The sequence below is a fragment of the Punica granatum genome, chromosome 3 (genome assembly GCF_007655135.1).
Source record: "Punica granatum isolate Tunisia-2019 chromosome 3, ASM765513v2, whole genome shotgun sequence".
In the NCBI taxonomy this organism is placed as follows: Eukaryota; Viridiplantae; Streptophyta; class Magnoliopsida; order Myrtales; family Lythraceae; genus Punica; species Punica granatum.
This window is the reverse complement of record NC_045129.1, coordinates 24626670-24698758: the sequence shown is the minus strand read 5'-3', so window position 1 is coordinate 24698758 and position 72089 is coordinate 24626670. Positions and strand designations below refer to the sequence as shown.

The following is a 72089-nucleotide window of genomic DNA, read 5'->3' as shown; positions in this document are numbered from 1 at the left end:
GCAGGGATTCAACCTCCATGGTTCGATGAACTGTAACGCAAGATTGTGAACCAATTCCCCGACACACGGGTTTACTTCTCTCTCAGCTTCTCCACCGACATCGTTTAATTCATCGAAGTTACGGTGTCAAAACGTGTGTGCCGAGTGCAGCCTAATTCATGCGGTAAATAAAACAAAAATGCAAGCCTAGCAAACCAGAGTACCGAAAGGGCGTGCGGGATATAGGCCCGCACGTAACATGAACCCCCGAACATGGATTTTCCGGTTCCGCACAGATCAATGCCTTAACGACAAACTAGGTGTTCCATACCCCTAGACTCGGGTAACTTATCCGCCCTCGACCTACGGGTCGTAAAATGATAAGTGGCGACTCCTTCTCTCACGCGTGTCCGTCACGCGTCCCCACGGGAAGGTGGACACTCCCAAGCCGCGCGATCCAAAAGCGCGCAATGCGGGCCTCGACGAGAGTCCACATTCGGGTCCGTACAGCTTGGCGACTCCACTGGGGACATACTTAGTGGATTCAGGCTCGATCCGTTTGCTTGCTTGCATGTTCATTTACCGCTTTCTACAACTTTCTCGCTTATCTATTTTACGCATATTTACTTTTCTGCACTCGCATTGCATCATTCTAGTGGATTTAGGTACCAAATGCCTGAAATCCCACGGGCACCAATCTAGGAAGCTAGGTTAGTCAGAGGTTCCGAGTAAGGGAACGGATCGACTTGGCTCCGCCACCGAACTGGCCCCCAAAGATCCTCGCTCGATTTCAAGGAATTGATCCCCTTGAATCGGGAGCCCCCATCCCTAGTTAGTGGTTTTCCCAGTAGAACACTGAAACCATGCATAAACGGGGTCCGTCATGCTGGACCAAAACAAACCTCATGCCGTCAACCGACCCAAAGTCCGGTCTTTGAGTCGGCCCCTAGTTTTCTTTTAGGCGGGCCTTTTGTTGTTTTTCTACAATGAGCGATGTACATTGTAATAGATACAGATATACTTTACTTTTCTGCACTGCATGCATGTTTTCAAAACAACCTAGGACATTACATCAGTTTGTTTATAAACATTAAACCAACATCTCTCCATTAGGTAAGGATGGATCGCTCGCATCCCTGTCTTAGGCTCGATGTCATCATCATGCCATTTGCGGACATTACTCGCCTTTGGAATACATTCCGCCCAGTTGACCGTGCATTCCTCCGGCTCATCATAGGAGACTTGCCATTACTCGCTGATTCCCCATTGACTGGACCCTACTCAGAACTGCTATTAGTTTTTGGGACACTCAGCGGGCCGTATTCAGTTTTCAGGGGTCAGAGCTAGCTCCCACAGTAGAGGAGTACGCGGCACTCATTCAGCGACCCATGCCGACCCTCGACATCGTGGCGCCCAACCAGTTCGCCACGATACAGAGTAGACTCGCCATCCTCTTAGATCTCCGCGACGAAGAAATTCGTCTTGAGCTTCAGCATGGAGAGGAGCATAGCGTTAGGACCGCATGGCTCATAGACTTCATACATGTTCGTTCTCTCAATGCCAGGGGAGAATCGTACCAGCGTGACGCCTGTCACGGGTTCCTCTTGCTCATCTTTGGGACCATCCTATTCCCCCACTCGTCGAACCTCATAGACGGGGCACTTGCCCAAGTCATCCTCCAAGTGGTAGGAGGCCGTAGCTATGTAGAAGCCGTCTTGGCTGAGACCATTCGGTTTCTTGACTATGTACGAGAGGTTCGACGTGGTAGAATGAGAGGAGCTCCGCATCTTCTTCAGATTTGGCTCCTCGCACACATCAGGCCGTTCTGCTCATCACATCCCTTTTCCTACATCACTGACGAGCGTTCGCTCATCGCTCGCCTACTTCAAGTGTTTCGGCCTCCGATCGCGACTACACCGATTGGATCCAGTTCTTCAAGAGACTCACCCCGGCACAGTTTTTGTGGGCTGCTCGCTGGAATCCCGGTGGACCCATGACCATTGGATGCCCTTCAGTCATAGGACTTCCTCTGATCAGTCACTTAGGGAGCACACTTGTTTTCCCAGCCCGAGTCATCAGACAACTTGGCAGCTTACAGGATATTCCTAGAGAGGCAGATCGCACTCCACACCGCTTCATGTGGACGGATATTATAACTTTACTTCCAGATAGGGTTCTGCGGATTAGAGAAGTTCAACGTTTATGGAACACGCGCACCGTTCAAGAGCTCTATTTCCCGGAGCACCCTACCGACGACGAATGAGCTTTCTCAGCTACCGTAGCATATGTGGCGCAATTCCATCCACAGGGACTCACACCCGTTCGTCGACGACATTTGTCGCGGATTCCTCACGCACCGCATGCAGACATTCCAGACGCGGAGAGCTCAGTCCAAGGAGTCATGCGCACAGAATTGCAGTCCATCAGAGAAGAGCGAGATCGACTCCGTTGTGAGCTTGTGGATATTCGCGCAGAACTCACTGATCACAGAGAGCTTCAGAGCGAGTTGGCTCAGATTCGCGCACGCATAGCGAACCAAGACAGGGAGATAGTGCGTTTGAGCGCTATGCTGGACCGAGCGCGGGCAAAAGCTCGCAAGGTCTTTCATCCTTAGGTTTAGTTTGTTAACGCTTTTGCCCCGCACTGGACCCACGCAGCGTTCACTCAACTACGGGTTGTAATAGTTGGCGGTTTAATGTTTATGTTTCCTTTTCAAACAGACTATCTTTATAAATTATAGAATATGAATCAAACTGATGTAATGGCATTAGTATTTTCAAACTTATGCACCTCATGCATTCATATACTGTCATCTATATTTTGAAGATAGTCAAAGCACTATAAGTACACTCATACACTTACGCATACAGGTACTAACAACTGGCGTCCCATCGATATCCGACTCATGCACGAGTAAGGATGGCAGAAGACCAACAACCCGCCATTCTTGAACAGGATACTCCGCCAACGCCGATACATTCTCAAACACCACTGACGCAAGTTACATCACCTGTAATGCTCACGGACATATCTACAGCGCATTCAGGCGTCCCTATCGGACATCCTCCACCAACAGTACAGACGGCGTCCAACCTTGTGGAGTCCGCACGTTTTATTGCGTTAGAAGGAATGGTGAACCACTTGGCGGCCAACATGGCCACCAACATGACTGAGCTCATGGCCATGCTCAGGAATCAGAATCAGGCCTCATCGAGCTTTACTCCGCCTCTGGAGCATAGACCAATTGTCGATCCAAATCCAATGGTCACTCCAACCTTTGCTTCGGAGGTTGAAGACGCATCTTTCTCGGCAATGGCGTTTGCACCAACAGTCCATCCGATCAATGATCCTTTACCGCCACCACCTGCTCCAACAGCAGTTCCGTTGCCACCAGCAGCTTTCTTATCCACGGACTCTACTATGCATGCGCTGCCACCGCTAACCGTGTCAATGCATCCTCCAATCTATACTATGCCACCACCGACAGTTCCTCCGGTAACGATCGCACAGGCTCCTGTTTCCACTGCAGACCAATTTCCTTTCCAAACTCCACAACCCCAAATAAGCTTTTCTTACCCTGCTCCACCGCCCCTAAACATTCCTCCCACTGAACCGAGCACGCCTACTCAGGCTGCCCCTCCAGCTCTACCGACAAACGTTCCTCTCGAAGCGAAGAATGAACAGGAGAGGAGAATAAAGAGAATGGAGGAAACCATTCGAGCCCTCCAAGTAGGCAACCCCCGTTTCGATTTCAGTGACAGTGACTGGAATCTCTTTCCAGGCATGCAGCTGCCCCCTAAGATCAAAATTCCAGAGTTCAAAAGATATGATGGGACCAGAGACCCTCGGCATCATCTCCGTCATTATCAGAGCAAAATGCTCTCATACTGGGATTATGAGGAATTCGTCATTCAAACTTTCCAAGATAGTCTTATGGGATCGGCGCTAGATTGGTTTATGACCCTGAAAGCCGGCGATGTCCCTACATGGACAGATCTTTCTCAGAAGTTCCTCGACCAGTATCGATTTTGTGCGGAAACACCTCCTACCCTTTTCGATCTCAGCATGACAGAGATGAAGGAGGGTCAAGCTTTCGAAGCATACGCAACGGAATGGAGAGGAAGAGCAGCAAAGCACATTCCTCCAATCACTGAGCGACAACAAGTTCAACTGTTCCACTCTACACTCAGAGGCGCGTATTACTCACATCTCCTGGCTCATACTTCCTCCTTCTCGGACTTGATCGAGGCAGGAAAGAAGCTTGACATGGGTGTTAAGTTAGGAAGAATTGAAGGCCCATCAAAGAAGAAGGATGGAGAGACGTCAAAGAAGCAGACTGCTGGAACCTCCAGGAGAAGCAAAGACATGACTATTGGCGCCGTCAACTCCGGATATCAGGCTTCACAGCCGATTTCGGTGGACTATATTCCTGCATTACAGACTCCCCAGGCATATGCACATCCCGTGCATTATGTGCAGCCCTACCAAACATCGCAGGCTTATTTCCCAACCCCGCCAACTGTTATCCAGTCGCAACTTCCGCAACAGCATATTCCTGCTCAGGCTCAACAAGGTAGACCCCCGGCTTCGAGATCTCCTCAGTCGGTTCAACGTGCTCCAGCCCCCAGAACTTATCAGGACAAAGTTGCACAACCGCGTCCACGCAAGCAGTACACCACTTTACCAGCCCCTCTCTCTCACATATTCAGGCAGCTTCTTGCAGGCAACAAGATCAGAACAGAAGCGCCTGGTCCCAACTTTGACCCCGCAGTGCAGGATCAGAACTTACACTGTGAATTCCATCGGGGTGCTCCTGGTCATACCCTCGACAATTGCTGGACACTCCGGAATAAAATTCAGGAGTTGATCGACCCAAGGCAAATCTCCTTTAATGAAGTGAAGCCACCGAATGTCCGCGCAAACCCTCTCCCCGATCATGGATCAGGTTCAGGACCTTCTATCAACATGATCAGCATCGCTTCTATCAAAGAGGAAGAAGACGCGCAGAAGACCTCAACTCCCTTTATTGTCAATTATGCTCCGACAAATGATGCATTTACATCTGACGTCCCATTCGTTATCGAGGTTCTTGCGAAGGAGCCATACCAAGACCGTCGAGTTCCCTGGGATTATGGGAATGAGGTTGCCAACATGGAGCATGAGATGAGTGCGATGGGCATCACGCGCTCAGGACGAGTTTATCAGGGTCCAGAGTCTACAGACAAAGGGAAAGCCCCTGTTATTACATCCTCAGCCGTTCCAGAAGCCGTGCCAGTCTTTACAAAGAAGGTCACCGATCAAGAAGCGGAAGCTTTCATGAAAGTGATCAAGGCAAGTGAGTACAAAGTGGTGGAGCAAATGGGCAAGTCACCCGCCCATATCTCGCTCCTCGCGTTGCTTTTGAGCTCCGAGCCGCATCGGAATGCTTTGTTAAAAGTCCTCACCGCGGCACAAGTCCCAAAAGACACGGCACCGGATAATATCGAGCAGACTGTTAGTTCAATCTTCTCAAATCAGATATCCTTTGCAGATGATGAGCTTCCATCCGAAGGTCAGGAACACTTACGGGCATTGCACATAGTCTGTAAGTGCAACAATCACATTGTTGGTCGAGTCATGATCGACAACGGCTCTGCTCTCAACGTTTGCCCCGTCTCCACACTGAAACAGATGAACGTGGACATGAGCCGCATCCGTGCAAGGAAGACCACTGTTCAAGCCTTTGATGGCTCTAGAAGAGAAGTGAATGGAGAAATCGATCTCCTGATCGATGTGGGTCCTTGCTCATTCTCTGTCACCTTTCAGATCCTCGAGATACCCAATGCTTTCAGTCTCTTGCTCGGGAGACCATGGATTCACGCCGCCGGCGCTGTTCCTTCGTCGCTGCACCAGAAACTGAAGTTCTTCGTCGAAGGTAAGCTTATCACTGTCAACGGTGAGGAAGACTACGCAGTCTACAAGGAGACAGCCGTTCCTTACATCAGCATTGGAGAAGATCAGAATCTTCCCTTTCACTCTTTCGACACGATTTCCGTAATCCAAGACTACGGAAAAGTCGGTCCATCACGAACCGATCGTATGATTGGAAAGGTTCTGTTGAAGAACGATTACGTCCCCGGAACTGGACTTGGGGCATGTGCACAGGGAATCCTTCGACCGATTGAAATGGAGGAATACCGCATCTACACCGCCTTGCTGTACATTACGAAAAGCTCTTCAGGGGCATTCTGGTTCCACCACTCTCACAGTTTTTTGCAGCACCACCGCAGATCATGGGAGGCACCTCCGACAGCCCAATCACTGAAACAGATGACTTCTCTTCGGATGCAGTTGAAGCGTTTTTGGCTTTGCCAGCCATATATGCCGTCACTGAGGAGACATCTTCCAGGGTTCATATCTGCCCTGTACGGGAGGATGAGGAGCTTACCAACTGGACTTCAGTTCCGCTCTACTCGGCCGTAGTTGCCGATGTGTAAGACGGTCTTTATATATATTGCTACCTGTGTGTCGGCAACGCCATAAGCCACACAACAGAAGAGGGGTTTTGAAGAGAGTTTGCATCGTCTTGAAAACCATCAACTCACTTCGATCGAGCCAACCGAAGAGATCAACATAGGCACCACAGAAGAGCAACGCACCCTAAGGATCGGGACGGATCTCGACCCCGCACAGAGAGCCCGGATGATCGATTTCTTGTCAGAGTATCAAGAGGTCTTCGCTTGGTCTTATACCGATATGCCAGGTTTGGACCCCTCGATCGTAAAGCATTTCCTCCCACTCGACACTGAAAGATTTCCGCCCAAACGTCAACACTTACGGCGTCAACGAGCTGATCTTCTTCTCCGCATTAAAGAGGAGGTCGTCAAACAGGTGGATGCGGGATTCTTAGAGGTATGCAATTACTCTGAATGGGTAGCTAACGTGGTGCCAGTGGAAAAGAAGAATGGGAAGGTCAGAGTCTGCATCGACTATCGAGACCTTAACAAGGCCAGTCCTAAGGATAACTTCCCGCTGCCCCATATCGACGTCTTGGTGGACAATACAGCACGCCACACACAATTCTCCTTCATGGATGGTTTCTCTGGATACAATCAGATTCAGATGGCCGAGGAGGATAAGATCAAAACGACGTTCATCACGATGTGGGGTACGTTTTGTTACAAGGTCATGCCTTTTGGTCTCAAAAACGCTGGGGCAACCTATCAGCGGGCAATGGTCACTCTATTTCATGACATGATGCATAAAGAGATAGAGGTTTACGTCGACGACATGATTGCAAAGTCCAAAGCAGGTGAAGATCATCTTATTAGCCTCAGGCGGCTATTTGATCGTCTCAGGAAGTACAAACTCCGACTCAACCCAACGAAATGCACTTTCGGCGTCAAGTCAGGAAAATTGCTAGGGTTTGTAGTCAGCGAAAAGGGCATCGAGGTTGATCCCGACAAAGTCAAGGCGATCATGGAATTGCCCCCTCCATCAACAGTGCGCGAAGTAAGGAGTTTCCTAGGACGGCTGAATTACATCGCACGTTTCATTGCAAATTTAACAGACAAGTGCCAACCACTCTTCCGTTTGCTTCGCAAAAATGCAGCGGTCGAATGGGATGACGAGTGTCAGAAAGCTTTTGATACAGTCAAGGCATACCTAGTTCAGCCACCGGTGTTGGTTCCACCTTCACCGGATCGTCCTCTCATTCTGTATCTGACAGTACACCGACAATCCATCGGATGCATGTTAGGGCAAAAGGACGATTCCTCTCATGCAGAGCGAGCAATTTATTATTTAAGCAAAAAGTTCACTGAAGGGGAGTCCAACTACCCTGAGATAGAGAAGATGTGTTGCGCACTCGTTTGGGTCATGCAAAGGCTCCGGCAATACACTCTCTACCATACTGTTCGCCTGCTGTCAAAGACAGATCCTTTGAAGTATCTACTCAGCAGTCCGTCCTCCATGAGGAACATAGCAAAATGGCGTTGCCAACTGACGGAGTATGACATCGAATACGTATCACGCACGTCAATGAAGGGCCAAGCAATTGCAGATCATCTAGCAGAGTTTCCGATCGAGGACGACACACCGATCAACCCTAACTTTCCAGATGAAAGGATCCTCCAAGTGAGTGATGAGGAAGAGACTCTAGGATGGAAGATGTACTTTGACGGTGCAGTCAATTCCACTGGGTCTGGTATCGGCGCGGTGCTGATATCCCCTGAGAGGCGTCTTTCCGCACTAGTTTGCCATGCGGGTCGAGCCTGATCCCTAGGCCGAATAATATTAGGCTTCAACGCCCTAATCATCGAGCACAAGGTTCAACGCCCTAATCAACACTCACAGGGTCAAACGCCCTATTCAGTGAGAGCGTCTATTGAATTTCAGTTCTTCGGTCTTTTTCCCTAAACTCACGGTGAGTTAGAGTGGAATAATAACCGAACGCGAGTCGACTGGAATTCGGCCATTTGTAATTTGTATTTATTGTTTTCGAGAGCATTGTAAGGATTTTATTTGTACATTTATTCTGTAAGAATTTCAGTCGGTGAGCGAACGGTCCGAGAGTCGAATTAATCGAATCGGTCTAATGCTTGCCCAGATACAAGTAAATCCAAGAACTCGCGGTTTTGGTTCACGCAGGGATTCAACCTCCATGGTTCGATGAACTGTAACGCAAGATTGTGAAGCAACTCCCCGACATACGGGTTTACTTCTCTCTCGGCTTCTCAACCGACATCGTTTAATTCACCGAATCTCCGGTGTTAAAACGTGCGAGCCGAGTGCAGCTTAATTCATGCGGTAAATCATAAAACATGCAAGCCTAGCAAACTAGAGTACCGAAAGGGCATGCGGGATATAGGCCCGCACGTAACATGAACCCCGAACACGGATTTTCCGGTTCCGCACAGATCAATGCCTTAACAACAAACTAGGTGTTCTATACCCCTAGACACGGGTAACTTATCCGCCCTCGACCTACGGGTCGTAAAATGATAAGTGGTGACTCCTTCTCTCACGCGTGTCCGTCACGCGTCCCCACGGGAAGGTGGACACTCCCAAGCCGCGCGATCCAAAAGCGCGCAATGCGGGCCCCGACGAGAGTCCACATTCGGGTCCGTACAGCTTGGCGACTCCACTGGGGACATACTTAGTGGGTTCAGGCTCGATCCGTTTGCTTGCTTGCATGTTTATTTATCGCTTTCCGTACATTTACTTTTCTTGCACATTTACTTTTCTGCACTCGCATTGCATCATTCTAGTGGATTTAGGTACCACGCTTGAAATCCCACGAGCGGCAATCTAGGAAGCTAGGTTAGACAGGGGTTCGAAGTAGGGGTACGGCGCGCGGTTCGACTGTCGCTTAGGCCTTGAAAAGAATCCCGCCCGATTTCAAGGAATTGATACCCTTGAGTCGGGGGCCTCCATCCCTAGGTAGCACGGTCCCTGTAGCACTGAACCATGCATCGTGCTATGCTTCCATGCAAGCCTTCTACCCGACTTCGGCAACAGTCTATCGAGTCGGCCTACGAGCCACTTGAGTCTTTTCCATTTCAAGAGCGGTGTACATGTACCTTGTAATTTTATTAAGCCATGGGCATTTATTTTTCGCCCTCATGCATCATACAGTTTTCAAAATTAGGGTGTCATTCGCATTGATGAGTCCTAAGCTGATCTTCTTTACATCTTGGTAAGGGATGTCGCATTCGGCTTCCTTTCTGCACCTCGACAGAATCACGCCACCGATTGAGCAGATCAGTCACATATGGACCAGCTTGCGTCAAATTGACCGAAACTATATCACTTCCTTCGTCGGAGATGTGCCCATGCTCTCCACACGCCGAGTAGATTGGAATTTCCTAGGAGCAGCTGTGACGTTCTGGGATCCAACCCATGCGGTCTTCAACATTCAGGGTACAGAGCTTACGCCTATCATTGAGGAGTATCGGACCCTCATTGGCAGGACTGCTATTTCCCACGGCATTGTGGAGCCTAACCTCCGTACTACTCGATTGGTCTTAGTCTCGCGCCTACTCAGGGTGCACAGATATCAACTGCATGCCGAACTTGCATACTCCGGAGGCATTGAGATAGTAACCACGAAACTTCTCTGCTTTATCGAATCACAAGCACGCGAGGTTCGAGGGGACATTTTTCAAGCAAACTTATGTCATGCAGTTTTGCTCCTTATTTTTGGAACCCTTTTATTCCCTAGCGCAGTCGATCGCATCGACGCAGTTTTGGCTAGCGTCATCCTCCAAGTGGTCGGAGGCCGCGGGTACGAGGTAGCCCTAGTGGCTGAGACCATTCGGTCGCTCGACCGCGTTACGCGAACAGCTGATCGAAGGTTGAGGGGGTCCCCAATCCTTTTGCAAATTTGGCTACAGAGCCACGCAAGCCCCTTTGGCCTCGTGCCCCCAGTCCTGTTTTTCAACCACTCGGAGTCGATCATTTCTCGATTACTACCTTTAGTGCACGTGGAAGAACGCAAGGTTGCCGAGTGGATCAAAATTTTTCGTGAAATATCACCCAAGGGCTTTAAGTGGCGTGCCGCGTGGATGCCACCCGGACCCATGGCCCTTAGATCCCATGATTTTAACGGAATCCCACTTTTGAGCCATGCGGGGTCCACCACTTACTTCCCGTCGCGAGTAATGAGGCAGTTCGGTAGCCTACAGACAGTCCCCGAGGACACGGCACGGACTAGGTTTGAACACACTTGGCGAGAGGATCAGACGTCCGTAGATTGCCAAAGTGATATCCAACAGGTCCTATCCGCATGGCGCACTGCGGTCACAGAGCTACCTTACTTTCCCGAACACCCTACTCAGGATGAACGGGATTTTCAGGCTACGGAAGAGTACATCCTCCGTTTCTACCGACGGAGTTCGTTTGTACACGAAGATTTCACCGGCTCTCCACAACTTGAGGATAGCACACCATATGGGGCACCCTCAACTTCGAGCATCGCCGTCCAAGCGGAACTCACTAGCCTCAGGTCTGAGAGGGACCGCCTTCGTTGGGAGGTCGCCAAGAAAGATGAGCAACTCATCGATCAGCGCCAGCTTCAAAGGGAGCTCGCCCAAGCACGCGCCGAGTTACAGAGACGTGATCAGGAGTTGGCACGTGTGAACGCTACCTTGGAGAGATCCAAGAAGAGGACCCATGGAGGTCGCCACCCATCTTAGGATAGATATCTTCACTAGGCTTTCGCCTGGAATTGGTGTTTTCCGTGGCAATGTTCACTTGTGCCCCGAGCGGGATGGAAGATCGACTTAAGGATTTATTTTCCAAACTGCATTGTATTTTAAACTCTTTGAATCGATGCGAACGACAACATTAGCTTTCAAAACTCATGCATTGCATACATTTGATATATTTATTGTCTTGCGGCTACAACGCATTTCCACACGATAGACAAGTTGTGCCAACCTTTGCGGGTAGACCACTCGCGGTCTTCACTTCTCCATAGTGAGATGTACTATGACCAGAAGCCGTACAGCCCGGTCACCCACCCCGCACGACAGGCGAGTCGTGCCAACCTTTGCGGGTAGACCACCCGCGGTCTTCACTTCTCCATAGCGAGATGTGCTATGACCAGAAGCCGTCCATCCCGGCCACCCACCCCACATGACCGGCGAGTCGTGCCAACCTTCGCGGGCAGGCCACCTGCGGCCTTCACTCTTCCTCCATGGCAAAGCGAGCTATGGACCGAGGGCTGACCCACCTTCCAAGGCGAAACTAACCAACAACAACTTCTTACTAACAGAGAGCATCATCGCATGATTGGACGCACATCTCTCCACATGACCCCACGCATCTACCAACGATTAAGCGTGCCTCATACATGTCCAAGCATGTTCACACTAACTCATGCACGCACGCTCAAAGAATCAATGCATGTCTCTCAGTGTGCTCGCACGACACCTACCAGGCCAGTTCGCTTCCTTACACTCTTGCATTGAAATCCTGAACAGTTCATGCTCCTTCATTGTTTTCTTTTCCTATTGCAGGAAATTCTCAACAAGAAGACAGCCTGAATACTGAGCGACCACAATTGAGACAACAAACTTCTCTCATCCGGCTCCTTGGGATTTCAACACTAAGTCCCCATCCTTGCTCCACAGAGCAATACCGCAAGCAAATCAGAGTCACCGCCTTGCAGCGCCCTGCGCTATTCCCTAGCATTGACCTTTGCTTTCACATTTCTTGCACTTTCCTATCAACCCCGCATTTACTGCATCGGGCTTTGGCCCCGCATCGGACTTTGGCCCCGCATCGGGCTTTGGCCCCACTTTTGGGCTTCGGCCACTATCGGGCTTCGGCCCCACTTTTGGGCTCCGGCCAGGCAGTTACTGCCTTTAGGTTTTGACGCCTCGCATTTACTGCTTTCAGGCTCATCTGAAATCCAAAAATCGACTTGAATTCAAATTCATCCAAGCGATACTCCGAGGAGCAAGTCTAATCCTTCCACTACAAAGACCGAAAGTGACAGCTCCACAAACAGAGCATGACCCAACCCTCAGTCGTAGGAGATACCAGCACGATCATGCCTCCGATCAAAAAAATGGATCTCATCCACCTCCGTTGGGGTCACTGATTGAATACTGGGGCAACACGCGCAGTTTTCTTTAAACTCTCTGTTGCTTTCATTCAAATGCATTCCCACAAATGGGCTCTCGACATGAACACATCCTTCAATGGAGCATTAGGACAGTCTTGAAGACGCCCTATTAGTTCTGTTGGACCTGTTCGACTCACCTGTCCTCATGGGACCCGGCTCCTCGAGCCTTCCCTAAGACGGCTGCTCATGCCTACTCGCAATTAGGGAAAACATGCTTATGTGACCTCAGTCATGGTCTAACCACTCTAGAGTGGTGATGACTACATTCCCGGAAACAAATGTCATCCACACGCGACACCCCATGGGTCGCGTGCGGGACAAAAGGGATTTTCCCATGGGTCCACCCCATATTTCTTACCATATACCCCCCCCCCCCCCCGCATAGTCGCCTAACACACCATCTTCTTTGTCATCTTTTACAGGGACACGCCGGTCACAGGCGAAGAGTGATGCACAAGCTCACGCCTTCCGAGAACTCCTCTCGAGCCTCCTCCCTTATACTTTGACAGGGAAGGGGCTCGGCACGGAGGTACCCCCTACAAAGCTAAAGACAAAAACAACTGAGCGAGCCATATGCCATTAACACAACCATTTCAATTGACATTGACGACATGAGACGGTCAGGGGTGACAGTTGCACAAACCGCCCACCACAAGTCACATCGACGATAAAGACCGGGGCATTCGCGTTCAACACTTGCACCGAGAACACCTCGGACATAATCCACCCACGATAAGCATTTCCAAGCGACGTACACTGGGGCATCCCCGGTTGAAGTTTGCACTAGCACAACTTTTCCAAGCGACGTACACTGGGGCATCCCCGGTTGAAGTTCGCGCCAACACAACCTTGGCAAGCGACGTACACTGGGGCCTCCCTGGTGGAAGTTCGTCCCGAGGTCGCCATAGTGGGTCACTCCAGCAAGTGACGTTGGAACGCTCCTGGTCATTTGCGTTAAGACCAGGCCTCCTCCACAACAAGCACCAAGACAACCCCGGCCACTGATTCCCTATGGCAATTTTGTATTTTCCTTCTAGACTATAGGGGAATTCACCTGAAGATTGCAAGGGCAAATGACGCGAAGTTCAACTTTCGAGTGCACGGGAGTCAAACTTCCAAGAAAGCTGGTCCTCACAAAATAGGGCTAGCAACACACAACAAGTCTCCACGAGGCAAAGCACACCAAAGTGGCATCGGCGATACAAAGTCGAGGAGTTTCAAACAAAGACACGGGGCACAAAACAAACCCCAGCTGCAAAGAAAAAAAAAACAGAGCGAAAAGAAGTGGGAAAAACCCGCCAATGAAGAGAGAGAGAAAAGACGCGGGAAAAACCCGCCAAAGAACAAAACAAGGCAACGCCGACGTTCACCAAAAGCACCGGCCCCGCCAATTTAAAAGCAGTCAATAAACCCCGGAAAAAAAAATAAAAAATAAAAATAAATAAAAGGGGGAAGCAGCAGACACAACTCCTCGACTGAGACAGAACACAATGCACTCGGAGGTTGAATCCTTCGAACCCTTCGCCCTTACAAACTCTAGAGATAAAAGAATCGAGCCCGCTAGGTCGAAAACCCCTTTTGGGGCGGCCTGGGCAAAAGCTAGGGCAAAAGAGAGGCACGACCGGAAACCCTCTAGGGCGGTCGTGGCAAAAGGAGAGCTCATCCCCTTTAGGTTGAGAGGTACGGCCCCGAGGTGGGTGACCGTAGCAAAAGGAGAGTTAAACGAGAGATGGATAAAAATGACTCCCTGGTTCCTCACACATCGTGCGAACTAGGGATCCTCAACGGAAGTGGCCAGATTATCTACTCCAACATGATCCTCGATCAGCCCTCTAATACAGCTCAATCGTTCAGCGCGGATTCCTCCTCAAGCACAGTGGGCAAACCGAGCATGCCATCCAAGCAGTTTGGGATAGTCTACACAACAAAAGAACAGAGGAAAAGGGGTACATCTCGCTGCAGGCGTGAACTCGTGTATCCTTTTAGCTTGGGGCAGCGCGTTCCCCCAAGCTTTCTCTTTTCTCTTTGTCTTTGCATAACCCCAAAATGGGTCACAGCCACCCTTCAACAGGCTACTACAAAACCGAAATCCCAGACATTCCTTTCCGAGGTCTATTCATAGCATTCTGGAAATGGTCAGACCGAGTCTGATCAAATCTAAACAGAAATCTCCAAACGAGTTGCAAATGCAGCCGCCCTACGGTACCCTATTGAGAAGGGTTCAAAGCCGACGGGTGCGTCGAACAACCGATAGAGCTGCTAGGGCATTGTCGGGGATGTCTCGATATGCCCAACACATAGCTAATGGGAGCCCATGGAGGCCACGCATCTAGGCCTCCGAGAACGAGACCCATCTGCATTATTAAAGCGAAATTCTTCACGAGTCACTTAGGTGACCCAAAACTGAAGATCTGCGTGTTGCAACAACATTTTCATGCTTACCTGTATCTATCACTTGTTAGTATTTCTCACATGATTTACTAGTAATGTCAGGACCACAGGTACTGCAAACAGCATGAACTACGACAGACTCTGATTCCCGGTTCCATGGGATACGTAGGCGCTCTGTCTTAGAGCTCGAGTCTCGCAATACAAGACGCCGACTTTTGGCGAACTTCTTGCAGGTCAAAGCATGACCGCCCAAGCAGCAAAGCTGGCCTCTGGCAAAGCATAATCATTCCTCAACAGCAAAGCCGGTTTCCGGCAGCCCAATAGGTAACCGCCTAGCGGCGAGCCCGACTTTCGGCAGATCAAACGCATCACTGCCACAGAGGTAAGGCTTCAGTGAAATGACTTCCTCCCAGCATCAACGCCAGCCTCCGACAAATCAAAGCTCCTTGGAAGATGTCTACCCAAGATCGATTCATCTCTACTTCATGTGACGGGTGACAATCTCAACCCAAAAGAAGAATCTTCAAAGCAGCACTCCAGGAACTCAGTTGCATCGCAATCAGTTGGCAAGTAACGAAGCATTCTGCCACCACATCGATTGCAGCACGGACAAGCTCAGTGATAGAGGAATCACAATGATTCCTTCCACACCTCACGCAACACCCCAACGTTTGCATTTACTTTTTGCAATGCATCCCATGCAATTTACTTTTCTGCATTTCGGGTACGTCCCGACTACTTTCCTGCATTTCGGGTACGTACCGACTACTTTTCCGCATTTCGGGTACGTCCCGACTACTTTTCCGCATTTCGGGTACGACCCGACTACTTTTCCGCATTTCGGGTACGTCCCGACTACTTTTCCGCATTTCGGGTACGTCCCGACTACTTTTCCGCATTTCGGGTACGTCCCGACTACTTTTCCGCCTTTCGGGTACGTCCCGACTACTTTTCCGCACTTCGGGTACGTCCCGACTACTTTTCCGCCTTTCGGGTACGTCCCGACTACTTTTCCGCACTTCGGGTACGTCCCGACTACTTTTCCTGCATTTCGGGTACCTCCCGACTACTTTTCTGCATTTCGGGTACGTCCCGACTATTTTCTGCACTTCGGGTACGTCCCGACTACTTTTCCGCATTTCGGGTACGTCCCGACTACTTTTCTGCACCATGCAAACCGCTGGGCAACACGCCCCGCACCCCGCATGTCCATTGGGTAGGCGCCTTTGAACCATGTTGTTCATTCGGTATGCGCCCCGTACATATTGCAAACCCTTCGGGTACGTCTCGACTACTTTTCTGCATTTCGGGTACGTCCCGACTACTTTTCCGCATTTCGGGTACGTCCCGACTACTTTCCTGCATTTCGGGTACGTCCCGACTACTTTTCCGCATTTCGGGTACGTCCCGACTACTTTTCCCGCATTTCGGGTACGTCCCGACTACTTTCCTGCACTTCAGGTACGTCCCGACTACTTATCTGCTTAGGGGTCCATCCCCTCAGGTTCATCCTGACTTTTACATTTCTGCATCAGTTATAACATCCCCACATATCCAAAGTAAGAGGGAGAAGACTATTATCGGAAATTCCATGTCAATCATTGCTATCAAATTGGGGCGCTTCTGAAGTCTTTGGCTGCATCCTCTACTCGAGCATGCAGTCAAAGAGGGGCAAGCTATCAACACCCCATTTTGGCTCACCTTTCCAAACGATGATATCAGCAATGATTCAAGCCACAACCTGAGCAGAATACAGAAAAACGACTTAACAGAGCAGAAAATCACTATTCATCCTCAAGTCGGCAAAATCGGGCAAATGACACATGCATATGACAGAAGGACTCCAGGGGTCACCAAAGGGTAATAGAGTGACTCGAGAGCTCAGCGATATCCAAAACCGGCATTTTCAGTATATCACACGGACAGTTCTATTTTCCGATAGTTCGCTCGATCATCGGAAGACAGCCAATATTGGACCCCAAAAATCCACTCCAATGCCAAACAGATGAAAAGTGTCCCCAAAGGCATTTTGCAAATCATCTGCTCTATACAGAACAACTTTCTGTATACAGACAACTTTTCAGTGGAAGTCCAAAAATGCCGGTTTCTCGAAGAAAAGTTAATTCCAAATATCAGATGCGGCCATGCCCCTCAATCATACAGAGCACGAGCAATGCTTCATATTGTCTTTTAGAAGCCATACAGACACTCTGAATGACTTCCGAATGACAAAACGGGCATACCCTTCTTCGGAAGAGCGTAACCGGAGACTGGTCTGATGGAATTACGGCAAACGAAGTTCACACTACATTGCCCTGAAAACTCCAGCGGACATTCGTAATTGGGCAAAACAGACAGCAAAACCCTTCACGATTTCCCGAGTAACCTCCGAGGGGCACAAAAGGCCATTTTCAGTTAAAATCCATATCCGGAGGTCCTCTTTGGGGAAACTTGACGCCGGATGCTTACCTTACACAATGCTAGCCTTCTCAAGGCTCAATGTGGAATTGTTGGAATGAATCACACAACTCATCTAGACCCCTCGAGCAGTGCTTTAAGGGTCTCAGATGCACTTTTCATATCCTTAGAGGCCCGATCTCAGCAAACAGAGATCGCAGTAATCTCCGGATCGCCCAAGAAACTCAGAAAGCAATCTGAGAAATCCAGTTTCGGCCTCCTAGGACATCTCCGGCTCCATATTTGTATTTACCGGCTTAAGGGACAAGGGCCCACGTAATTTGACAATTTATGTCAAAATGACCGATGTGGGATGCAGATACAAGATATGCTGTCAGAAGTGGGTAACCTCGCTCTGAATGCATAAAAGGAGCAAAACCGGCTTCCAAGCCTCATACAGACATTTGGCAATTTCTCACGGAAAATGCCAATCTTGGACTCATTAAATCCATTTCCTCGCGTATATCGATAATTCGACGTTCAATTCAAACCACGAATTTCGAATGCGCGATCAATCGAGACCCGAGCTTTTTCCCGGTTTCTCCTCTTCGGTCGTGGGACCCACGGGCTACTCAAGATGAGTCACCCTTTACTCTAGAAGCTTCTTCTTCTTCTTCAATGCAAGAAGCCAACTTGCACTCTTGCTTGAAAATATGCAAGAGTTTGAAGACAACACTCAAGCCTCCATCAATGCTCATCAATGCTCATCAATGTCTTATCTCTTCTTCATTAATGCAATGGAAGAGGATGAGGCTTGATATTTTCTAAGCATGGGGGTTAAGAGCACTTGCTTTTGCTAATTGTGTCATTAGCTTTGCCTATAAATGGCCCAAAAGTGATTAAGATAATCACTTCTCCTCTTGCACACTCTCTCCAAGCTTTCTCCCTCAAGAAAAGCTCTCAACTCCATAGCCAAGAACCAGCAAGCTTCAACACTTCAAAACCAAGAGAGAAAAATCGAAGCAAACCCGAAGAAAGCTTTGAGTTTCTTAAGTCGGAAGCCGATGTTCATCATCCCGACTTAAGCTCAAAATTTCTCAAACTTCATATCCCACTCATTTTGGACCCATGAAGTTCATTGGTGAAATTGGTTTTTCCATTTGAAGTCTTTAAATTACTGTTTCAGGTCAAATAGTGCATTTCGGGTGAAATCGCTACTCTCGGGTGAATAGTGACCCGCCAGCGCCAGCCGCGCGCACGCCCGCGCACGCCCGCGCGCACGCGCACCCCGCGCCCCGCACACGCCCGCGAGCCCCGCTCGCACGCCTACACGCCCGCGCGCCTGCTCGCGCCCCGCGCACACTGCGCGCCTCCCGTGCATTCCAGCCGCATTCCCCGTGCACCTGGCTCCCCGAACGTGCATCCTTTGCACCCGAGCATCCTTCCAAGCGTTCAATCGAGTCACCCGACTCTCGAACACTTCCCCGACTCTTTCCTCGTATCCCGAGGCTAGGTAAATCACTCTTGACTTAGAGGAGTTAGGGCTTTTTACATTATTTGCATGGCTATGGAGTAATATGGTGCACAAAGCATGTTCACTTGCAAGACTTCATGTTTATGCACTTTTTACATTATATCATGCATGTTTATCCTCGATTAACATGTTAGCATGTCGGGAAACGTTTGGATCGACCCTCGGAAGACCTTCCCGACCCGAAATAAGCAAAAGAGCTCTCGGGTTTGCCTCAAGAAGAGGTAACCGAGACTTGGCTTGCTTTCCTCGGGATAAGAACGGCCTTCTTAGCCCGATCCAAGTTCGATTCCCGAGTCTTCTCGTGTTTTCTTACATGCATGAAGTCGGTATTGTTTTATCGATTCCTTAAATAACTTGTTTGTGCATGTTTGTATGTTCGAATGCGTTATTCAAATCATGGCAATACCGATTTTCGTTTAATCGTGTCATTTATCATGTTTGTCGTTTGAGCATGCGAGAAATGATTCAAAACGAGACGGGTTAACCTCGTGGAACCCCATTCGGGCCATGGGACTTCTCGGCTATCTCCAAAGAGAAGTGGCCGAGAGCGTCTTAGACTCGTACGGGTTGCATGAGGCTTCCTCTTCCCGTTTTGAGTCTGTTCTCGACTTTCGTGTAATTTGCAATTTACATTATCGTCGCAATATCGCATGAAAATGTCTTTTCAAAACAAAGCATGCATGGATTCGGGTATCGATGACTCATTCGGGTCCATTCGGTTATGAGGGTAGTTTCGGTCATTGGATCAAATTATCCTCGATCCTTATGGAATCGTCTTGGTCGTCGAGTCGTGAATCGTTTTCGCAATTAATGCATTCGGCATAACCCTTAAGCATCAATTCCACAAACGGGTTAATCGGGACGCTCACATGATTAAACCCACTTTACACTGATAAAGTTTACACGAATTGGCCATTAACTGATAACTCGCGTCGATGAGTTGTCAAATGACGTCGGTGCCCTGTTCAAACTTATCAATTTCAAAACCCGAAACGCGCGGTCCGATGTAGCATGGACGTCTGAAAAGGGCTTCTGTGTCTCAACTTGAGTTTTTACCTGATTCCAGGTAACTCAGGTCATGATGCAGAAGATCTTTCTAAATCACTTCCGGGCAGACCGACCGGTTCTTTGGCTTTTTCGGGGTTCTTGCATAACCATGGACCATCCAGGGAATTGGTCGATACCGGCTACAGGCCGAGGTGGCCCGCACTGCGATGTTTCCCCTTTTCTGAAAACAATTTTCAAATAAAGGGCAAAATCGTCATTTCACAATTCAACGACACTCTTAAGGTTAGCATGACAGAAACACTACAGTACGGGATAAGAACGGGCTACCTGTTCAGGTGCAGGTTCATCTGCATAGCCTTTTCTTATCTAACTGATGAGTTTCTGTCATCCTAACATAGACTCGGGTAACTAGAACGGTTATCTCTGTCAGAAAACATGCAAAATGCTGATTAACCTTTCACTCGACCTAACCAAACACTAGATAATGGTTAGGAGGAATTCTAGATTCCAAATCTAGAGTCAAAACACGAGTTTGGCTAATTCAGTGGAAATTCAGTGTCACAATACAGAACAACTGTAAAATCAATCCACACACATGAGATTTGACTCTCTTTGTCAGGTTCTCAAAACAAAGCCGAATGCTAAAACATTGGCACGTGCTGGTTTGTCTAGGGTAGGATTTGCATGCCAAAATACCCCGGATTAACAACTTGTTAAAACACGTACACTCGATAATAACAAACACTTTGTCTATTATTAAGATGTTGCGTGTTATCTTTCCGCACCTGTTTGCCATGCGGGTCGAGCCTGACCCCTAAACCGAATAATATTAGGGTTCAACGCCCTAATCATCGAGCACAGGGTTCAACGCCCTAATCAACACTCACAGGGTCCAACGCCCTATTCAGTGAGAGCGTCCATTGAATTTCAGTTCTTCGGTCTTTTTCGCTAAACTCACGGTGAGTTAGAGTGGAATAATAACCGAACGCGAGTCGACTGGAATTCGGCCATTTGTAATTTGTATTTATTATTTTCGAGAGCATTGTAAGGATTTTATTTTGTACATTTATTCTGTAAGAATTCCAGTCGGTGAGCGAACGGTCCGAGAGTCGAATTAATCGAATTGGTCTAATGCTTGCCCAGATACAAGTAAATCCAAGAACTCGCAGTTTTGGTTCATGCAGGGATTCAACCTCCATGGTTCGATGAACTGTAACGCAAGATTGTGAAGCAACTCCCCGACATACGGGTTTACTTCTCTCTCGGCTTCTCAACCGACATCGTTTAATTCACCGAATCTCCGGTGTCAAAACGTGCGAGCCGAGTGCAGCTTAATTCATGCGGTAAATCATAAAACATGCAAGCCTAGCAAACTAGAGTACCGAAAGGGCATGCGGGATATAGGCCCGCACGTAACATGAACCCCTGAACACGGATTTTCCGGTTCCGCACAGATCAATGCCTTAACAACAAACTAGGTGTTCCATACCCCTAGACCCTGGTAACTTATCCGCCCTCGACCTACGGGTCGTAAAATGATAAGTGGCGACTCCTTCTCTCACGCGTGTCCGTCACGCGTCCCCACGGGAAGGTGGACACTCCCAAGCCGCGCGATCCAAAAGTGCGCAATGCGGGCCCCGACGAGAGTCCACATTCAGGTCCGTACAGTCATGACCGGAGGACTCTATGCCGCATTGCGGCACACTTTTTCCTGAGTGGCGAGACTCTCTACCGCTGTTCATTCGATGCTACACTACTTCGGTGTGTCGACGAGAATGAGGCACAACGCCTCATGGAAGAAGTGCACGAAGGAAATTGCGGACCTCATATGAATGGACTCATGCTAGCAAAGAAGCTCATGCGGCTCGGGTACTTCTGGTCTACCATGGAGACCGACTGCGTCAAGCATGTCAGACACTGTCACTTGTGTCAAGTCTACGCGAATCAGATCAGAGCACCACCCAACGAGCTCCATCCAATGGCTGCTCCGTGGCCATTTTCTATGTGGGGCATGGACGTGATTGGTCCAATCAACCCTAAAGCATCCAATGGACATTTGTTCATATTGGTAGCTATCGATTACTTCACCAAGTGGATCGAAGCTATCACCCTTGCGTCAGTCACTGCAAAGGCCGTGGCTCGCTTCCTCAAACGCGACATCATTGCGCGATACGGGGTCCCTGCGACTCTCATCACCGACAATGCCAAGAACCTGAATAATAAGCTCATTGACAAGCTCTGTGCACAGTTCAGGATCCAACATCGTAATTCCTCTCCATATCGTCCACAAATGAATGGTGCGATAGAGGCAGCGAATAAGAATATAAAGAAAATTATCGAAAAAATGACGGTGAATTACAAGGACTGGCATGAGATGCTCCCGTTTGCACTCTTGGCATATCGGACTTCTATCCGCTCATCCACCGGGGCAACCCCGTATTCTTTGGTCTACGGCATGGAAGCGGTTCTTCCAATTGAAGTGGAGATTCCCTCCATGAGGGTTCTTGCCGAGTCCAAACTCGAGGAAGTAGAATGGGCGAAGCAACGCTATGAACAGCTTAATCTCATCGACGAGAAGCGGCTAACTGCACTTTGCCACGGTCAGTGCTATCAGCAAAGAATGGCTCGAACATTCAACAAAAAAGTTCGTCCTCGCAAGTTCAGCCCCAGCGATCTCGTCTTGCGAAAAGTTTTACACATCGCCCCAGATTCCAGGGGCAAGTTCGCTTACAAGTACGACGGTCCATTCATCGTTAAAGAAGTCTTTGACGGAGGGGCAATCATTCTCAACGATATGGACGGAAACGAGAACGCTCTTCCGGTCAATGCTGATGCTCTTAAGAAATACTATCCGTGATGGTGTTTCTCTTATCCCACTGCGGATGTTTTCTCAAATGCACATTACATTTTATCTTTCTTTGCATGTACAGTTCCCAACACTTTTAATTTTGTTAACTCATGTACTCCCATCTTCTGCTCTTTCCCTTTTCTCTGAATTTTTCCTGAGAGAAAAAGAATGGATTTCCCGCTAGGTTGAAAACCTCTTTGAGGCGGCCTAGGCAAAAATTAGGGAATGAGAGGCACGGTTTAAAATCCCGCAAAGGGGAACCGTGGCAAAAGGAGAGCATGAATCAAAATCCTCGCTAGGCTGAAAACCCGAAAAGGGCGGTCTAGGCAAAAGTTAGAGGAATCGAGAGGTGCGATCAGACCCAATACGGATGATCGTAGCAAAAGGTGAGATCTAAATGAGAGAAATGTCAAACAAAACACCCCGTTAGGTCGTCACGCGTTTTGCGACCAAGGCAAAAATTAGGGGACCTTCGACAACTCGACCACGAAATGACAGCTACATTCAGCATGCAGCGGCAACAAATAGTGGTTTGACAGTCTTCGATGCAAGCAAACTCTCTTTTACTCTCAGAGCATGAGACACGTTTCGACATACAGTCGAATCTTTGTATCCTTGATTTGGAGGATCCCAAAGAATCCCCCTATACCCTTATGCAAATTCTACAGGTCATGCATGTTCTGTAAAAAGCCTTTCTTGTCAAATCACAAACCTAGCGGGATACGACCATCCCTTTAAATGGTCATCAAGTTCAAATCCCCAAAGCATTATTATTCAGACTTCTTTCTACATCTTCATTATGGCTGTAGAGTAGAACTGACAACTACTGTTAGCTCCCATGGTTCTATATGCAGGAATGAAGATGTGAACCTCGGAAGAAGTCTTTCTTTGATGAATGCATGTCTGCCTTATGCTAAGGACCACAACTAAAATCCAAGGAGAAGTCTTCAGGATAATACTCCATGCATTCAATCGCATCACAATCAGTTGGCAAACAATAAAACATTCTGCCACTACATCGATTGCAACACGGACAAGCTCAGTGACGGAGGAAGCACAATGATTCCTTCCACACCTCACGCAACTCCCCAACGTTTGCATTTACCTTTTGCAATGCATCCCATGCAATTTACTTTTCCGCATTTCGGGTACGTCCCGACTACTTTTCCGCATTTCGGGTACGTCCCGACTACTTTTCCGCATTTCGGGTACGTGCCGACTACTCTTCCTGCATGCATTTCGGGTACGTCCCGACTACTTTTCCTGCATTTCGGGTACGTCCCGACTACTTTTCCGCATTTCGGGTACGTCCCGACTACTTTTCCGCATTTCGGGTACGTCCCGACTACTTTCCGCACTTCGGGTACGTCCCGACTACTTTTTCGCATTTCGGGTACGTCCCGACTACTTTCCTGCATTTCGGGTACGTCCCGACTACTTTTCCGCATTTCGGGTACGTCCCGACTACTTTTCTGCATTTCGGGTACGTCCCGACTGTTTTCCGCACTTCGGGTACGTCCCGACTACTTTTCCTGCATTTCGGGTACGTCCCGACTACTTTTCTGCATTTCGGGCACGTCCCGACTATTTTTCGCACTTCGGGTACGTCCCGACTACTATTCCGCATTTCAGGTACGTCCCGACTACTTTTCTGCACCATGCAAACCGCCCGGCAAAATACCCCGCACCTTGCAAACCCGCCGGGCAACACGCCCCGCACCCCGCAAGTCCATTGGGTAGGCGCCTTTGAACCATGTTGTTCATTCGGTACGCTCCCCGTGCATATTGCAAACCCTTCGGGTACGTCCCGACTACTTTTCCGCATTTCAGGTACGTCCCGACTACTTTTCCGCACTTCGGGTACGTCCCGACTACTTTTCCGCATTTCGGGTACGTCCCGACTATTGTCCGCACTTCGGGTACGTCCCGACTGCTTTTCCTGCATTTCGGGTACGTCCCGACTACTTTTCTGCATTTCGGGTACGTCCCGACTATTTTCCGCACTTCGGGTACGTCCCGACTACTTTTCCGCATTTCGGGTACGTCCCGACTACTTTTCTGCACCATGCAAACCGCCGGGCAAAACACCCCGCACCTTGCAAACTCGCCGGGCAACATGCCCCGCACCCCGCAAGTCCATTGGGTAGGCGCCTTTGAACCATGTTGTTCATTCGGTATGCTCCCCGTGCATATTGCAAACCCTTCGGGTACGTCCCGACTACTTTTCCGCATTTCGGGTACGTCCCGACTACTTTTCCGCATTTCGGGTACGTCCCGACTATTTTCCGCACTTCGGGTACGTCCCGACTACTTTTCTGCATTTCGGGTACGTCCCGACTATTTTCCGCACTTCGGGTACGTCCCGACTACTTTTCCTGCATTTCGGGTACGTCCCGACTACTTTTCTGCATTTCGGGCACGTCCCGACTATCTTTCGCACTTCGGGTACGTCCCGACTACTATTCCGCATTTCGGGTACGTCCCGACTACTTTTCTGCACCATGCAAACCGCCCGGCAAAACACCCCGCACCTTGCAAACTCGCCGAGCAACACGCCCCGCACCCCGCAAGTCCATTGGGTAGGCGCCTTTGAACCATGTTGTTCATTCGGTATGCTCCCCGTGCATATTGCAAACCCTTCGGGTACGTCCCGACTACTTTTCCGCATTTCGGGTACGTCCCGACTACTTTTCCGCACTTCGGGTACGTCCCGACTACTTTTCCGCATTTCGGGTACGTCCCGACTACTTTTCCGCATTTCGGGTACGTCCCGACTATTTTCCGCACTTCGGGTACGTCCCGACTGCTTTTCCTGCATTTCGAGTACGTCCCGACTACTTTTCTGCATTTCGGGTACGTCCCGACTATTTTCCGCACTTCGGGTACGTCCCGACTATTTTTCCGCATTTCGGGTACATCCCGACTACTTTTCTGCACCATGCAAACCGCTGGGCAAAACACCCCGCACCTTGCAAACCCGCCGGGCAACATGCCCCGCACCCCGCAAGTCCATTGGGTAGGCGCCTTTGAACCATGTTGTTCATTCGGTATGCTCCCCGTGCATATTGCAAACCCTTCGGGTACGTCCCGACTACTTTTTCGCATTTCGGGTACGTCCCGACTACTTTTCCGCATTTCGGGTATGTCCCGACTACTTTCCTGCACTTCGGGTACGTCCCGACTACTTATCTGTTTAGGGTACCATCCCCTCAGGTTCATCCTGACTTTTACATTTCTGCATTAGGTATAACATCCCCACATATCCAAAGTAAGAGGGAGAAGACTATTATCGGAAATTCCATGTCAATCATTGCTATCAAATTGGGGCGCTTCTGAAGTCTTTGGCTGCATCCTCTACTCGAGCATGCAGTCAAAGAGGGGCAAGCTGTCAGCACCCCATTTTGGCTCACCTTTCCAAACGATGATATCAGCAATGATCCAAGCCACAACCTGAGCAGAATACAGAAAAATGACTTAACAGAGCAGAAAATCACAATTCATCCTCAAGTCGGCAAAATCGGGCAAATGACACATGCATATGACAGAAGGACTCCAGGGGTCACCAAAGGGTAATAGAGTGACTAGAGAGCTCAGCAATATCCAAAACCGGCATTTTCAGTAAATGACGCGGACAGTTCTATTTTCCGATAGTTCACTCGATCATCGGAAGACAGCCAATATTGGACCCCAAAAATCCACTCCAATGCCAAACAGATGAAAAGTGTCCCCAAATGCATTTTGCAAATCATCTGCTCTATACAGAACAACTTTCTGTATACAGACAACTTTTCAGTGGAAGTCCAAAAATGCCGGTTTCTCGAAGAACAGTTAATTCCAAATATCAGATGCGGCCATGCCCCTCAATCATACAGAGCACGAGCAATGCTTCATATTGTCTTTTAGAAGCCATACAGACACTCTGAATGACTTCCGAATGACAAAACGGGCATACCCTTCTTCGGAAGAGCGTAACCGGAGACTGGTCTGATGGAATTACGGCAAACGAAGTTCACACTACATTGCCCTGAAAACTCCAGCGGACATTCGTAATTGGGCAAAACAGACAGCAAAAGCCTTCACGATTTCCCGAGTAACCTCCGAGGGGCACAAAAGGCCATTTTCAGTGAAAATCCATATCCGGAGGTCCTCTTTGGGGAAACTTGACGCCGGATGCTTACCTTACACAATGCTAGCCTTCTCAAGGCTCAATGTGGAATTGTTGGAATGAATCACACAACTCATCTAGACCCCTCGAGCAGTGCTTTAAGGGTCTCAGATGCACTTTCATATCCTTAGAGGCCCGATCTCAGCAACAGAGATCGCAGTAATCTCCGGATCGCCCAAGAAACTCAGAGAGCAATCTGAGGGCCGAAACACTTGAAGTAGGCGAGCGATGAGCGAACGCTCGTCAGTGATGTAGGAAAAGGGATGTGATGAGCAGAACGGCCTGATGTGTGCGAGGAGCCAAATCTGAAGAAGATGCGGAGGTCCTCTCATTCTACCACGTCGAACCTCTCGTACATAGTCAAGAGACCGAATGGTCTCAGCCAAGACGGCGTCTACATAGCTACGGCCTCCTACCACTTGGACGATGACTTGGGCAAGTGCCCCGTCTATGAGGTTCGACGAGTGGGGGAATAGGATGGTCCCAAAGATGAGCAAGAGGAACCCATGACAGGCGTCACCAAAGGGTACGATTCTCCCCTGGCATTGAGAGAACGAACATGTATGAAGTCTATGAGCCATGCGGTCCTAACGCTATGCTCCCCTCCATGCTGAAGCTCAAGACGAATTTCTTCGTCGCGGAGATCTAAGAGGATGGCGAGTCTACTCTGTATCGTGGCGAACTGGTTGGGCGCCACGATGTCGAGGGTCGGCATGGGTCGCTGAATGAGTGCCGCGTACTCCTCTACTGTGGGAGCTAGCTCTGACCCCTGAAAACTGAATACGGCCCGCTGAGTGTCCCAAAAATTAATAGCAGTTCTGAGTAGGGTCCAGTCAATGGGGGAATCAGCGAGTAATGGCAAGTCTCCTATGATGAGCCGGAGGACTGCACGGTCAACTGGGCGGAATGTATTCCAAAGGCGAGTAATGTCCGCAGATGGCATGATGATGACATCGAGCCTAAGACAGGGATGCGAGCGATCCATCCTTGCCTAATGGAGAGATGTTGGTTTAATGTTTATAAACAAACTGATGTAATGTCCTAGGTTGTTTTGAAAACATGCATGCAGTGCAGAAAAGTAAAGTATATCTGTATCTATTACAATGTACATCGCTCATTGTAGAAAAACAACAAAAGGCCCGCCTAAAAGAAAACTACGAGCCGACTCAAAGACTCAACTTTTGGGTCGGTTGACGGCATGAAGGCAATTTTGGTCCAGCATGACGGTCCCTGTTTATGCATGGTTTAGGTGCTACCGGGATAGCAACTAACTAAAGATGGGGGCTCCCGACTCAAGGGTATCAATTCCATGAAATCGGGCGGGATTCTTTTCAAGGCCTAAGCGACAGTCGAACCGCGCGCCGTACCCCTACTTCGAACCCCTGTCTAACCTAGCTTCCTAGATTGCCGCTCATGGGATTTCAAGCGTGGTACCTAAATCCACTAGAATGATGCAATGCAAGTGCAGAAAAGTAAATATGCGTAAAATAGATAAGCGAGAAAGTTGCAGAAAGCGGTAAATGAACATGCAAGCAAGCAAACGGATCGAGCCTGAATCCACTAAGTATATCCCCAGTGGAGTCGCCAAGCTGTACGGACCCGAATGTGGACTCTCGTCGGGGCCCGCATTGCGCGCTTTTGGATCGCACGGCTTGGGAGTGTCCACCTTCCCGTGGGGACGCGTGACGGACACGCGTGAGAGAAGGAGTCGCCACTTATCATTTTACGACCCGTAGGTCGAGGGCGGATAAGTTACCCGAGTCTAGGGGTATGGAACACCTAGTTTGTCGTTAAGGCATTGATCTGTGCGGAACCGGAAAATCCGTGTTCAGGGGTTCATGTTACGTGCGGGTCTATATCCCGCACGCCCTTTCGGTACTCTGGTTTGCGAGGCTTGCATTTTTGTTTTATTTACCGCATGAATTAGGCTGCACTCGGCTCACACGTTTTGACACCGTAACTTCGATGAATTAAACGATGTCGGTGGAGAAGCTGAGAGAGAAGTAAACCCGTGTGTCGGGGAATTGGTTCACAATCTTGCGTTACAGTTCATCGAACCATGGAGGTTGAATCCCTGCGTGAACCAGAACCGAGAGTTCTTGGATTTACTTGTATCTGGGCAAGCATTAGACCGATTCGATTAATTCGACTCTCGGACCGTTCGCTCACCGACTTCCAGTCGACTCGCATTCGGTTATTATTCCACTCTAACTCACCGTGAGTTTAGGGAAAAAGACCGAAGAACTGAAATTCAATGGACGCTCTCACTGAATAGGGCGTTGGACCCTGTGAGTGTTGATTAGGGCGTTGAACCCTGTGCTCGATGATTAGGGTGTTGAACCCTAATATTATTCGTCCTAGGGATCAAGCTCGACCCGTATGGCAAACAAGTGCGGAAAGATAACACGCAACATGTTAATAACAGACAAGGTGTTTTGTATTTACCGAATGTACGTGGATTAACAAGTTTATTAATCCAAAAGTGTTTTTGCAAGCAAATGCCATATGCTAAGCAATCAAACACGTGCCAATGTTTTAGTATTCTGCTTTTGTTGGAAATTTGGAAAAGAGAATCGAATACCATGTGTGTAGATTGCTTTTATAGTGATTCGGTGTTGTGACACTGAATTACCACTGAATTGATCCAAACTTGTATTTTGACTCTAGATTTGGAACCTAGAGTTCCGCCTAACCATTTTCTAGGATTTGGTTAAGTCGAGTGAAATGATTAGTCCGATAACTGTATTTTGATACAGAATACCCAACTGACATCTTAAACTGCGCTAGGATGTCGGCGAATCACGAAATGATGTTCTTGTCCTTGATTTGAAAATTTGTTTTCAGAAAAGGAGAACAACACAATAAGGATTTGAAAGTATGAGGGTTTTGAAAAGGGCATTAACACCGTTTTGTAATTCGTCGACGCGAGTTACAAATTAATGTCCAATTCGTGCAAAGTTATTTAAATGGAATGAATTAACCGTGTGAACGTCCCGATTAACCCGTTCGTGGAATTAATGCTTAAGGTTATTGCCGAATACTTTAATTGTGAAAACGATTCGTGATTCGGCGACCAACACGAATCCGTAAGGATCGAGGATATTTGGTCCAATGACCGAAACTACCCTCGTAACCGAATGGACCCGAATGAGTCAACGATACCCGAATCCATGCATGTTTTGTTTTGAAAAGACATGTAATCGATGTTTTAACATGGGAATCGTGGAAATATCGAAATTACGCTTTCGTACAATCCGAGAAATGAATTAAACTCGAAATAAGGAAATCATTCTTGATCCAAAAAGGGCCAAGAAGCCCTCGGCTTCACCTTGTCAAAGATGGCCGAATACTCTCATGGCTCGATTCAAATCACAAAGAATTTCCTTGTCTTGGTTTAATCATTTTTCGCATGCTCAAACATCAAACATCATGAATAACACGTTTTGACAAAAGCCGGTATTACCATGATTTGATTAACTCATTTAAACATGCAAACATTCACAAACATGTTATTTAAGGAATCGATAAAATAATACCGGCTTCATGCATGCAAGAATAACAAAATAAACTCGGAAAATAACTTGGATCGGGCTAAGGAGACCAATCTTAACCCGAAAAGAGCAACTCAAGTCTCGGCCATCCCATTTAGAGACTTGGCCGTGAGCTCACTTGCCATTTCCGGGTCGGGATGGTCTTCCAAACAACAATCCAAATCTTTTTCCGACATGCTAGCAAGTTATAAGGTAATACACATGCATAATATAACATAAAATTGCATAAAAGTTAAGTCTTGCAAGTTAAGTATGCATAAAATACCATAGTACTCCATAGCCATGCAAAAATATAAAAAGCCCTAACTCCTCTAAGTCAAGAGTGATTTACCTAGCCTCGGGATACGAGGAAAGAGTCGGGGAAGTGTTCGAGAGTCGGGTGACTCGGTTGAACGCTTGGAAGGATGCTCGGGTGCAAAGGATGCACGTTCGGGGAGCTAGGTGCACGGGGAATGCGGCTGGAATGCACGGGAGGCGCGCGGCGTGCGCGGGGCACGGGCAGGCGCGCGGGAGTGCAGGCGTGCGCGCGGGGCGCGCGGGCGTGCGCGGGGCGCGAGCGTGCGCGTGCGCGCGGGCAGGCGCGCGGGCGTGGGCGCGGCCGGCGCTGGCGGGTCACTATTCACCCGAGAGTAGCGATTTCACCCGAAATGCACTATTTGACCTGAAACAATAATTTAAAGACTTCAAATGGAAAAACCAATTTCACCAATGAACTCCATGGGTCCAAAATGAGTGGGATATGAAGTTTGAGAAATTTTGAGCTTAAATCGGGATGATGAACATCGGCTTCCGACTTAAGAACTCAAGGCTCTCTTTTGATCTTTTCGGTTTTCTTTTCTCTTCCTTCTAAGTGCTGAAGTTTTCTAGTTCTTGAGTGTTCTTGGCTATGGAGTTTGAGAGGATTTCTTGAAAGAGAAAGGTTGGAGAGAGTGTGTAAGAGGAGAAGTGATTATCTTAATCACTTTTGGGTCATTTATAGGCAAAGCTAATGACACAATTAGCAAAAGCAAGTGCTCTTAACCCCCATGCTTAGAAAATATCAAGCCTCATCCTCTTCCATTGCATTAATGAAGAAGAGATAAGACATTGATGAGCATTGATGAGCATTGATGGAGGCTTGAGTGTTGTCTTCAAACTCTTGGATATTTTCAAGCAAGAGTGCAAGTTGGCTTCTTGCATTGAAGAAGAAGAAGAAGCTTCTAGAGTAAAAGGTGACTCATCTTGAATAGCCCGTGGGTCCCACGACCGAAGAGGAGAAACCGGGAAAAAGCTCGGGTCTCGATTGATCGCGCATTCGAAGTTCGTGGTTTGAATTGAACGTCGAATTATCGATATACGCGAGGAAATGGATTTAATGAGTCCGAGATTGGCATTTTCCGTGAGAAATTGCCAAATGTCTGTATGAGGCTTGGAAGCCGGTTTTGCTCCTTTTATGCATTCAGAGCGAGGTTACCCACTTCTGACAGCATATCTTGTATCTGCATCCCACGTCGGTCATTTTGACATAAATTGTCAAATTACGTGGGCCCTTGTCCCTTAAGTCGGTAAATACAAATATGGAGCCGGAGATGTCCTAGGAGGCCGAAACTGGATTTCTCAGATTGCTTTCTGAGTTTCTTGGGCGATCCGGAGATTACTGCGATCTCTGTTTGTTGAGATCGGGCCTCTAAGGATATGAAAAGTGCATCTGAGACCCTTAAAGCACTGCTCGAGGGGTCTAGATGAGTTGTGTGATTCATTCCGACAATTCCACATTGAGCCTTGAGAAGGCTAGCATTGTGTAAGGTAAGCATCCGGCGTCAAGTTTCCCCAAAGAGGACCTCCGGATATGGATTTTCACTGAAAATGGCCTTTTGTGCCCCTCGGAGGTTACTCGGGAAACCGTGAAGGGTTTTGCTGTCTGTTTTGCCCAATTGCGTATGTCCGCTGGAGTTTTCAGGGCAATGTAGTGTGAACTTCGTTTGCCGTAATTCCATCAGACCAGTCTCCGGTTACGCTCTTCCGAAGAAGGGTATGCCCGTTTTGTCATTCGGAAGTCATTCAGAGTGTTTGTATGGCTTCTAAAAGACAATATGAAGCATTGCTCGTGCTTTGTATGATTGAGGGGCATGGCTGCATCTGATATTTGGAATTAACTTTTCTTCGAGAAACTGGCATTTTTGGACTTACACTGAAAAGTTGTTTGTATACAGAAAGTTGTTCTGTATAGAGCAGATGATTTGCAAAATGCCTTTGGGGACACTTTTCATCTGTTTTGCATTGGAGTGGATTTTTGGGGTCCAATATTGGCTGTCTTCCGATGATCGAGCGAACTATCGGAAAATAGAACTGTCCGTGTGATATACTGAAAATGCCGGTTTTGGATATTGCTGAGCTCTCTAATCACTCTATTACCCTTTGGTGACCCCTGGAGTCCTTATGTCATATGCATGTGTCATTTGCCCGATTTTGCCGACTTGAGGATGAATAGTGATTTTCTGCTCTGTTAAGTCGTTTTTCTTTATTCTGCTCAGGTTGTGGCTTGGATCATTGCTGATATCATCGTTTGGAAAGGTGAGCCAAAATGGGGTGCTGACACACGCGGGAGTTCAAAAAATGCATGTAGGGATTTCATTGATAGTATGAACGTGAAACCATAACAGAGATCCCTCTTCCGTCGTGTGGCCTATGGCTATGCCAACACGCGGGAAACATCTTGTACATAAATAAACCTTACACATTGGCGATCACAGCCGAGTAGCGCGGGACTGAGGTCCAGTTGTTAAGCTCTTCATTTTCCTGCGCCAGGCAGATGTGAACCCCTGAAGGAATCTCCTCGGTGACAGCATACACGGCTAGCAGAGCGGCAGGCGTGTCGTCGGAGTCCAAGGAAGGGCCGTCAAGGGTGTTCCCGATGATGTATGAAGGTCCGGGAAAGAAGTGAGATAGCTGGGGAACTTGTATGCCCCTGTTGAGCCTCCCATAGTGTGTGGCGAGGCGATGGAGGTGGTTGCCCCTGTGGGCTTCAATGATCTCATGGCAGGAGGGGCGAAAACCGAGTCCTCTCCTGTCTTTGTATTCTTGGACTTCGATGGGGCGGTTGATCCCCTGTCCGCGTGCCCCAAGGCCGGTGCCGGGGATGTAATTGTGGCGCAGCAAAACCTTCCCTATCATGCGGTCAGTGCGAGATGGGTCGATCTCTCCGTAATCCCGGATGACGGAGATTGTTTCGACTGAATGGAACGGGAGGTTTTCATCGTCCCCGACACTGATGTAGGGTACCGCTGTCTCCTTGTAGATGGCGTAATCCTCTTCCCCTTTAATCGTGATGAGCTTCTCTTCGACGATAAACTTCAATCTTTGATGTAGAGAAGAGGGGATGGCCCCGGCCGAGTGGATCCAAGACCTTCCAAGCAATAGGCTGAATGCGTTTGGAATATCGAGCACTTGGAATGTGATGCTGAACAAACACGGGCCGATGTCTATGAGAAGGTTGATTTCCCCGTTCACCTCTCTCCGCGAGTCGTTGAAGGCTCGGACCGCCGTTTTGCTCGGGCGGACGCGGTTGAGATCCACGTTCATCTACTTCAAAGTGGTCACCGGGCAAACGTTGAGTGCGGAACCATTGTCAATCATGACCCGGCCGATGATATAATTGTTGCATTTGCAGACAATGTGCAATGCTCACGAATGTGTCCATCCTTCAGAGGGGAGTTCGTCGTCTGAAAATGAGATGGTGTTGGAGAAGACAGAGCTGACGGTCTCCTCTATCCTGTCCGGAGGTGTTTCTTTTGGGACTTACGCAGCTGTTAACACCCGTAGGAGGGCTTCCCGGTGCAATTCCGAACTGAGGAGGAGAGCGAGTAGTGAGACGTGGGCCGGGGACTTGGCCATCTGTTCGACTACCTTGTACTCCCTCACCTTTATGATCTTCATGAATGCTTCGGCTTCTTCGTCAGTTACCTTCTTGGGCAGAAAGGACGCGACTTCGGGTGCTGTCCCAGTTTCAACGACGGGTGCCTTTCCTTTGTCCGAGACCACCGGATTTTCATACACTCGCCTTGAGCGTGTCATGCCCATGACACTGAACTGTTGCTCGATGTTGTTGATACCTCTTTCATAAGTCCAGGGGACCTGGTTGTTCAAATAGGGGTCCTTAGCAGGGACGTCTATGACAAACGAGGTGGGTGAAGTATCAAGCCTTGTGGACCCGACTGTGGATTCCGCCGGTACATACTCGATTATGAAAGGGGAAGGATTGTCTGATCCACTCTCGTCCTCTCCTAGAACGCAAATGTTGATCATATTGATAGAGGGCCCTTGGGTTTGCCCGTGATTGGGCAGGGGATTGGCTTGCACATTCGGGGGTCTTACAGCGTTGAACGAGAGCTCCTTTGCATCAATCATCTCCTGGATCCTCTCTCGTAACCTCCAACAAGTATCTAGGGTATGCCCCGGTGCCCCCCGATGGTACTCGCACTGCTTGCTTTGATCTTGGGTGGTTGGGTCGAAGTTCGGGCTCGGCGCTATTGTCCCGATCTTGTCGCTCGCGCGGAGTTGTTGGTAAATGTGGGAAAGTAGAACCGGCAAGGATGGGTATTGTCTGCGTGGTCGCGGTTGTGCTGCACCGCCCTGTTGACCTTGCGGGGGTGGGACCCGTTGCGTTGGCTGAGAAGCTCTCGAAGTCGGCGGTTGGTATTGAGGGGCTTGGAGTGGAGTAGGGGTGCAGTGGTGGACAACGTGCCATGGTACCGTAGGTGGGAGTGGGGGCGGCGGTACAGAGTAGTAGATCGATTGGGTAGGTGATTGAGGTCGATATTGAAGCGCATGCGGAGCGTAGGTGGGGACCACGGGGGGTGCAGGCGTGAAATTTACCGAATATTGTTGGGGCGTCGGATGTGCTGGATTAACAGCATTAACTGTAACCTCCTTTCCCCTTCTTCCGCTGGAAGATGTCGTCATTGTAGAGGCCTTCTTCGAGGGTTCTTCTCCTTTACTGGTGGGGCCTTCCATCCTGCCAAGCTTAATCCCCAAGTCAAGCTTTTTCCCGGCCTCGATGAGATCGGAGAATGAAGAGGTGTGAGCCAACAAGTGCGAATAGTACACTCCTCTCAGGGTGGAATGGAACAACTGGATCTGTTGTACTTCGCCGATTGGGGGGATGTGCTTTGCTGCTTGGGCACGCCACTTGGTAGCGTACTCCTCAAACCTTTGGCCTTGCGCCATCTCTTTCATGCTCAATTCCAAGAGAGCCGGAGGCGTTTCCGCACAGTACTGGTATTGGTCGATGAATTTCCGGGAAAGGTCTGCCCATGTTGGAATGTCTTCGGCCTTTAGCGACATGAACCAATCGAGAGCTGACCCCATCAAACTGTCTTGAAACGAGTGGATGACGAATTCCTCGTAATCCCAGTACTGTAGCATCTTGCCTTGGTAATGGCGGAGATGATGTCACGGGTCCGTCGTGCCTTCGTAAGTTTTGAACTCCGGGATCTTAACCTTCGAGGGTAGTCGCATGCCCGGGAAGAGGCTACAATCGCCATAGCTAGCATTGGGGCGAGTCTCATTTGCTTGCAGGGCTCGTATTGTCTCTTCCATTCTCTTCAGTCTACGTTCCTGCTCGGTGTCAGCCTCGGGGAAAAAGTGCGTTGGTGAAGCGAACTAGGCCGCGTGAGTCGGTGTGCCTGGTTCGAGAAAAGTGGTGTTTATGGGAGGCGGTGCTTGGTAGGGGAGGCTAGTGTGGGGTTGTAGAGACGGGTAAGGAGGAAGTTATGCGGCTTGAAGGTGAGCTGGAGCAGGTACGCTTGACGCCGGAAAAACCATCGGCGGAGGGACGGTATAGACTGCGGCTGGGGCCAGCATGGAGACAGGTGGTGGCGCGAAAAAGGCCTGATCCGAAGATAGGAATGTCGCCGGTGGAAGAGGGACGGCTGTTGGGGCCGTCGGCGGCGGAAAGGGGATAGTGAATGGGTGAACCGTGGGCGTGTGCGTTGTTGGCGGGGCGGGAGCATCAGTGCTCTCCGGAACTTGGGTCGGCGGAATCCAAGAGGTTGGATTGACTATTGGCCCTTGTCCCGAAGGAGGTGTGGAGCTCGAGGATGCACGGTTCAGTCTTCTGAGTAGGGCAAACAGTTCGGCCATGTTGGTGGTCATGTTGGCAGCTAGTTGGTTAACTGTGCCCTCAAGTGCCGCGATGCGAGCGTGGTCGTCGGAGGTGGATGATGTCGGTGAGACTCGTGGAAGGGGTGCCTGTCAGCACCCCATTTTGGTCCACCGGCTCCAATAGAGGACTTCCGATCAAAGCTCGGGTCACTATTCACGATCGGGAAACCGGAGGCGAACATGCGGGCAAAGAGTCATGATTACAGGAGAGAAGCAGGGTCCACTAGAAAAGCACAGGAGGGCAATCGGAAAAGTAAACAGACAACGAGCCCCGAAGCAACAGAAGTTGGCACTGTGGCACTATTCATCATCGGATCACCGAAGCGTCAGAAGGTATCCAATATGGGACTCTAAAAATCCCTCTTGGTGCCAAAATGACCAATGGCACATTCGAGCGCATTTCAGAAGCATCCTGCTTAAGCCGGAGCACTCCCGAACATTCACAGACGCCTTCTTGACAAGGCTCCCGGGGCGCCCAATTCACGAACGAACAAACGACACTCGGAGATAGGCCTACACATGCCCCAGGACCACCAGGGCCATGGAACAGGTTTCAGATTGCCTTTCGAAATTTGACTTGGTCTCCTGAGTGTACCCCGATCTGGAAAAATGGCCCCTTTCAAACAGAATCCAACGCTCAAAACTCGTTCGGTGGAAAGTTGACATCCAAGTTTCACACCACTCATTCCCTACAACTCTTAAGATTAGGGAAATCATTTCGCCTCGAGCCAAGCAAATCAGTCAGGTCTCCCGATGACATTTCAGTGGTTACGAACGCCTCTCGGCAAGTCTTCGGGGCATGTTTCTGACAAACAGAGGCCACAGCGGCCTCCAAACACCTTAGAACATTCGGGAAACACTGGAAAGACCCCGATCACAGGTCCCTAGGTCTCCTCCGGCTAATGGTCTTCGGTTAGGGATGGCGAGCCAACGATCCCGCAAGGGACAAAAAGCTCACTGAGACGAGCACTACAATGCACAAAGGTGCCATTGGAGAACGCGGACGGTCAACCCTACCCTGAATGTCCAAACGGGGCAAAACCGACTCTCGGAGTGCCGAACCACCCGAACATTCGTTCACATGAAATATGGCGATATTGGGCTCATTTAAATTCCCTTCATGCAAGCATGCCAAATTTATCAATTAATTGGACCTTGGAGATCGGATGCGCGATCAATCGACCCCCGAGCTTCTTCCAGCTCTTCTCCAAGCCAAGTGGGACCCACGGCCAGCCATGGCTCACCCAAGCCGAGCCATCAGACCGCGATAGCTGCGACTAACTCCCTCCCCACCGGCGGCTCAACCTCAATTTCGGTGGCTCAACCCCAAGCCTCTTCCCTCCACCACACAATTCAAATATCTTACACACACTCACATCCATCACCTCCCATCACCTATCCTCTTGCTTTCCCTTCACTTAACATGACTATTTCCCCTCCCTAACCTCCCTTTAATTTTCGGCAGCCCATTAAACTCCCCCTAAGCACACTTAACTTTCCCTAATTGCTTCATTAAGCTCCCCTTTATAAGCCCTTGCACCATTAAGCTTAATCACTTCTTCAACTCCATCCTCTCTCAAGCCAACTTCTCTCTAAAACCCTCTCAACCTCCAGCCCACTCCCTCATCCCCACACAAGCCATCCCGTGGTCGAAACCGGCCAAAACCGATGGAAAACCACCCGGTATTCCGATCACCGCCCGACCCGACTTAAGCCAAACATAACCAAACTTCATATCCTACATATTTCCCATCCCCTAAGTCCATTTCCGAGCTTAGATTCCCCATTTTAAGCCTCCAACGCCGCATTCCAACCGTGAGAACTATCGGGTCCCAAGAACCCTCATATAATGCACCCGACTTCCTCAACGTGCCATTTCCTCCCGCGACTTTGGCGAGTCGTGCCATCATGTTCAACGGGTCCCTCACAACCCCCACTCTCCCCCGTGAAGAGGTGGTAACGGTCCGAGAGCCATACCACCGTGCACAACCTCCGTTTCATCCATTTTCTCCTCATCGGGTCCGCTGTTTTCTTACCGAGCGTTCTCTCATCGTTTCGGGTTTGTCCAGGCCTTGGCACGTTTGGGACTGTCCACGAACGTCTAGATCCATCTGTTAGGAGTCCAAGGAACCCAATCTTGCTTGGTGCCGCGGTCGGAGCTAGCGTGCCGAGCTTAATCTTCTTCGGCTACCGCGGACGCCACCTTACGAGTGTCTTGCGCCTTCGACTTCTAGCCGAGTCTTCCGACTCCCATTACCACTTCCCCGACTCTTTCCCTCGTACATCGAGGCTAGGTAACAATCCTCTACGACTTAGAGAAGTTAGGTTCTTGATGTTTGTTTGTCTAAGGGTGTTAAGGTGATCATTAATCGAAAAATATGCAAGTTTGAATTTTTATTCATTTCCATGCACGTGTACGTTATTCGTTACGTCTGAATGTCATTTCATCACGTTGTATGTCGCTGAAAAATATGCTCATGATGGGAACTGAGCATGGTCAAAGCGGGAGAGATCCTCATGCCATGGGGAAGCCACGAGAGCCCACGATTGGTACCCATTGGAGGGTACCGTGAGCTTTCCTAGCTCACCCAAGGGCATGAAGTCCTCTCCTTCCTCGAATGTGTCCATTTCCCGTATTTTAAACTTCTATTGTCATATGATATGCGTGTATAACGTGAAATGGCTTGAATCTAGGGGATTGAGATCGACATAGACTCGAGAGAATCACGGAACCTCTCGGCCAAACCTCACGTGGTGAGCCGTGAGCCTCCTTGATTCTCTAGGGTCCATGGCTATCTCATCCCTCCAGATTTAGTCGTTCCTACGTTTGTGACATTTATTCATGGCCGTGACGTGTTGCTATGATGAGAAACACCTGAGATCTAGAGAGGAGAGATCCTATGGGTCGGTTGCACCAAGGGAAAACTCATGGCCACCTCTCGTGAAAGGGGAGGCCGAGAGATCCCTTGGCCTATCCGAAGCCACGAGTCTCTCGTTTCATGACTTCGTGTGTTTCTCATGATTTATTTCCGAGTTTATTATCGAATGAGCCAATGTCATTTCATCAACCCCTTTGAATATGATGTTCATGTTTGCCTTACGTGTCCATGTAACCGAGACCATGATGACATTGGCTTAGCGAAATGCGTGTTATTCTCATACACATGCTACTTGATGTATGCAAGGAACGATTAGAAATGACACGAGAGACCCATCGAAACTCGAATCGGGTCAAGAAGTATTCGGCCAATTATCCTTAGGGGATGGCCGACTTCTTCGTGACCTCTTTTGAGTTCCGGTTGGTCTCTTTATCATTTCGAAGTCGATCCTTGGAATTGTTCGTAATTACGCTTCCTTTTAATTATCGACTACATGTTAATTACTTATTAGGCACGTTGGTTTCGGAAAATTACTCGTTAAATCCATAATACCCATGACATAAGATCACTGGCACCGAATGATTTCACACATGGGGGAAACGGGACGTGTCATTCGATTAATTAAATCACTCAGACCAAATAATTGGATAAATTGATTATTAATTCATCAACGTATCAATGGTTCACAGAACGGCGGAAATGCCCTTTTTTTTAAAAGATCACAATTTCAAAACATCGAGACGTGTAACACGAATAGGATCGTGTCTAGCGAGTACTCGCGTATTGTGACTCGAGTCCGGGCCCAATTTGAGGCGGCTCAAGTCAAGATACGCGAGTTCTCTTTAGACCTCTTCGTGTCATACGATCTTTGATTTATATGCAAACTACACACGTTTTTCCGACCAAGGGCATAATCGTCATTTCGCGATTCACCGATATCTTAGGCATTAGGGAGTCGGAGACACCTTGATCTATGATGAAAAAGGGCGACTCGTTCGGGTGTGAGTTTTATTCGCACGACCCATTTCGTCCACTTTCGGTGTTTCTATCTGCTAGTTTCACGGGGCCAACGGAAATGAAAAGGAACAGAAATTCAAAAATTTCCTACCCGTGAAACTAATCCCAAGACCTACTAGAAAAATAAGTGTAAATAAAAGCGTACCTGGAATTTTATAATTGTCGACCGAGCGTCCCACACGTGACGCCTCTACCGGTATCCACACCGACTGTCGACAAGTCTTCGAGATCGGCGATGCTAGCGGCCAATACTCGAAAGAAACACCGATACGACACCCGAAATTTTTAGACTAATGGACCTAATTTGAGTTGAACAATTCAACCCTAATTATATATATATATATATACACATATGCATATACACTTACGCACATATATATATTAGCATATATATACATCACATATATATATATATATAAATCTCTGTTGATTTATATATATATATATATATATATAAGCAATGCACACACACATATATATACATAACACCTCACTGCCCCTTTTTATAAGCAGTTGAGGGGGGAGCAATTTAAAGTCCCACCGATGTGGGATTAAAGTTAGATTGGCTCCCCACATGACTTGTGTCCATGCCCATGTCCATTAACATAAAAGCCATGTGTCATCATATTGATCGTGCATCAATTGGGTCCAATTAATCTAATAAATCGGGTCTAATTAATCGGTAGATTTAATCGCATTAAATATTCAATTAATCGGTCGCAACATAAATCATCTAATCTATATTAGACGATTTCATTTGTTTCAAAATATCTCGTCAATTTAGTCGTAGTGTGTGACCCTGTAGGTTCCCAATTATGTTGACAGTAATATCGAAATCTCTATTTCAATATTACAAACAGTGAGCGGCATCTAGCAATGCATCACTGTTACTCAAGTAATCGGAAAGTCAATTTCTCGACGAACCTTGTGACCTACGTTACCGTGTAATATAATCCCTTGTCCTCTATATCTCTATTGAGCCCAAGGCATGGTCGATGACATCCTTGTATGGCTCGATATCTCTCTTTCTTGGTTTGCCGGGTAAGTCTATTAGAACAAATGAGTTCGATATCGCTATATCGACTCATTTGGGTATGCATACACTTTTAGACTTAACCACCAAGTGGCCGTGAGATATCACTCCCGTTATGTAGGAGGAACAAATCCTATCTTGATCACTCACATTCCTCTCCATGCTCTGTGGTATACCCAATAACATCTTTATAACCAGCCTATTACGGTAGCGTTTGACAGTATCAAAGTATATGACATTACATGTAGGAATCCATGGTGACCTCAAGTCAAAAGACCATTACACTATAGTCACTTTGAGATATGCTAATGATAGTCACGTAACAACCCATGTAGCAATCTCATGGCGGGTCAGTCCAATACACATTACTCTTAATGTATACATGTGGTGTGATTTGATATCTCCATATCCATGACCTGTGAGACTTGGTCATCAATCAACACCCACACTAGTCTAACCGTATTATCGTTGTCCTAATTAACGATAATACTTTGACTAGGGACATTTAGGAATAATGTTCGGTAATTATAGGATTTCACAATCAAGTCACACTTGATGCCTATTGAACCTATTATTCCAATGACATTATTGTGTAAAATCATATTTAGTGCAATCTACACAATAACAGAAATGCCTCGTATTATAATGAAATACATATCATATTACATAAATGATGATAGATTGCCTCTAGGGCATACACCAATTTCCAACACTATCCCCCTATTGTAGATTCGGTGGCGGGCATTTTCATTTCCATTACAAAACACGAAAAACCAGATTAATCATGAATCTGACCTAATGAAACATTAGATAATGGATAGGTGGAACGCTAGGTTCCAATCTAGAGTAAAAAATACAGGTTTGGCTAATTCAGTGAAACCATAGTGACACATCACTGAATAAAGTTTTAAAACAAATTCACACATGTAATCGGCCTAGAACCATATTCCAGCCTGCCTCTTTGTTTGCCTAGGTTAGATACATTGTTTGCTAATCAACCCCAGTTAATAACTGATTAAATCACGTACATTCGACTTAATATACGACTTGTCTGTATTTATCTATATTCGTCAACTATTGTCTGTTTTTTTATCAGTTTTATCAGTTTTCTTCTGTTTTCCATTTGCTTTTGCTGCTTTGTTGCGGTTCGGGTCCGAGCCCAGAGGTTACGTGTTCCTCGGGGTCCAACGCCCCAAATCACCAAACACGAGGTCCAACGCCTCCTAACTCACTGAGCGCGTGCAACCCGAGTGCGGAATGGGATCTAGCCTTGAGTCACCATCACACTCCAAGTATGGCCTATGTGGAAGGCAACTTGGATTGGATGCGTGAAACAGGTTTAGATATCACCCGGGAGCTCGATCGGTCCAACGGTTATAGTGGGAATCAATCAGTTCTCCCGCAGACCGTTGGTTCGATCGGACCTGACCCCTGGCTCCTTGAGCCCGTGTTGCCTTAATTTATTTATCAGTTATTCAAAACACACGGCGAGCCGGAGCGGAATATTGGCCTAATGCAAACCGATCGGGATCCATTCTCTTATTCAGTTGTATTTTGTAATTATTCGAGAGAACATTGCGAGGATTTTGTTTGTACAATCACTCATTCATTTGTAAGGATCCCCGATCGGCGAGCGAGAAGTCCGAGTGTTGAATCGGTCAAGTTGGTATATTGTTACCAAGAGATGAGTAAGCTCGAATACTCAAGGTCTCGGTTCACGCAGGGAATCGACCATCACGGTTCGATGAACTGTAACGCTATGATAGTGAACCGATTCCTCGACGCCCAAACCTACTCATCTTTCGGATTCTTGGCCCAACTTGATCAATTCATCGACTTTACGGTGTCAAAACGGGCAAGTCAAGTGCAACCCTAAATCGCGCGGTAAATAAACAAAACGGCAAGCCTAGCAAACTAGAGTACCGAAAGGGCGTGCGGGATATAGGCCCGCACGTAACAGAACCCCCGAATTCGGAATTTTCGGTTCCGTATGACCATTGCCTTAGTATTTAGGTGTACCCCGTACCCCTAGACCCAGGCAACTCAATGGCCCTCGACCTACGGGTCGTAATTATTAAATGGCGACTCCTTCTCACGTGCGTCCGTCGCGCGTCCCCGGGAAGGTGGACACTCCCAAGCCGCGTTGCATAGGCTTCGAGCATGTGTGCCCCGACGAGATGAAATTCGGGTGCGCACAGCTTGGCGACTCCACTGGGGACATACTTAGAGGGTTTGGGCTCGATTTCGTTTGCTTGCTTGCGTGTTTATTTATCGCTTTCTGTACATTTATTTTAAGCACATTTATTTCGCGCACATTTATTTCACGCATTTGCACCGCATCATTCTAGCGGGTTCTAGGTACCTCATCCGAAATCCCACGGGCGCCAAAATAGGAAGCTAGGTTAGTCAGAGGTTCCGAGTAAGGGAACGGATCGAGTCGGCTATGCCACCGAACCGGCCCCTAAAGATCCTCGCTCGATTTCAAGGAATTCACACCCTTGAGTCGGGAGCCCCCCATCCCTAGTTAGTGGTTCTCCCAATAGCACCGAAAACCATGCATACACAAGGACCGTCATGCTGGACCAATCTTTGCCTCAATACCGTCAACCGACCCCAAAGTCAAGTCGTTGAGTCGGCCCGTAGTTTTTTTTTAGGACGGGCTTTTTGTTGTTTTCTTTGAAAAAGAGTGATGTATGCTATAAAGAATACGGTTATAGTTTATCTTTCTGCACTGCATGCATTATTTCCAAAACGACTTAGGACATTACATTGGTTTGATTCTTAAGACGTTGAGTCGACATCTCCTCCATTTAGGTAAGGATGGACTGCTCGGCTCCCGGCCTCAGGCTCGAAGCAATCACATCGCCTAGGTAAGAAATCATGCGCATTTAGAGGACACTCCGCCCGGTGGATCGCTCTTCATTCAAGGCATTATCGGAGATGTGGTCATGCTCACTGAAACCCCGGTGGATTGGATCTTCTTGAGGACCGCCACCAAATTTTGGGATCCCCAACATGCAGTGTTCAACTTCCAGGGGACAGAGCTAGCACCTACAATTGAGGAGTATACGGTGCTCATCCAGAGGCCTACCCCCACCACCCAAGGCATCTTCGTACCCAACCCATTCGCAGTGATTCGAAGCCAACTCTCCACCCTTCTCGGCATACCCGTCCAAGAGGTCCACCAAGAGCTTTATCAAGGATGGGATCACGGCGTTAGAATCGCATGACTCTCGGACTGGACACTCCTCCGTCCGTTGACACCTTCGACAGGGTCTTACCAACGTGACGCATGTCACGGGTTCCTGCTCTTGATCTTTGGCACCCTCTTGTTCCCTTACGCGCCAAACCTCATTGACGGGGCTATAGCCCAAGTCGTCCTCCAAGCGGTGGGAGGCCATAGTTATGTGGAGGCTTTACTAGCCGAGATCGTTCGGTCTCTAGACTATGTTAAAGAGGTACGCCGCGGCAGGATGAGGGGATCCCCACACCTCCTACAAGTTTGGCTCCTCGCACACATCCGTCCCTTTTGCTCGTCCCACCCCTTCTCCTACATTGCGAATGAATGTTCGCTAATTGAGTGCCTGGTTCCGGTCTTTCCACCTCCCGAGCGCAGTTTCTCATAATGGAGGCACTGTTGGCGCGAGTTGACAGCCGCGCGGTTCCTATGGGTCGCTCGTTGAAATCTCGGCGGCCCCATGATCACAGGATGTCCCGGAATTGTAGGAGTCCCTCTCCTCAGCCAGTTGGGAAGCACGCTCATATTCCTCGGCCGAGTAATCAGACAACTCGGCGGCCTACAGGACGTCCCTGCTAAAGCAGACCGCCTACCCTACCGCATCCAATGGGCCGACTCAACATCCACGGCTCCTGCAAGATTCCTACAGATCCGCGAGATTCACCGTCAGCGGGACGCTGGCACCATACAACGCCTCTACTTCCTTGAGCATCCTACAGATGAGGAGCGAGCACTTTCCGCCACATCTGCATATGTGGCTCAGTTTTATTCACAGGGACCAACGTCGCTGCAGCGGCCCCAAACCGTCCCGATCCCGCGAGCCGAACCAGCAGTCGCCCCGGAGGCTGAAAGTTCTACCCAAGCAGCCATGCGCGCAGAGCTACATTCCATCAAGGAGGATCGAGATAGACTTCGTTGTGAGCTTGTCGACTCTTGTGCAGAAGTCGCAGACTACAAGGAGCTTCAGACAGAGCTAGCTCGAGCACGCGCCCGGATCACGGCCCTCGACCGGGAGATAGCCCGCCTAAGCGCTACGTTGGACCGAGCACGGGCAAGGGCACGCGGAGTCCCCCACCCCTAGGATTAGCAGGCGCACTTGTTTTTGCCCTCGCTCAGATCTACGCCGCTCTTAGCCGGCTACCGAGCACAAAGGGATATCGGCTTACGTTTATATTCCTTTTTCTTTCGTATGCTGTCTTTTTTATGAAAAACTATGGAATTCGGATCAAACCAATGTAATGACATTAGTATTTTGAAACTCATGCATCTCATACATCCTGTCCTTTTATTTATTGTTCCGCACTTGTCCTTTCAAAAGTGTCGATATCACGCTTACATACTCTTGGAATCCAGGTAACCGCAACTGGCGTCGCACCGTTACCCGACTCGTCAACGTGTCAGGATGGCGGAAGAGAACCGAATTGATATCTCCAAGGAAGTCAATCCACCGGTCCCGGCTCATTCTTAGCCACCCCCGACACATGCTCCGCCGCCTCCAGCTCCCGCGAACGTACCACCGGCGTATTCAGGCGCCCCTTCGATACATCTCCCACCCCAACGTCTTCAGGGGCACCCCTTCCACGAGTCTCACCGACGTCATCCACCTCCGACGACCACGCTCGCATCGCGGCACTTGAGGGCACAGTTAACCAACTAGCTGCCAACTTGACCACCAACATGGCCGAATTGTTTGCCCTACTCAGAGGATCGAACTGCGCATCTTTGAGCTCCACACCTCCTTCGGGACAAGGACCAACAGCCGACCCGACATCTTGGATTCCGCCAACCCAAGTTCCGGAAAGCATTGATGCTCCTGCCCCGCCCACAACGCACACGACCATGACCCACCCCTTTACCATCCCCTTTCCGCCCCCACCGGCCCCCACAACCGTCCCTCTTCCACCGGCGGCATTCCTAACTTCGGATCAAGCCTTGTCTGTGCCACCACCTGTCTCCATGCCGGCCCCAGCCGCAGTCTACACCGTCCCTCCGCCAATGATTTTTCCGACGTCAAGCGTACCTGTTCCAGCTCACCTTCAAGCCGCAGAACCTCCTCCCTACCCGTCTCTACAACCCCACACTAACCTCCCCTACCAAGCATCGCCTCCCATAAACACTACTTTTCTCGAACCAGGCACGCCAACTCACGCGGCCTAGTTCGCCTCACCAACGCACTTTTTCCCTGAGGCTGATGCCGAGTAGGAACATAGACTGAAGAGAATGGAAGAGACGATACGAGCCTTGCAAGCAAATGAGACTCACCCCAGTGCTAACTATGGCGACTGTAGCCTCTTCCCAGGCATGCGGCTACCGCCGAAGGTTAAGATCCCAGAGTTCAGAACTTATGAAGGCACGACCGACCCACGACATCATCTCCGCCATTATCAGGGTAAGATGCTGCAGTATTGGGATTACGAGGAATTCGTCATCCACTCATTTCAAGACAGCCTGACGGGATCAGCTCTCGATTGGTTCATGTCGCTAAAGGCCGAAGACATTCCAACATGGGCAGACCTTTCCCGGAAATTCATCGACCAATACCAGTACTGTGCAGAAACGCCTCCGACCCTCAGTACCAACCCCCGGCTTCGAGAGCTTCTCAGCCAACACAACGGGTCCCACCGCCGCAAGGTCAGCAGCGTGGTGCAGCGCAACCGCGACCATGCAGACAGTACCCGTCCCTACCGGTTCCACTTTCCCACATTTACCGACAACTCCGCGCGAGCGACAAAATCGGGACAATAGCGCCTTGCCCAAATTTCGACCCAACCACCCAAGATAAAAGCAAGCAGTGCGAGTACCATCGGGGTGTATCGGGGCATACCCTAGATACTTGTTGGAGGCTACGGGAGAGGATCCAGGAGATGATTGATGCAAAGGAGCTCACGTTCAATGCTGTAAGACCCCCGAATGTATAGGCTAATCCCCTCCCCGATCATGGACCGGCCCAGGGGCCCTCCATCAATATGATCAGCATATGCGCATTAGGGGAGGGTGAAAGCGAACAAGGTGGTCCCTCCCCCTTCATGATTGAGTACATCCCCGCGGAAGCTACAGTTGGGTTCGTAGGGATAGGCACATCTCCTACCCCATTCGTCATAGATATTCCCGCCCGAGAAACATACTTGGACGACAAGGTCCCCTGGACCTATGAAGGAGGTGCCGGGAACCTCGAACAACAATTCAGCGTCATTGGTTTAACACGCTCGGGATGGCTATATGAGAATCTGGCGGCCACGGACAAAGGGAAGGCACCCGCAGTAGAAATTGAGGCAATACCCGGGGTCCCGCCTACTCCGCCCAAGAAAGTGACCGAAGAAAAGGCCGAAGCCTTCATGAAGATCATCAAGGCGAGTGAGTACAAGGTAGTGGAGCAGATGGCCAAATCTCCGGCCCATATCTCGTTATTCACCCTCCTCCTCAGCTCGAAACCACATAGGGAAGCCCTCCTGCGGGTCCTAACGGCTACACAAGTTCCTAAAGGGACACCTCCAGACAGGATAAAGGAGACCGTCAGCTCTATCTTCTCCAACACCATCTCGTTTTCAGACGACGAACTCCCCTCTGAAGGATGGACACATTCACGAGCATTACACATCGTCTGCAAATGCAACAATTATATTATCGGCCGGGTCATGATCGACAATGGTTCCGCACTCAATGTTTGCCCGGTGACCACTTTGAAGCAGATGAACGTGGATCTCAACCGCGTCCGCCCGAGCAAAACGACGGTCCGAGCCTTCGACGACTCGCGGAGGGAGGTGAATGGGGAAATCGACCTTCTCATAGACATCGGCCCTTGTTCGTTCAGCATCACATTCCAAGTGCTTGATATTCCAAACGCATTCAGCCTATTGCTTGGAAGGCCCTAGATGCACTCGGCCGGGGCCGTCCCCTCTTCTCTACATCAAAGATTGAAGTTCATCGTCGAAGAGAAGCTCATCACGATTAAAGGAGAAGAGGATTACTCCATCTACAAGGAGACGGCGGTACCCTACATCAGCGTCGAGGACGATGAAAACCTCCCGTTCCATTCATTCGAAACAATCTCCATCATCCGGGATTACGAAGAGATCGGCCCATCCCGCACCGACCGCATGATAGGGAAGGTTTTGCTGCGCTACAATTACATCCCCGGCACAGGCCTTGGGGCACGCGGACAGGTGATCAACCGCCCCATCGAAGTCCAAGAATACAAAGACAGGAGAGGACTCGGCTTTCACCCCTCCTGCCATGAGATCATTGAAGCCCGCAGGGGCAACCACCTCCACCGCTTCTCCGCGCACTACGGGAAGTTCAACAGGGGCATCCCAATCCCCCCGCTATCCCACTTCTTTCCCGGACCTCCACACATCATCTGGAGCACCCCTGACGGCCCTTCCTCGGACTCTGACGACACGCCTGACGCTTTGCCAGCTGTATATGCCGTCACCGAGGAGATTCCTTCAGGGGTTGACATCCGCCCGGCGCAGGAAAATGAGGAGCTTAGCAACTGGACTTCAGTCCCGCACTAGCCTCGAGTCACCATCACACTTCGAGTATGGCCTATGTGGAAGGTAACTTGGATTGGATGTGTGAAACGCGTTTAGATATCACTTGGGAGCTCGATCGGTCCAATGGTTACAGTAGGAATCAATCAGTTCTCCCGCAGACCATTGGTTCGATCGGACCCGACCCCCGGCTCCTTGAGCCCGCGTTGCCTTAATTTATTTATCGGTTATTCAAAACACACGGCGAGCCGGAGCGGAATATTGGCCCAATGCAAAACGATCGGGATCTATTCACTTATTCAGTTGTATTTTGTAATTATTCGAGAGAATATTGCAAGGATTTTGTTTGTACATTCACTCATTCATTTGTAAGGATCCCCGATCGGCGAGCGAGAGGTCCGAGTGTCGAACTAGTCAAGTTGGTATATTGTTACCAAGAGATGAGTAAACTCGAATACTCGGGTCTCGGTTCACGCAGGGAATCGACCATCACGATTCGATGAACTGTAACGTTAAGATAGTGAACCGATTCCTCGACGCCCAAACCTACTCATCTTTTGGATTCTTGGCCCAACTTGGTCAATTCATCGACCTTACGGTGTCAAAACGGGCGAGTCAAGTGCAACCCTAAATCGCGCGATAAATAAACAAAACGGCAAGTCTAGCAAACTAGAGTACCGAAATAGCGTGCGGGATATAGACCCGCACGTAACAGAACCCCCGAATTCGGAATTTCCGATTCCGTATGACCATTGCCTTAGTATTTAGGTGTACCCCATACCCCTAGACCCAGGCGACTCAACAGCCCTCGACCTACGGGTCGTAAACAGTAAGTGGCAACTCCTTCTCACGTGCATCCGTCGCGCGTCCCCGGGAAGGTGGACACTCCCAAGCCACGTTGCATAGGCTTCGCGCATGCGTGCCCCGACGAAATGAAATTCGGGTGCGCACAGTGCTTCTGGAGACGTTGGGGGCGGAAGATGCATCGAAGGGGCGCCCGAATACGCCGGTGGTATGCCCGCGGGAGTTGGAGGCGGTGGAGCATGTGTTGGGGGAGGCTAAGAATGAGCCGGGACCGGTGGATTGACTTCCTCGGATTCGGTTCTCTTCCATCATCCTGACACGTTGACGAGTTGGGTAACGGTGCGACGCCAGTTGCGATTACCTAGATTCCAAGAGTATGTAAGCGTGATATCGACACTTTCGAAAGGATAAGTCTGGAACAATAAATAAAAGGATAGGATGTATGAGATGCATGAGTTTCAAAATACTAATGTCATTACATTGGTTTGATTCGAGTTCCATAGTTTTTATAAAAAGACAGCACACGAAAGAAAAAGGAACATAACGTAAGCCGACATCCCTTTGCGCTCGGTAGCCGGCCGAGAGCGGCGTAGGTCCGAGCGAGGGCAAAAAATGAGTGCGTCTACTAATCCTAGGAATGAGGGACTCCACGCGCCCTTGCCCGTGCTCGGTCCAACGTAGCGCTCAGGCGGGCTATCTCCTTGTCTAGGGCCGTGATCCGGGCGCGTGCTCGAGCTAGCTCTGTCTGGAGCTCCCTGTAATCCGCGACTTCCACACGAGAGTCGACAAGCTCGCAATGCAGTCTATCTCGCTCCTCCCTGATGGAATGTAACTCTGCGCGCATGGCTGCTTGGGTGGAGCTTTCGGCTTCCGGGGCGGATGTAGGTGCGCTCGCAGGAAGGGACGGTCTGGGGCCGCTGTGGCGACGTGGGTCCCTGTGAATAAAACTGAGCCACGTATGCTGACGTGGCAGAAAGTGCTCGCTCTTCGTCGGTGGGATGCTCGGGGAAGTAGAGGCGCTGTATGGTATTAGCGTCCCGTTGACGGTGAATCTCTCAGATCTGTAGGAATCTTGTGGGTGCTGTGGATGTGGAGTTGGCCCATTGGATGCGATAGGGTAGGCGGTCTGCCTCGGTGGGGATGTCCTGTAGGCCGCCGAGTTGTCTGATTACCCGGCCGGGGAATATGAGCGTGCTTCCCAAGTGGCTGAGGAGAGGGACCCCCACAATTTCGGGACATCCTGTGATCATGGGTCCGCCAGGATTCCCACGAGCGACCCATAGGAACCGCGCGGGTGTCAACTCGCACCAAAAATGCCTCCATTCCGAGAAACTGCGCTCAGGAGGTGGAAAGATCGGAACCAGGCGCGCAATTAGCGAATGCTCATCTGCAATATAGGAGAAGGGGTATGATGAGCAAAAGGGACGGATGTGTGCGAGGAGCCAAACTTGTAAGAGGTGTGGGGATCCCCTCATCCTACCGCGCCGTACCTCTCTAACATAGTCTAGAGACCGAATGGTGTCATCTAGTAAAACCTCCACATAACTATGGTCTCCTACCGCTTGGAGGACGACTTGGGCTATAGCCCCGTCAATGAGGTTTGGCGCGTAGGGGAACAAGAGGGTGCCGAATATCAAAAGCAAGAACCCGTGACACGCGTCACGCTGGTAGGACCCTGTTGAAGGTGTCAACTCACGGATGAGCGTCTAGTCCGAGAGCCATGCGATTCTAACGCCGTGATCCCATCCTTGATGAAGCTCTTGGTGGACCTCTTGGACGGGTATGTCGAGGAGAGTGGAGAGTTGGCTTCTGTCAGCACCCCATTTTGGCTCACCTTTCCAAACAACGATATCAGCAATGGTCCAGATTATGACTTGAGCAGGAATACAGAAAACGGCTTGGCAAAGCAAGAAATCACTATTCATCTTCAAGTCGGCAAAATTGAGCAGAAGACATGAACATGTGACAGAAGGACTCCAGGGGTCACCAAAGGGTAACAAAGTGACTAGAGAGCTCAACAATGTCCAAAAACCGGCATTTTCAGTTTATCACATAGATAGTCCTATTTTTCGATAGTTCGCTCGATCATCGGAAGATAGCCAATATTGGACTCCAAAAATCCACTCCAACGCCAAATAGATGAAAAGTGTCGCCAAAGGCATTTTGCAAATAATCTGCTCTATACAGAACAACTTTCGGTATACAGATAACTTTTCAGTGGAAGTCCAAAAATGCCGGTTTCTCTGAGAAAAGTTAATTCCAAATATCAGATGCAGCCATGCCCCACAATCATACAGAGTACGAGCAATGCTTCAGATTGTCTTTTGGAAGCCATACAGACACTCTTAATGACTTCCGAGCGACAAAACGGCCATACCCCTCTTCGGAAGAGCATAACCGGAGACTGGTCTGATGGAATTACGGCAAACGAAGTTCACACTACATTGCCCTAAAAACTCCAGCGGACATTCGCAATTGGGCAAAACAGACAGCAAAGCCCTTCTCGGTTTCCCGAGTAACCTTCGAAAAGCACAAAAGACCATTTTCAGAGGAAATCCATATCCGGAGGTCCTCTTTGGGGAAACTTGACGCTGGATGCTTACCTTACACAATGCTAGCCTTCTCAAGGCTCAATGTGGAATCGTCGGAATGAATCACACAACTCATCTAGACCCCTCGGGCAATGCTTTAAGGGTCTCAGATACACTTTTCATATCCTTAGAGGCCCAATCTCGGCAAACAAAGATCACAGTGATCTCTGGATCGCCCAAGAAACTCAGAAAGCAATCTGAGAAATCCAGTTTTGGCCTCCTAGGACATCTCCGGCTCTATATTTGCATTACCGGCTTAAGAGTCAAGTGCCCACGTAATTTGACAATTTACGTCAAAATGACTGACGTGGGATGCAGATACAAGATATGCTGTCAGAGGTGGGTAACCTGGCTCTGAATGCTTAAAAGGAGCAAAACCGGCTTCCGAGCCTCACACAGACATTTAGCAATTTCTCACGGAAAATGCCAATCTCGGACTCTTCAAACCCGTTTCCTCGCGTATATCGATAATTCGACGTTCAATTTAAACCACGAACTTCGAATGCACGATCAATCGAGACCCGAGCTTTTTTCCGGTTTCTCCTCTTCGGTCGTGGGACCCATGGGCTACCCAAGATGAGTCACCCTTTGCTCTAGAAGCTTCTTCTTCTTCTTCAAGCCAAGAAGACAACTTGCCTTTGTCTTCCTTTTGCAAAATATCTAAGTGTTTCAATTCAACACTCCAACTTCCCATCCAAGCCATCAATGCTCCTATCTCTTCTCCATTAATGCAATGGATGAGGATTGAGCTTGATATTTCCTTAAGAAATTCGGATTCCACTAATCCATGGCCCTAATTGCACTTTTCTTCACTAATCTTGCATTTAAGCTTTCCTATATATTGTCCAAATGTCATTAACTTAAGGATAGACCTTCAAGCACTCTCTCTCTAGCATTTCTCACTCAAACAAAAGCTCTCAAACTCTCAAGGAGTTCAGCAAAATCGCAGCTCAGCAACAACAAGCAAAACCAAGCAAAACCGGGCAAAGTCTTAAGTCGGAATCCATTCCGGCTTAAATCCAAACTTTACCAAACTTCATATCCCACATGTTTTTGACCCCCTCTATCCATTTCTGAGCTTAGATTTTAAGTTTGAAGCCTCTAAGCCATAGAACAAGCCTTGAACAAAATCTGGACAGATTTGGTCCTTCTCGGGTCAAAAATGTCAAACCGGGTTTCAAGCCTTTCCAAGTCGGTTTGAGCTACCAAAACCCATCCAACACCTCCCCACACAACCCTAGGGTGTCAAGGAGTAAAGAAATCCAAGAAAAATCCGTCGGTTTAACCCCAGGAAGAAGAAACAGCCCGACTGCCCAGTCGGGTCGAAATTTCTGACTGTTTGAACGGTTTTCTTGCAGATCGGGTCCATCCACAACTCTTTTCGGAAAACAACCACCACCGCCACCGCCGGAGGTGAGTTAGCAGTTGGGAGCCGTTGGCCTTGCTCAAAAAGTCCATCGGGAGCCTCCGTGGCGACGTCCGAACCGACTTGTGCCAGTCAAGTCCGAAATTCCAGACGTGCTCTGTTTTGGGTGATTTTTGCAGGACTGTACGGGTCGACCCGACAACTCTGGGAACAAACGACCACCACGGTCACCTAGAGGGGTCCCTTGGCTACCCAAGGCCGCTGACCTTACCTCAAAATTCCATCGGGAGCCTCCGTGGCGACGTCCGACCCGACTTGTGCCAGTCGGGTCTATCCAGTATTCCAGCCGGCTCTGTTTGGTGCCATTCGGGTCTGTTCAATGGAAAACAGCCCAAACCCGACCCATCAACGGTCCAACCCGACTCTTTCCCATCCCACATCTCGAGACTAGGTATGACCATTCCCGACTTAGAAAGGCTAGGACTTTTACATTCTCGTTGCGTTTATGGAATTATAAGGGGTTTTATGCATGTTTTATTTTCAAGTTTTAATCTTTATGCATTTTCCATGTTATATCATGCATATTTATCCTTGATTTATATGCTAGCATGTCGGGAAACACTTGGATCGTAGTCGAGAAGAACATCCCAACCCGGGAAAAGCAAAGAGCTCACGAGTTTCCCTCCAAGGGAGGTGACCGAATGCTCTCTTGCTCCTTTCGGGTAAGGAACGATCTTCTTGACCCGATCCAAGTTCGATTCCCGAGTTTCATCATATTATCTCACGTGCATGAAGTCGGTATTGTTTTATCGATTCCTTAAATAACTTGTTTGTGCATGTTTCCATGTTCGAATGCGTTATTCAAATCATGGCAATACCGACTTTTGTTTAATCGTGTCATTTATAATGTTTGTCGTTTAAGCATGCGAGAAATGATTCGAAATGAGACAGGGAAACCTCGTGGAACCCCATTCGGGCCATGGGACCTCTCGGCTATCTCCAAGGAGAAGTAATCGAGAGCCTCTTAGACTCGCACGGGTTGCATGAGACTTCCTCTTCCCGTTTTGAGTTCGTTTTCGGCTTTCGAGTAATTTGCAATTTATATTATCGTCGCAATATCGCATGAAAATGTCTTTTCAAAACAAAGCATGCATGGATTTGTGTATCGAGGACTCATTCGGATCCATTTGATTATAAGGATATTGTCGGTTATTCAACCGGATTATTCTTGATCATTATGGATTCGTTTTGGTCGTCGAATCATGAATCGTTTTCATAATTAATGCATTCGGCAATAACCTTAAGCATTAATTCCACAAACGGGTTAATCGGGACGCTCACATGATTAAACCCACTTCACACTGATAAAGTTTACACGAATTGACCCTTAACTGATAACTCGCGTCAATGAGTTGTCAAATGACGTTGGTGCCCTTTTCAAACTTATCAATTTCAAAACCCGAAACGCGCTGTCCGATGTAGCATGGACGTCTGAAAAGGGCTTATGTGTCTCAACTTGAGTTTTTACCTGATTCCAGGTAGATCAGGTCAGGATACAAAAGATCTTTTTAGATCACTTCCGGGCAGATCGACTGGTTCTTTGGCTTTTTCGGGGTTCTTGCACAACCCTGGACGATCCAGGGATTTGTTTGACACCGGCTACAGGCCGAGGTGGCCCGCACTGCGATGTTTCCCATTTTCTGAAAACAATTTTCAAATAAAGGGCAAAATCATCTTTTCACAATTCAGCGACAACCTTAGGGTTATCCTGACAGAAACACTACAGTACGTGATAAGAACGGGCTGCCTGTTCAGGTGCAGGTTCATCTGCATAGCCTTTTCTTATCTAACTGATGAGTTTTTGTCATCCTAACATAGACTTGGATAACTAGAACGATTATCTCTGTCAGAAAACATGCAAAATGTTGATTAACCTTTCACTCGACCTAACCAAACACTAGATAATGGTTAGGAGGAATTCTAGATTCCAAATCTAGAGTCAAAATACGAGTTTGGCTAATTCAGTGAAAATTCAGTGTCATAATACAAAACAACTGTAAAAGCAATCCACACACATGAGATTTGACTCTCCTTTTCAAGTTTCAAACCAAAGCCGAATGCTAAAACATTGGCACGTGTTTGATTGCTTAGCATATGGCATTTGCTTGCAAAAACACCCCTGGGTTAATAATCTGTTATTTCACGTAAACACGACAATAACAAACACTTTGTCTGTTATTAACATGTTGCGTGTTATCTTTCCGCACCTGTTTGCCATGCGGGTCGAGCCTGATCCCTAGGCCGAATAATGTTAGGGTTCAACGCCCTAATCATCGATCCCAGGGTCCAACGCCCTAATCAACACTCACAGGGTCCAACGCCCTATTCAGTGAAAGCGTGCATTGAATTTCAGTTCTTCGGTCTTTTCCCTAAACTCACGGTGAGTTAGAGCGGAATAATAACCGAACGCGAGTCGACTGGAATTCAGCCATTTGTAATTTGTATTTATTGTTTTCGAGAGCATTGTAAGGACTTTTATTTTGTACATTTTTTCTGTAAGAATTCCAGTCGATGAGCGAACGGTCCGAGAGATGAATTAATTGAATCGGTCTAATGCTTGCCCAGACACAAGTAAATCCAAGATTTCGCGGTTTTGGTTAACGCAGGGATTCAACCTCCATGGTTCGATGAACTGTAACGCAAGATTGTGAAACAACTCCCCGACATACGAATTTACTTCTCTCTCGACTTCTCAACCGACATCGTTTAATTTACCGAATCTCCGGTATCAAAACGTGCGAGCCGAGTGCAGCTTAATTTATGCGGTAAAACATAAAACATGCAAGCCTAGCAAACCAGAGTACCGAAAGGGCGTGCGAGATATAGGCCCGCACGTAACATGAACCCGCGAACACGAATTTTTCGGTTCCGCACAGATCAATGCCTTGACGACAAACTTTCCATACCCCTAGACCCGGGTAACTTATCCGCCCTCGACCTTTAGGTCGTAAAATGATAAGTGGCGACTCCTTCTCTCACGCGTGTCCGTCACGCCTCGACGAGAGTCCACATTCTGGTCCGTACAGCTTCGAATCACTGCGAACGGGTTGGGTACGAAGATGCCTTAGGTGGTGGGGGTAGGCCTCTGGATGAGCGCCGTATATTGCTCAATTGTGGGTGCCAGCTCTGTCCCCTGGAAGTTGAACACTGCATGTTGGGGATCCCAAAATTCGGTGGCGGTCCTCAAGAAGATCCAATCCACCGGGGTTTCAGTGAGCATGACCACGTCTCCGATAATGCCTTGAATGAAGGAGCAATCCACCGGGCGGAGTGTCCTCCAAATGCGCATGATTTCTTGCCTAGGCGGTGTGATTACTTCGAGCCTGAGGCCAAGAGCCGGGCGGTCCATCCTTACCCAAATGGAGGAGATATCGACTCAACGTCTTAAGAATCAAATCAATGTAATGTCCTGAGTCGTTTTGGAAATAATGCATGCAGTGCGGAAAGATAAACTATAACCGTATTCTTTACAGTATACATTACTCTTTTTCAAAGAAAACAACAAAAAGCCCGTCCTAGAAAAAAAACTACGAGCCGACTCAACGACTTGACTTTGGGGTCGGTTGACGGTATGGAGGCAAAGATTGGTCCGGCACGACGGTCCCTATGTATGCATGGTTTTTGGTGCTATTGGGAGAACCACTAACTAGGGATGGGGGCTCCCGATACAAGGGTGTGAATTCCTTGAAATCGAGCGAGGATCTTTGGGGGCCGGTTCGGTGGCATAGCCGACTCGATCCGTTCCCTTACTCGGAACCTCTGACTAACCTCGCTTCCTATTTTTGGTGTTGTACGGACCCGAATGTGGACTCTCGTCGGGGCCCGCATTGCGCGCTTTTGGATCGCGCGGCTTGGGAGTGTCCACCTTCCCGTGGGGACGCGTGACGGACACGCGTGAGAGAAGGAGTCGCCACTTATCATTTTACGACCCGTAGGTCGAGGGCGGATAAGTTACCCGAGTCTAGGGGTATGGAACACCTAGTTTGTCGTTAAGGCATTGATCTGTGCGGAACCGGAAAATCCGTGTTCGGGGGTTCATGTTACGTGCGGGCCTATATCCCGCACGCCCTTTCGGTACTCTGGTTTGCTAGGCTTGCATTTTTGTTTTATTTACCGCATGAATTAGGCTGCACTCGGCTCACACGTTTTGACACCGTAACTTCGATGAATTAAACGATGTCGGTGGAGAAGCTGAGAGAGAAGTAAACCCGAGTGTCGGGGAATTGGTTCACAATCTTGCGTTACAGTTCATCGAACCATGGAGGTTGAATCCCTGCGTGAACCGGAACCGCGAGTTCTTGGATTTACTTGTATCTGGGCAAGTATTAGACCGATTCGATTAATTCGACTCTCGGACCGTTCGCTCACCGACTGGAATTCTTACAGAATAAATGTACAAAATAAAATCCTTACAATGCTCTCGAAAACAATAAATACAAATTACAAATGGCCGAATTCCAGTCGACTCGCGTTCGGTTATTATTCCACTCTAACTCACCGTGAGTTTAGGGAAAAAGACCGAAGAACTGAAATTCAATGGACGCTCTCACTGAATAGGGCGTTGGACCCTGTGAGTGTTGATTAGGGCGTTGAACCCTAATATTATTCGGCCTAGGGATCAGGCTTGACCCGCATGGCAAACAGGTGCGGAAAGATAACACGCAACATCTTAATAATAGACAAAGTGTTTGTTATTATCGAGTGTACGTGTTTTAACAAGTTGTTAATCCGGGGTATTTTGGCATGCAAATCCTACCCTAGACAAACCAGCACGTGCCAATGTTTTAGCATTCGGCTTTGTTTTGAGAACCTGACAAAGAGAGTCAAATCTCATGTGTGTGGATTGATTTTACAGTTGTTCTGTATTGTGACACTGAATTTCCACTGAATTAGCCAAACTCGTGTTTTGACTCTAGATTTGGAATCTAGAATTCCTCCTAACCATTATCTAGTGTTTGGTTAGGTCGAGTGAAAGGTTAATCAGCATTTTGCATGTTTTCTGACAGAGATAACCGTTCTAGTTACCCGAGTCTATGTTAGGATGACAGAAACTCATCAGTTAGATAAGAAAAGGCTATGCAGATGAACCTGCACCTGAACAGGTAGCCCGTTCTTATCCCGTACTGTAGTGTTTCTGTCATGCTAACCTTAAGAGTGTTGTTGAATTGTGAAATGACGATTTTGCCCTTTATTTGAAAATTGTTTTCAGAAAAGGGGAAACATCGCAGTGCGGGCCACCTCGGCCTGTAGCAGGTGTCGACCAATTCCCTGGATCGTCCAGGGTTATGCAAGAACCCCGAAAAAGCCAAAGAACCGGTCGGTCTGCCCGGAAGTGATTTAGAAAGATCTTCTGCATCATGACCTGAGTTACCTGGAATCAGGTAAAAACTCAAGTTGAGACACAAAAGCCCTTTTCAGACGTCCATGCTACATCGGACCGCGCGTTTCGGGTTTTGAAATTGATAAGTTTGAACAGGGCACCGACATCATTTGACAACTCATCGACGCGAGTTATCAGTTAATGGCCAATTCGTGTAAACTTTATCAGTGTAAAGTGGGTTTAATCATGTGAGCGTCCCGATTAACCCGTTTGTGGAATTGATGCTTAAGGGTTATGCCGAATGCATTAATTGTGAAAACGATTCACGACTCGACGACCAAGACGATTCCATAAGGATCGAGGATAATTTGGTCCAATGACCGAAACTACCCTCATAACCGAATGGACCCGAATGAGTCATCGATACCCGAATCCATGCATGCTTTGTTTTGAAAAGACATTTTCATGCGATATTGCGACGATAATGTAAATTGCAAATTACACGAAAGCCGAGAACAGACTCAAAACGGGAAGAGGAAGCCTCATGCAACCCGTACGAGTCTAAGAGGCTCTCGGCCACTTCTCTTTGGAGATAGCCGAGAAGTCCCATGGCCCGAATGGGGTTCCACGAGGTTTACCCGTCTCGTTTCGAATCATTTCTCGCATGCTCAAACGACAAACATGATAAATGACACGATTAAACGAAAATCGGTATTGCCATGATTTGAATAACGCATTCGAACATACAAACATGCACAAACAAGTTATTTAAGGAATCGATAAAACAATACCGACTTCATGCATGTAAGAAAACACGAGAAGACTCGGGAATCGAACATGGATCGGGCTAAGAAGGTCGTTCTTAACCCGAGGAAAGCAAGCCAAGTCTCGGTTACCTCTTCTTGAGGCAAACCCGAGAGCTCTTTTGCTTATTTCGGGTCGGGAAGGTCTTCCGAGGGTCGATCCAAACGTTTCCCGACATGCTAACATGTTAATCGAGGATAAACATGCATGATATAATGTAAAAAGTGCATAAACATGAAGTCTTGCAAGTGAACATGCTTTGTGCACCATATTACTCCATAGCCATGCAAATAATGTAAAAAGCCCTAACTCCTCTAAGTCAAGAGTGATTTACCTAGCCTCGGGATACGAGGAAAGAGTCGGGGAAGTGTTCGAGAGTCGGGTGACTCGGTTGAACGCTTGAAAGAATGCTCGGGTGCAAGGACATGCACGTTCGGGGAGCTAGGTGCACGGGAGGCGGCGGCGTGGCGTGCGCGGGGCGCGCGCGGCGCGCGGCGGGCGCGCGGCTGTGCTCGCGGGCGCGCTGCTGTGCGCGCGTGTGCGCGGCTGGACGCGCGAGTGTGCAGCTACGGGTGCACTGTTCACCCGAGAGCACGATCTTCACCCGAAATGAGGAAATCAACCTGAAATGATGAGCAAATGACTTCAAACCAAAAATCTAATTTCATGAATGAACTCCTTGGGTCCAAAACATGTGGTCCATGGAGTTTGAGAAGTTTTGAACTTAAGTCGGGATGATGAACATCGGCTTCCGACTTAAGAAACTCAAAGCTTTCTTCGGGTTTGCTTCGATTTTTCTCTCTTGGTTTTGAAGTGTTGAAGCTTGCTGGTTCTTGGCTATGGAGTTGAGAGCTTTTCTTGAGGGAGAAAGCTTGGAGAGAGTGTGCAAGAGGAGAAGTGATTATCTTAATCACTTTTGGGCCATTTATAGGCAAAGCTAATGACACAATTAGCAAAAGCAAGTGCTCTTAACCCCCATGCTTAGAAAATATCAAGTCTCATCCTCTTCCATTGCATTAATGAAGAAGAGATAAGACATTGATGAGCATTGATGAGCATTGATGGAGGCTTGAGTGTTGTCTTCAAACTCTTGGATATTTTCAAGCAAGAGTGCAAGTTGGCTTCTTGCATTGAAGAAGAAGAAGAAGCTTCTAGAGTAAAGGGTGACTCATCTTGAATAGCCCGTGGGTCCCACGACCGAAGAGGAGAAACCGGGAAAAAGCTCGGGTCTCGATTGATCGCGCATTCGAAGTTCGTGGTTTGAATTGAACGTCGAATTATCGATATACGCGAGGAAATGGATTTAATGAGTCCGAGATTGGCATTTTCCGTGAGAAATTGCCAAATGTCTGTATGAGGCTTGGAAGCCGGTTTTGCTCCTTTTATGCATTCAGAGCGAGGTTACTCACTTCTGACAGCATATCTTGTATCTGCATCCCACGTCGGTCATTTTGACATAAATTGTCAAATTACGTGGGCCCTTGTCCCTTAAGCCGGTAAATACAAATATGGAGCCGGAGATGTCCTAGGAGGCCGAAACTGGATTTCTCAGATTGCTTTCTGAGTTTCTTGGGCTATCCGGAGATTACTGCGATCTCTGTTTGCTGAGATCGGGCCTCTAAGGATATGAAAAGTGCATCTGAGACCCTTAAAGCACTGCTCGAGGGGTCTAGATGAGTTGTGTGATTCATTCCGACAATTCCACATTGAGCCTTGAGAAGGCTAGCATTGTGTAAGGTAAGCATCCGGCATCAAGTTTCCCCAAAGAGGACCTCCGGATATGGATTTTCACTGAAAATGGCCTTTTGTGCCCCTCGGAGGTTACTCGGGAAACCGTGAAGGGTTTTGCTGTCTGTTTTGCCCAATTGCGAATGTCCGCTGGAGTTTTCAGGGCAATGTACTGTGAACTTCGTTTGCCGTAATTCCATCAGACCAATCTCCGGTTACGCTCTTCCGAAGAAGGGTATGCCCGTTTTGTCATTCGGAAGTCATTCAGAGTGTCTGTATGGCTTCTAAAAGACAATATGAAGCATTGCTCGTGCTCTGTATGATTGAGGGGCATGGCCGCATCTGATATTTGGAATTAACTTTTCTTCGAGAAACCGGCATTTTTGGACTTCCACTGAAAAGTTGTCTGTATACAGAAAGTTGTTCTGTATAGAGCAGATGATTTGCAAAATGCCTTTAGGGACACTTTTCATCTGTTTGGATTGGAGTGGATTTTTGGGGTCCAATATTGGCTATCTTCCGATTATCGAGCGAACTATCGGAAAATAGAACTATCCGTGTGATATACTAAAAATGCCGGTTTTGGATATTGCTGAGCTCTCTAGTCACTCTATTACCCTTTGGTGACCCCTGGAGTCCTTCTGTCATATGCATGTGTCATTTGCCCGATTTTGCCGACTTGAGGATGAATAGTGATTTTCTGCTCTGTTAAGTCGTTTTTCTGTATTCTGCTCAGGTTGTGGCTTGGATCATTGCTGTTATCATCGTTTGGAAAGGTGAGCCAAAATGGGGTGCTGACAGCTTGCCCCTCTTTGACTGCATGCTCGAGTAGAGGATGCAGCCAAAGACTTCAGAAGCGCCCCAATTTGATAGCAATGATTGACATGGAATTTCCGATAACAGTCTTCTCCCTCTTACTTTGGATATGTGGGGATGTTATACCTGATGCAGAAATGTAAAAGTTAGGATGAACCTGAGGGGATGTACCCCTAAACAGATAAGTAGTCGGGACGTACCCGAAGTGCAGGAAAGTAGTCGGGACGTACCCGAAATGCAGGAAAGTAGTCGGGACGTACCCGAAATGCGGAAAAGTAGTCGGGACGTACCCGAAATGAAGGGAAAGTAGTCGGGACGTACCCGAAATGCGGAAAAGTAGTCGGGACGTACCCGAAATGCAGGAAAAGTAGTCGGGACGTACCCGAAATGAAGAAAAGTAGTCGGGACGTACCCGAAGGGTTTGCAATATGCACGGGGCGCATACCGAATGAACAACATGGTTCAAAGACGCCTACCCAATGGACTTGCGGGGTGCGGGGCGTGTTGCCCGGCGGGTTTGCAAGGTGCGGGGTGTTTTGCCCGGCGGTTTGCATGGTGCAGAAAAGTAGTCGGGACGTACCCGAAGTGCGGAAAAGTAGTCGGGACGTACCCGAAGTGCGGAAAGTATTCGGGACGTACCCGAAGTGCAGAAAAGTAGTCGGGACGTACCCGAAGTGCGGGAAAGTAGTCGGGACGTACCCGAAGTGCGGGAAAGTAGTCGGGACGTACCCGAAGTGCTGGAAAGTAGTCGGGACGTACCCGAAGTGCGGGAAAGTAGTCGGGACGTACCCGAAGTGCGGGAAAGTAAATTGCATGGGATGCATTGCAAAAAGTAAATGCAAACGTTGGGGTGTTGCGTGAGGTGTGGAAGGAATCATTGTGATTCCTCTATCACTGAGCTTGTCCGTGCTGCAATCGATGTGGTGGCAGAATGCTTCGTTACTTGCCAACTGATTGCGATGCAACTGAGTGCCTGGAGTGCTGCTTTGAAGATTCTTCTTTTGGGTTGAGATTGTCACCCGTCACATGAAGTAGAGATGAATCGATCTTGGGGAAACATCTTCCAAGGAGCTTTGATTTGTCGGAGGCAGGCGTTGATGCTGGGACGAAGTCATTTCACTGAAGCCTTACCTCTGTGGCAGTGATGCGTTTGATCTGCCGAAAGTCGGGCTCGCCGCTAGGCGGTTACCTATTGGGCTGCCGGAAACCGGCTTTGCTGTTAAGGAATGATTATGCTTTGCCAGAGGCCAGCTCTGCTGCTTGGGCGGTCATGCTTTGACCTGCAAGAAGTTCGCCGAAAGTCGGCGTCTTGTATTGCGAGACTCGAGCTCTAAGACAGAGCGCCTACGTATCCCATGGAACCGGGAATCAGAGTCTGTCGTAGTTCATGCTGTTTGCAGTACCTGTGATCCTGACATTACTAGTAAATCATGTGAGAAATACTAACAAGTGATAGATACAGGTAAGCATGAAAATGTTGTTGCAACACGCAGATCTTCAGTTTTGGGTCACCTAAGTGACTCGTGAAGAATTTTGCTTTAATAATGCAGATGGGTCTCGTTCTCGGAGGCCTAGATGCGTGGCCTCCATGGGCTCCCATTAGCTATGTATTGGGCATATCGAGACATCCCCGACAATGCCCTAGCAGCTCTATCGGTTGTTCGACGCACCCGTCGGCTTTGAACCCTTCTCAATAGGGTACCGTAGGGCGGCTGCATTTGCAACTCGTTTGGAGATTTCTGTTTAGATTTGATCAGACTCGGTCTGACCATTTCCAGAATGCTATGACTAGACCTCGGAAAGGAATGTCTGGGATTTCGGCTTTGTAGTAGCCTGTTGAAGGGTGGCTGTGACCCATTTTGGGGTTATGCAAAGACAAAGAGAAAAGAGAAAGCTTGGGGGAACGCGCTGCCCCAAGCTAAAAGGATACACGAGTTCACGCCTGCAGCGAGATGTACCCATTTTCCTCTGTTCTTTTGTTGTGTAGACTATCCCAAACTGCTTGGATGGCACGCTCGGTTTGCCCACTGTGCTTGAGGAGGAATCCGCGCTGAACGGTTGAGCTGTATTAGAGGGCTGATCGAGGATCATGTTGGAGTAGATAATCTGGCCACTTCCGTTGAGGATCCCTAGTTCGCACGATGTGTGAGGAACCAGGGAGTCATTTTTATCCATCTCTCGTTTAACTCGCCTTTTGCTACGGTCACCCACCTCGGGGCCGTACCTCTCAACCTAAAGGGGATGAGCTCTCCTTTTGCCACGACCACCCTAGAGGGTTTCCGGTCGTGCCTCTCTTTTGCCCTAGCTTTTGCCTAGGCCGCCCCAAAAGGGGTTTTCGACCTAGCGGGCTCGATTCTTTTATCTCTCGAGTTTGTAAGGGCGAAGGGTTCGAAGGATTCAACCTCCGAGTGCATTGTGTTCTGTCTCAGTCGAGGAGTTGTGTCTGCTGCTTCCCCCTTTTATTTTTTATTTTTTTATTTTTTTTTCGGGGTTTATTGACTGCTTTTAAATTGGCGGGGCCGGTGCTTTTGGTGAACGTCGGCGTTGCCTTGTTTTGTTCTTTGGCGGGTTTTCCCCTCGTCTTTTCTCTCTCTCTTCATTGGCGGGTTTTTCCCACTTCTTTTCGCTCTGTTTTTTTTTTCTTTGCAGCTGGGGTTTGTTTTGTGCCCCGTGTCTTTGTTTGAAACTCCTCGACTTTGTATCGCCGAGGCCACTTTGGTGTGCTTTGCCTCGTGGAGACTTGTTGTGTGTTGCTAGCCCTATTTTGTGAGGACCGGCTTTCTTGGAAGTTTGACTCCCGTGCACTCGAAAGTTGAACTTCGCGTCATTTGCCCTTGCAATCTTCAAGTGAATTCCCCTATAGTCTAGAAGGAAAATACAAAATTGCCATAGGGAATCAGTGGCAGGGGTTGTCTTGGTGCTTGTTGTGGAGGAGGCCTGGTCTTGACGCAAATGACCAGGAGCGTTTCCAACGTCACTTGCTGGAGTGACCCACTATGGCGACCTCGGGACGAACTTCCACCAGGGAGGCCCCAGTGTACGTCGCTTGCCAAGGTTGTGTTGGCGCGAACTTCAACCGGGGATGCCCCAGTGTACGTCGCTTGGAAAAGTTGTGCTAGTGCGAACTTCAACCGGGGATGCCCCAGTGTACGTCTCTTGGAAATGCTTATCGTGGGTGGATGATGTCCGAGGTGTTCTCGGTGCAAGTGTTGAACGCGAATGCCCCGGTCTTTATCGTCGATGTGACTTGTGGTGGGCGGTTTGTGCAACTGTCGCCCCTGACCGTCTCATGTCGTCAATGTCAATTGAAATGGTTGTGTTGATGGCATATGGCTCGCTCAGTTGTTTTTGTCTTTAGCTTTGTAGGGGGTACCTCCGTGCTGAGCCCCTTCCCTGTCAAAGTATAAGGGAGGAGGCTCGAGAGGAGTTCTCGGAAGGAGTGAGCTTGTGCATCACTCTTCGCCTGTGACCGGCGTGTCCCTGTAAAAGATAACAAAGAAGATGGTGTGTTAGGCGACTATGCGGGGGAATATGTGGTAAGAAATATGGGGTGGACCCATGGGAAAATCCCTTTTGTCCCGCACGCGACCCATGGGGTGTCGCGTGTGGATGACATTTGTTTCCGGGAATGTAGTCATCACCACTCTGGAGTGGTTAGACCATGACTGAGGTCACATAAGCATGTTTTCCCTAATTGCGAGTAGGTATGAGCAGCCGTCTTAGGGAAGGCTCGAGGAGCCGGGTCCCATGAGGAGAGGTGAGTCGAACAGGTCCAACAGAACTAATAGGGCGTCTTCAAGACTGTCCTAATGCTCCATTGAAGGATGTGTTCATGTCGAGAGCCCATTTGTGGGAATGCATTTGAATGAAAGCAACAGAGAGTTTAAAGAAAACTGCGCTTGTTGCCCCAGTATTCAATCAGTGACCCCAACGGAGGAGGATGAGATCCATTTTTTTGATCGGAGGCATGATCGTGCTGGTATCTCCTACGACTGAGGGTTGGGTCATGCTCTGTTTGTGGAGCTGTCACTTTCGGTCTTTGTAGTGGAAGGATTAGACTTGCTCCTCGGAGTATCGCTTGGATGAATTTGAATCCAAGTCGATTTTTGGATTTCAGATGAGCCTGAAAGCAGTAAATGCGAGGCGTCAAAACCTAAAGGCAGTAACTGCCGGGCCGGAGCCCAAAAGTGGGGCCGAAACCCGATAGTGGCCGAAGCCCAAAAGTGGGGCCAAAGCCCGATGCGGGGCCAAAGTCTGATGCGGGGCCAAAGCCCGATGCAGTAAATGCGGGGTCGATAGGAAAGTGCAAGAAATGTGAAAGCAAAGGTCAATGCTAGGGAATAGCGCAGGGCGCTGCAAGGCGGTGACTCTAATTTGCTTGCGGTATTGCTCTGTGGAGCAAGGATGGGGACTTAGTGTTGAAATCCCAAGGAGCCGGATGAGAGACGTTTGTTGTCTCAATTGTGGTCGCTTAGTATTCAGGCTGTCTTCTTGTTGAGAATTTCCTGCAATAGGAAAAGAAAACAATGAAGGAGCATGAACTGTTCAGGATTTCAATGCAAGAGTGTAAGGAAGCGAACTGGCCTGGTAGGTGTCGTGCGAGCACACCGAGAGACATGCATTGATTCTTTGAGCGTGCGTGCATGAGTTAGTGTGAACATGCTTGGACATGTATGAGGCACGCTTAATCGTTGGTAGATGCGTGGGGTCATGTGGAGAGATGTGCGTCCAATCATGCGATGATGCTCTCTGTTAGTAAGAAGTTGTTGTTGGTTAGTTTCGCCTTGGAAGGTGGGTCAACCCTCGGTCCATAGCTCGCCTTGCCATGGAGGAAGAGTGAAGGTCGCAGGTGGCCTGCCCGCGAAGGTTGGCACGACTCGCCGGTCATGTGGGGTGGGTGGCCGGGATGGACGGCTTCTGGTCATAGCACATCTCGCTATGGAGAAGTGAAGACCGTGGGTGGTCTACCCGCAAAGGTTGGCACGACTCGCCTGTCGTGCGGGGTGGGTGGCCGGGATGGACGGCTTCTGGTCATAGTACATCTCGCTATGGAGAAGTGAATACCGCGGGTGGTCTACCCGCGAAGGTTGGCACGACTCGCCGGTCATGTGGGGTGGGTGGCCGGGATGGACGGCTTCTGGTCATAGCACATCTCGCTATGGAGAAGTGAAGACCGCGGGTGGTCTACCCGCAAAGGTTGGCACGACTCGCCTGTCGTGCGGGGTGGGTGGCCGGGCTGGACGACTTCTGGTCATAGTACATCTCGCTATGGAGAAGTGAAGACCGCGGGTGGTCTACCCGCAAAGGTTGGCACAACTTGTCTATCGTGTGGAAATGCGTTGTAGCCGCAACACAATAAATATATCAAATGTATGCAATGCATGAGTTTTGAAAGCTAATGTTGTCGTTCGCATCGATTCAAAGAGTTTAAAATACAATGCAGTTTGGAAAATAAATCCTTAAGTCGATCTTCCATCCCGCTCGGGGCACAAGTGAACATTGCCACGGAAAACACCAATTCCAGGCGAAAGCCAAGTGGAGATATCTATCCTAAGATGGGTGGGGACCTCCATGGGTCCTCTTCTTGGATCTCTCCAAGGTAGCGTTCGCACGTGCCAACTCCTGATCGCGTCTCTGTAACTCGACGCGTGCTTGTGATTCGATAAAGCAGAGAAGTTTCGTGGTTACTATCTCAATGCCTCCGGAGTATGCAAGTTCGGCATGCAGTTGATATCTGTGCACCCTGAGTAGGCGCGAGACTAAGACCAATCGAGTAGTACGGAGGTTAGGCTCCACAATGCCGTGGGAAATAGCAGTCCTGCCAATGAGGGTCCGATACTCCTCAATGATAGGCGTAAGCTCTATACCCTGAATGTTGAAGACCGCATGGGTTGGATCCCAGAACGTCACAGCTGCTCCTAGGAAATTCCAATCTACTCGGCGTGTGGAGAGCATGGGCACATCTCCGACGAAGGAAGTGATATAGTTTCAGTCAATTTGACGCAAGCTGGTCCATATGTGACTGATCTGTTCAAGCGGTGGCGTGATTCTGTCGAGGTGCAGAAAGGAAGCCGAATGCGACATCCCTTACCAAGATGTAAAGAAGATCAGCTTAGGACTCATCAATGCGAATGACACCCTAATTTTGAAAACTGTATGATGCATGAGTGCGAAAAATAAATGCCCATGGCTTAATAAAATTACAAGGTACATGTACACCGCTCTTGAAATGGAAAAGACTCAAGTGGCTCGTAGGCCGACTCGATAGACTGTTGCCGAAGTCGGGTAGAAGGCTTGCATGGAAGCATAGCACGATGCATGGTTCAGTGCTACAGGGACTGTGCTACCTAGGGATGGAGGCCCCCGACTCAAGGGTATCAATTCCTTGAAATCGGGCAGGATTCTTTTCAAGGCCTAAGCGACAGTCGAACCGCGCGCCGTACCCCAACTTCGAACCCCTGTCTAACCTAGCTTCCTAGATTGCCGCTCGTGGGATTTCAAGCGTGCTACCTAAATCCACTAGAATGATGCAATGCGAGTGCAGAAAAGTAAATGTGCAAGAAAAGTAAATGTCCGGAAAGCGATAAATAAACATGCAAGCAAGCAAACAGATCGAGCCTGAACCCACTAAGTATGTCCCCAGTGGAGTCGCCAAGCTGTACGGACCCGAATGTGGACTCTCGTCGGGGCCCGCATTGCGCGCTTTTGGATCGCGCGGCTTGGGAGTGTCCACCTTTCCGTGGGGACGCGTGACGGACACGCTTGAGAGAAGGAGTCGCCACTTATCATTTTACGACCCGTAGGTCGAGGGCGGATAAGTTACCCGAGTCTAGGGGTATGGAACACCTAGTTTGTCGTTAAGGCATTGATCTGTGCGGAACCGGAAAATCCGTGTTCGGGGGTTCATGTTACGTGCGGGCCTATATCCCGCACGCCCTTTCGGTACTCTGGTTTGCTAGGCTTGCATTTTTGTTTTATTTACCGCATGAATTAGGCTGTACTCGGCTCACACGTTTTGACACCGTAACTTCGATGAATTAAACGATATCGGTGGAGAAGCTGAGAGAGAAGTAAACCCGTGTGTCGGGGAATTGGTTCACAAACTTGCGTTACAGTTCATCGAACCATGGAGGTTGAATCCCTGCATGAACCAGAACCGCGAGTTCTTGGATTTACTTGTATCTGGGCAAGCATTAGACCGATTCGATTAATTCGACTCTCGGACCGTTCGCTCACCGACTGGAATTCTTACAGAATAAATGTACAAAATAAAATCCTTACAATGCTCTCGAAAACAATAAATACAAATTACAAATGGCCGAATTCCAGTCGACTCGCGTTCGGTGATTAGGGCGTTGAACCCTGTGCTCGATGATTAGGGCGTTGAACCCTAATATTATTCGGCCTAAAGATCAGGCTCGACCCGCATGGCAAACAGGTGCGGAAAGATAACACGCAACATCTTAATAATAGACAAAGTGTTTGTTATTATCGAGTGTACGTGTTTTAACAAGTTGTTAATCCGGGGTATTTTGGCATGCAAATCCTACCCTAGACAAACCAGCACGTGCCAATGTTTTAGCATTCGGCTTTGTTTTGAGAACCTGACAAAGAGAGTCAAATCTCATGTGTGTGGATTGATTTTACAGTTGTTCTGTATTGTGACACTGAATTTCCACTGAATTAGCCAAACTCGTGTTTTGACTCTAGATTTGGAATCTAGAATTCCTCCTAACCATTATCTAGTGTTTGGTTAGGTCAAGTGAAAGGTTAATCAGCATTTTGCATGTTTTCTGACAGAGATAACCGTTCTAGTTACCCGAGTCTATGTTAGGATGACAGAAACTCATCAGTTAGATAAGAAAAGGCTATGCAGATGAACCTGCACCTGAACAGGTAGCCCGTTCTTATCCCGTACTGTAGTGTTTCTGTCATGCTAACCTTAAGAGTGTCGTTGAATTGTGAAATGACGATTTTGCCCTTTATTTGAAAATTGTTTTCAGAAAAGGGGAAACATCGCAGTGCGGGTCACCTCGGCCTGTAGCAGGTGTCGACCAATTCCCTGGATCGTCCAGGGTTATGCAAGAACCCCGAAAAAGCCAAAGAACCGGTCGGTCTGCCCGGAAGTGATTTAGAAAGATCTTCTGCATCATGACCTGAGTTACCTGGAATCAGGTAAAAACTCAAGTTGAGACACAAAAGCCCTTTTCAGACGTCCATGCTACATCGGACCGCGCGTTTCGGGTTTTGAAATTGATAAGTTTGAACAGGGCACCGACATCATTTGACAACTCATCGACGCGAGTTATCAGTTAATGGCCAATTCGTGTAAACTTTATCAGTGTAAAGTGGGTTTAATCATGTGAGCGTCCCGATTAACCCGTTTGTGGAATTGATGCTTAAGGGTTATGCCGAATGCATTAATTGTGAAAACGATTCACGACTCGACGACCAAGACGATTCCATAAGGATCGAGGATAATTTGGTCCAATGACCGAAACTACCCTCATAACCGAATGGACCCGAATGAGTCATCGATACCCGAATCCATGCATGCTTTGTTTTGAAAAGACATTTTCATGCGATATTGCGACGATAATGTAAATTGCAAATTACACGAAAGCCGAGAACAGACTCAAAACGGGAAGAGGAAGCCTCATGCAACCCGTACGAGTCTAAGAGGCTCTCGGCCACTTCTCTTTGGAGATAGCCGAGAAGTCCCATGGCCCGAATGGGGTTCCACGAGGTTTACCCGTCTCGTTTCGAATCATTTCTCGCATGCTCAAACGACAAACATGATAAATGACACGATTAAACGAAAATCGGTATTGCCATGATTTGAATAACGCATTCGAACATGCAAACATGCACAAACAAGTTATTTAAGGAATCGATAAAACAATACCGACTTCATGCATGTAAGAAAACACGAGAAGACTCGGGAATCGAACTTGGATCGGGCTAAGAAGGCCGTTCTTAACCCGAGGAAAGCAAGCCAAGTCTCGGTTACCTCTTCTTGAGGCAAACCCGAGAGCTCTTTTGCTTATTTCGGGTCGGGAAGGTCTTCCGAGGGTCGATCCAAACGTTTCCCGACATGCTAACATGTTAATCGAGGATAAACATGCATGATATAATGTAAAAAGTGCATAAACATGAAGTCTTGTAAGTGAACATGCTTTGTGCACCATATTCCTCCATAGCCATGCAAATAATGTAAAAAGCCCTAACTCCTCTAAGTCAAGAGTGATTTACCTAGCTTCGGGATACGAGGAAAGAGTCGGGGAAGTGTTCGAGAGTCGGGTGACTCGGTTGAACGCTT

At 48.6% G+C, this 72089-nt stretch overlaps 1 protein-coding gene across 1 annotated transcript; it reads right to left on the bottom strand.

The window, feature by feature from the left end:
• Positions 1-34260: 34260 nt before the first annotated feature.
• On the bottom strand, positions 34261-35886 carry LOC116200474. The gene has a single exon (XM_031531323.1). The coding sequence runs from the start codon at positions 35884-35886 to the stop codon at positions 34261-34263; it is 1626 nt and encodes a 541-aa protein (XP_031387183.1).
• Between the last annotated feature and the right edge of the window lie 36203 nt (positions 35887-72089).

Bases quoted from the DNA above. Each gene is read 5' to 3' on its own strand.
- LOC116200474 (XM_031531323.1), bottom strand. From the start codon at position 35,886: ATGCTACAGTACTGGGATTACGAGGAATTCGTCATCCACTCGTTTCAA.